This window comes from Gossypium hirsutum, chromosome A04 (assembly GCF_007990345.1).
Source record: "Gossypium hirsutum isolate 1008001.06 chromosome A04, Gossypium_hirsutum_v2.1, whole genome shotgun sequence".
Classification (NCBI taxonomy): domain Eukaryota; kingdom Viridiplantae; phylum Streptophyta; class Magnoliopsida; order Malvales; family Malvaceae; genus Gossypium; species Gossypium hirsutum.
The window spans coordinates 65,333,396-65,402,025 of record NC_053427.1 but is presented as its reverse complement, the minus strand read 5'-3'; the positions used below and the strand labels follow the sequence as shown (position 1 = coordinate 65,402,025).

Genomic DNA, 68,630 nt, shown 5'->3' with positions numbered 1-68,630 from the left:
ACTTGTGATGTATGAAATGTGGTGAAAATGATTTGTGATATGTATGTTAAAATGAGGTTAATACAAAGAAAGTGTGAAAGAGTGAATTAGCAATAAAACTATTTTGGACAGTAGCAGTGATGTAATTTTGAAAAATCACCAAAAATAGTAGAAATTGAATCAGAGACTTAATGAGATATCAAATTAAAGCTTAATGAGTCTATTTTCAGATAAAAGAAACATAACAGGAAAATATGTTCTATATTTTGAGATATTTATGTTTTTGTGAGACTGGTTCAGAATGATTACGTGATCCCCTGTTCTAACTTTGGAAAATCAAAACAATTTGGATAAAAATAATTAGAGGATTAAACTTATATTTTAAAATCCCTAATGAGTCTATTTTCAAGATAAATCAACAAGAACATTATCCGAGTTCTGTACTGTGAGATAATTAATTTTTAGTGAAGAGAGATCAGAACTGTCAGAAAGTGAAATAGGGGAAATTTTAATGAATAAAATGTACTAATTTGCTAAACAAAAAATTATGAAAATTTTATGGTGGAAAGATATGTGAGTCTAGTTTCAGAGGAAATTTACGAATCTTAATTTTGAGCTCTGTAGCTTGAATTATAAATAAGTAAGTGACTATGACTCATGTGGACAGTTTGATGTGAGAATTTATTAGTAAATTGTGAAATCGTACTTACAAGGATGCTATATACATTAAGGATGTGGAATGGAGAGGAGGAGGAGGAAAATAAATATATGTGGAATACATGGAAACTATGGTATATGAAATATTTATATTATGAAATAAATGATATGTGTTTATAAGAAAACAGAAAGAGAATGATATGTATCATGACATGTATATATATATGACTAGTCTCAATGTAATGCTTGTTGGGTATGGAGTTGAATTGAAATGTTTCAGGCAAACATGTTATTTTGCGCATCTGAATTGTGGTATTTTATAAAGATATGATCTAGTTTAAATATGAATGCTTGATGATTAAGCTGAAGATATTTGGTAAGATGATAATCTTGGTATAAATGTATAAGTGGTACTATAATAAACAAGGTAAAATGAGTATGAGAGGCACATGTATGATGACATACAAATGCTATATTTGTGGTTTAATTGAGAAAATTTAATCATTAAATGAATACCATGTTATATGCTTTTGATTTTGTATAAGTGTGTAAGAGATTAAGGTTGACCAAAGCTTGGAAAATAGCCTAGGTATATTCCACACAGGCAGAAACACGACCATGTGTCTCAGCCGTGTATGGAACACGAATTTGGGACACGGGCATGTGGAGCCTTAAAGCATGAAATTTTCAAGATTTTCATAAGTTCTCGGTTTAGTCCCGAACCCTTTCTAAAGTATGTTTTGGGGTTCGTAGACTCAAGTAAGGGACTATGTGTAAGTGAATGAACGTTTTGAAATATGAATGAAATTTTATGGCCCGTATTTTAGTTTAATGTTTGAATGTTTGTCCAGTAACGCCTCGTACCTTATCCCGGCCTCGGGTACGGGTAAGGGGTGTTACACAGAGAGTTACACGGGGTAAGACATGGCTTGAGGCACGGGCGTGTCCTAGGCTAACATGGGCGTATCCCTTAGACCACACGGGCATGTGAGCCCTGTAACTTGGAAAATTTTTGAAATGTCACGAAAATTTCTTAGAGTATCCGATTAAGTCCCAACTCGATTCTAATGCTCGTTTTGGGCCTTGAAGGTCCAATTAAGGGACGTTTTGAATGATCTTGATTAATGAATAGTAATTTACAGAAATTATTTGAAAAATGTTCTGAATGTTTCGGTAATACTCTAAAACCATGTTCTGACGACAGATATGTTCTGACGACAGATATGTTCTAACGATAGATATGGGTTAGGGGTGTTACAAATTTGATCTGCCATAATTTAGTGTAGCATATTAAACTAGCTTTCGCATTTGAGGAGATTGACTAAGAACATTTTTGTTATGTTTTAGTCAAGTTTTCATAATTTCATTTACATTAGACAAAAAAGTGTAATTTGAGTCTTTTATTGACCTTAGGGGTCGAATGAGGCCTAAAGGTGAGCTAATATACTTTGTGAATGTGCAGGAGACTGTTAGAAGGTGTGCTAACTTGATACTGGTCGCTGTGTTGCAACACGGAGAGTTTGATGTCACAACATAGGGAGCAGAAAAGAAGAATTCCAAGAATGCCTTCGGTGTCATAACATAGTCTGAGGATGTCGCGTAACATCCTTAAAGATACCCTAAATATGAGCATACTACCTTCGGTGTCGTGACACAGGCACTAGGGTGTCACGACATCGTTCCTGTACGGGAAACTGTAACACCCTTAACCCGTATCCATCGTTGGAATAAGGTTGCGGAGTATTACCAGAGTTTACATTTCAGAACTATCAAAAATTTTAAAACATTTAATTCATATCATCAATCATAGCAAAACCAATCAATAGCATACATATTGTCCCTTATACGAGCCCTCGAGGCCCTAAAAATACATTAGAAACAAATCGGGACTAAATCAAAAACATATAGAAATTTCAGGGAAAAGATGAAAATTTACCAACTGCAGTTGTCACACAGCTAAGAGACACACTCGTGTCTTAGGCCGTGCAGGCATTCGAAATAGGAACACACAGCCGTGTCCCAGCCCATGTCCGTTCCTATGTAACTCACTGACTTGGGTCACACGGCTAAACCACACGCCCGTGTGTCAGGCAGTGTACCCTTCGAAATAACCTCACACACCCGTGAAAAACTTGACTTGCAACCCTTTGAAAACTACAGGGGACACACGGCGGTGCTACCTGGCCGTGTATCACACACAGCTGAGACACACGCTCATGTCTCTGTCCTTGTAGACGAAAATAGGCTATTTTACAAGCCATTTTTCTTACCCTTTTCAACATGTGTCTGTAATCCCTTTTGCACATATACATAAGCCCTCAAAAGGCACCAAAATCATGCATAATCAAGCTAAACACATATGGTATAATAATATCCAACCAATATGCTCAAAGGCGCCTCATACGAAAACATTAAAACATGTATAACCATGTACTCAATTTGGCCAAAATAATAGATTAAGTTTTAACTAAGTTTGTGTCATTACACAACATGTAAATCACTTACCAAAACATACCATTTGGTACCAACTAAACCACATAATCATTAGCATCAAATACATATATGCTTACTATGGCAAAACACCAATTCACAACAAGCTATATGTCATATCTAATATGCACATTCGACTACTTTTCTATCTAATCATTCAACCATAACAAGTCATATATCAACCATTACAAGGCTACTTGTATACACTTTATAATATATATATCATTTTACCAACACAAGACCAAAATGCAAACTAACCAAATGGTGATTTCCACAACCAAAACACACAGGCTAACATTAGCCAAAATACCTATACATGTCATTATAACCTTAACCAAGATATCAAAATCTACCGATATAATCGTCGGATAATGTGATAAATCTCCAACGAGCTTTCAACCCGATCGAGCTTATAATAGCCTGTAATTAAAGAAAAATAACTACATAAGCAATGAATGCTTAGTAAGCTCGTATAAACTCTAATCATATCTATCCATTTCATATATGAAATTTATATATATCAAGAATAATCATATACCGATACCACACGATTCATGAAACCAAATTCAACAACTCACAAATTGAATAATTCCACAACATCACTTATACCGTCATCCCTCACAAAGTAGGATTTAATAAAAACTTTAAATCTCTTTCAATTTTCTTTCTTTCGTTTGGATGTCATTACTTTCCATTACATTTACTTTATTTAGCTTAAATAATATCATCAATTTAACTCATCATTCTCTTTTCCATCACTCATTTCATACACATAATACACAAGACACAAGCATATCATCCACCATAGCCACAAGCTAGTGCATTTAAACATAGCTCTTTTAGAACTAATCACATGGTAAACCATTTCATAAGAATTTTCATAATTTAAACCTTACCACTTTTTCATGAGTACAAGCATATTTTCATTTGAGCACTTACCATTTCAATACGACTTATAAGTAAACATAATACCATTCAACCGATAGCTTGGTACTTGCCTAAGCATCAAACAGCAACACACGTTAGCATACTTGAACATATTTCATATAAATTCAACATTGATAACCTTATTTTCTCAACATGTGACACTTGAGTTCGTTACTCGTCTCAACTTACATAATTACCATCTATCAACATATTAAGGATATTCATTTATATATACATGTCATGATACATATCATTATCTTATAGTTTCATAATATACATATATCATCCATTTCAATATATCATGTACCATCATTTCCATATATTTCATGTATATACCTGTATTAGTTCGTATCGAATTCATATCGTCTCGTAACAGCACATTTCTAAAAGTACATTTCCCGTTGAACCACTTAGAATAATATTGGTTATGCGGGGGTCTTGCACACTATGTGCCAACACATGGTCGAAACCATCTCTATCTCATATCTCGAGCTCTCACTAGGTCTGCTCACACAAGCTGATGATCAAGACGTAACTACACAGTGCTACTCACACAAGCTAATAAGTAACCGCAACACATGCTTGAAAACTCAGCCACCGGTAGAACGTACGAGACCAGCACCCAAAACATGGTAACCCCTAATGACATGTCATTTGTATCCTAAATATTCCTAAGGTTCAAACGGGACTCGATAGTCGTCGCGCGTCGTTGAATTTCCCTTATTTCATTATAAGCCAAATTGTATAGTAACATATATATATCAATTCATTTTCAATAAACTTTCACATAATAACATTCAATTTAATCAATAATATACATAGTATAGTTCATACGAACTTACCTGGCTAAATTGAAGAAATACTAAAGTTTAGGGGCATTGTTGTAATTTTCTATTTTCCTCGATTTTCTACTCGATCTTGATCGAAATTAATAATTCGATCCAATATATTAATTTAGAAAATAAAATAATTCATTTCATACAATTCGGTCATTTTTTACATTTTTACAAAATTACCCTTAAAGTTTTACTTTTATTCAATTTAGTCCATAAGCCCGAAACATGCAAATTAACCATTTTTAACCAGAATTGAGCTTAGTTGAGTGTTCATGGTATCAAAAATAGCCCATTTATGCAACAATTTCACATTAAATCCTTGTACTTTCATTAATTTAACAAATTAGTTCTTAATCAAAAAATTCATCAAAATCACTTAACAAAATATAAACAAACAAATTCATCATCTAACATAAAAAATCATAAGATTTATCAATAGCAACATTCAAAATCTTTAACAGTTTCAAAATCGAAGGTATGAGCTAGCTGGACCTAGTTGCAATGATCTCAAAAACATAAAAATTACAAGAAATTGATAGCTTAGAACATGGTTGAACCAAGCTTTATTTTTCTCCAAGTAAATTCGGCTGGTGTTTTGGAGAAGATGAACAAAACAAAAAATTTGTTTTGTTTTATTAATATATCATTTAATTACCTAATTTACTTTATTAACCTTTATAATATTTAAAAATTACAACATTACCAAACCACTATCATCCATTAACACATTAATGGTCTAATTACTATACAGAGACCTCCACTTTAAAGTTCTATAGCTATTTAATATCTTTAGCTTATAGAACACAACTTTTGCACTTTATGCGATTTAGTCTTTTTTGCTTAATTAATTATCGAAACGATAAAATTTTCCAAAAAAAATTTAATATCACCTTAATTACACTCCGTAAATATTTATAAAAATAGTTATAGCCCGATTTATAAAAAATGAGGTCCCAATACCCCAATTTCTAAAACTACTTAACCTTAGGGTCATACCACTTGAACTTAATAAATCACTTATAAAACAAAAATCGCAATATCAAAAATATTTTTAAAATCACAATTAACTTGTAAATATTAAATATAATATTTATAAACTTACTTGTTAGATTTGATGGCCCCGAAACCACTGTTTTTGACACCATTGAAAAGCGAGCTGTTACAGAAACACTTATGAACCAAAGGCGTTTTAGCCCACACAATCAAAAGTTAAATACGAATAGCATCAACTGACCTAGGGTTGAGGGGAACGGCAACCCTAACTCTATAAATAGGCTCTTAAACACTTCTTAAAGGATATTTTTTTATATTATTAGTTTCCTTTGTAGAATTTAGTTTTTAGTTTAGTTTTCTCTCTTTCTTTGGTTTTTAGAATTTATTTTCAATTTTTCTTTGTTTTCAAGAGATCTGATTTGGGGTATCATTAAACTTTGTGGATTCGCAATCAATTTTTAATACAATTAGGCACTTTCGTAAACTATATACTGGCAATTTATGTAGCATGTTTGCTCTTTATAATGATCTTATATTATTTATGGAAGCCATGAGGAACTAATCCCTCTATAAGGGATTAACAAGTGGAGGTATGATCTATTAACTATTTTGTAAGGTTACTAAATGGATCAGCTGTTTGGGAAAGGAAGAACGCAAAAAAAAAACCTATTCCTGACAACCCCGAGAAGTTATTAAAGGTGGGAATTAACCCAAAATTGGTATGGCCCATCCATAAATACCTTCACCCCAAACCAGCCTAGACTATAAGGTTGAAAGATAAGTAGTCCTAAGTAGTCCTTACTGACTCATTCTATTAGTAGAAGATCAGAAGATCCTAACAACTAGTTGATTAATGAGAAACCGAATGAGACAGTTAATAGGGATCACCGAAATGAGCTAATCACCCATAATCAAGATTTGCTTTACTCTACTCTTTAGTCTCTTGAATTTTATCTTTTATTATAAAATCCTTTATTTATGTTTATTCGTAATATAGTTTATTTAAAGTACTAATTAGATCTATTGGCATTTAGGTTAGAATTAATTTAGTACTAGCCTCCCTCAGGTACAATCCTCAGAATACTTACGAAATATTTTGTTGTAAACAAACTATATTACAACTTGACCCGTATACTTGCGGACACCGCCTCAAATTCAATATATTTTGTAGCAGTATTCACACTCTGGATGTTAGTACGTCCGAAGGTGGTCACATTTTGATAATAGACTTTATGATTTTACATATCATTTTTTATTCCATAATCAATTTCTTAATGTTTTATGTTATACTTAATGTTTGGATTATAGAAATACAAGATATGCTTAGTGTGTGTTTTGTGTTCCGTGCGCAATTTAGGTACATTACAGTTTGTTGTCGACTCAAAATCCAGGAACGATCTCGATCTCAATCGTGTTGATGCTTCTATTTTGTTATGGCATGTACCTAGGAGGTCTTTAGGTTAATAGTTTCTTTGGTAATGTGATGACATATTGAATACTATGTGTATAAGTGTATATATTCATATGGTTGGCGTTTAACCTATGTCTTGGTATGTTTAGTTAAGCTTGATGATTTACATGTGTTTAGCTTTATATTTTGGTGACTTAGGTAGATAGGTCATTAGCTCAATATGGAAATTTCGTATGAATAAGTGGTTGAATTGTTTGTTGCCTTATATTAATTTGTTTGAATTATAAATTGAGGTACCGTAGAAGGCTATTGGTTGGGCATTTAGGTTGAGTGTTTCTAGCATGTTTTGGGCTCGATTTAGTATGTTTTAAGTAGGTTTAATTGCTGGTTAATGTGTTGCTTGTTACCCAAGTAAGTTTGTTCTGGAAATCTTGCATTTGAAGGTTCAATTAGGGGCACACGACTTGAGACACGAGCTCTCACACAGCCGTGTGTCTTATTGATTTTAAGTGTATGTTTTTCCACACGGTCGTGTAACCCTACTTCGAACATACACACGGTCTGCGACATGGCCATGTGACATTAATTTGAATACTCACACAAGTGGACATATGGGCTGGAAGACGACTGTGTGACCCATATTTCAATTTGTACATGGTTTGGTCACATAACCATGTTTCTGAGCCACAAGGTTTGGGCTCTGTCACACGGCCATGTGATTTCTGTTTCAAAATTTTCTCAACTTTTTGTTTTAAATTCAAATTGATCCCGGTTCAGTTTCGAATTGTTTTTAAGTTTCTGCATAGTCAACATTTACAGGAAATTGATTAAATAATGTGATTAGTTAATAATTATTTGTGATTTTGGATTATATATTGTTTTTAATTGTATGGTATTAGTTCGTAGCACTCTATTGCTTAGGTCCGGTGACCGAACTACAAGAAGGGTGTTACACATTTGCACTAAAAAAGACACTCGACTTCTCAAAATTGATAAGTTGACCCGAGCAAACATAATGCTTGTAATACCCCCTACTCGTATTCACTGCCGGAATAGGGTACGAGGTATTACCGGAGTTTACGAATTTATTTTTTTTATTTTTTATTTTTTATTTTTTATTTTTTATTAGGAAAACTTAATATAATCCCTTTACAGATATCTAACCTTCCCTGCAATATTATATCGAGACCAATCCAAATCAACCAATCCAATTCAACATATTTTCAAGATAAATTCATGCATATTTATAAAATAACGTCATCACATACCCAAAACCAGGTTTATTAACCATACCAATGGCTAACTCTACATTCATTTCACAGAATCATTTACTTTATTAGCTTAAACATGCCATTGATTTCCAAAATAAAGTTTCATTATATACCGAAGTCCTGAGGTTGATAGTGTGATGTGTCTCCGACCAAATCCGACCTCCGAGCTCTTAACACTACAAAACAGGGAAAAAGGAAACGGGGTAAGTACTTTGTGCTTAGTAAGCTCATGTAACAAGAATTATACTTACCTAATATTTTCAATACAATACAATAAACATTCCTATATCCATTCAATGCATTATTACCCTAATATGCACAAACTCAACATTCAAGTTGTACAATAATTTCCATGTACCAATAATATATACTATGATTGATGAGCTCATCAATACCATGATTTCCATTTCCTTGTTATTTTTCCATATTTATCCCGTTGAATTTCTTGGAATTTTCGATTGATTTTCAGAGATACACTTTTAGTGTACATTTCCAGGTCCGTCAATTCATATTCATGTGCGCACATATCCATTTCAGAGAGTACACTCCCGCGAACCTCAACCTTGCAGCGGGATTACCAGTCCAGGCTAAATCCCCTGCAATATAAACTCATAGAGTATTGTCGGGATTACCAGTCCAGGCTAAATCCCCTACAACGACAATTACTCTAATGAGCTTGGATCTGAATTACCAGTCCAGGCTAAATTCAGACCCTAATTCGGATTACCCGTCCGGGCTAAATCCATTATTCTTCGGGAGGGCTATATTAAGATAGGATCACCCGTCCAGGCTAAATCCTTTTTACCGTCAATTCCTTTTCAGAGATCCATCAAATTTTCCTTTCATTCAACCGGGATTTCTTCCCATTTTATCAAATATATCAATGTTTCATAAATTTTCATACAATGAACATTCAAATCATATTCACATAAATAACATACAATCTCAAGCATTTAAGAATATAATTCGAGTTACATGAACTTACCTTGATACTTGTTTGTAAACAAAAAAAATCTACTAATCCCAAACTTTTTCCTTTCCTCGATCTAGCTTCGTATTTGAATCTTCTGGATCTAAATAAATAAAATTAATTATCAATTTAATACATTTCATGTTCATATGCAACATTCTCTATAATTCAACTATTATTTATAGTTCATTCAAAGCTATCTACTTGAGTAATAGTCACTACATTATTTTTATATTGAGATACAGAACTCCAAATTAGGATATGATAATTTTCCCTGAAACTAGACTCACATATATTCTTACCATAAAATTTTCAGAATTTTTGGTTTATCCAATCAGTACAGTTTATTCTTTAAAGTCACCCCTGTTCTGCTGTCGACAATTCTGACCCTTCTTCACTAAAAATTAATTATCTCTTCATACAGAATTCAAATGATGTTCTCGTTTGTTTCTATTAAAAATAGACTCATTAAGGATTCTAGACATATAAATTTAAGCCCCTAATTGTTTTTCTTCAATTTTTTTATGATTTTTCAAAGTCAGAACAGGGGAATCCGAATTCATTCTGACCTTGTCCGACAAAATTCATTATATCTCAAAATTTACAAATCCATTGCTTACACTATTTCTTCTATGAGAAACTAGACTCAATAAGATTTAATTCCATATTTTTTTCATCTTCTAATTCGATTTCTAAAATTTATGGTGATTTTTCAAAATTAGCCTACTGCTGCAGTCCAAACTGTTTTTGTGCAAGCTGTTTATTACCATTTTTCCCCTAAGCTTTTAATAAATGATACTTTCCTCCCTACTCAATTAGCCTCTCAATTGAACTGATTTTTCTCAATTAATATTTTATTCTATCACCTTAAACTAGTTTACAACCTTTAAGAATCAGAATTTCAGCAATAGACTTTAATTCCAAGCATGTTCAAAATTAGGTCCTAAAAATCAATTTCTATTGAAATTACCTAATAAATCATCTCATAAACAAATTAAAGCTTTAATTTCATTCTATTTCATCATAAACTTACAGCACTCAACCATGGTGACTTTCAATTTCATCCATGAAATCAAAAACTAATGAATTTAATAGTAGGACCTAGTTGTAAAAGTCTTAGAAACACAAAAGTTACAAGAAAAAGGCAAGGATTAACTCACTTGGTGCAAAAATTATGAAATACCAGCTTAGAGAACCCTCCTATGGCATTTTTAGCTGCTGGAATTGAAGAGAAATGAAGAAAAATCTAGATATTTCCTATTTAGTCCTAGCTTTATTTAGTCAATTTTGTAATATTCCAATTTTACCCTTAATTTATCAATTTTTCTGCTGATTTCATACCCTTGCCGTCCAGCCCAAATAAATTTTGGGTCTAATTGCCTTTTAAATCCTTTCTCATTAGACTCTTAAGCTATTTAATCATTCTAGCAACTTTTACACCTATTACAATTTAGTCCTTTTCATTTAATTGACTACCCAAACATTAAAATTTCCTAACGAAATTTTAATACCACACTAATAACATTTCATAAATATTTATAAAATTATTTTCGACTCGATTTTACAAGATAGAGGTCCCGATATCTTTTTTTTACCCAATTTCTTCAATAATTTCTTTTTCTAACTAACCACTAAATCGGTAAAATTTTTCTATCAATATTTTCATACAATTTTCCTATCATATCAATTTTCATGCAAAAATATTGAAATAAATTTCTCTTTAAATCGGATTTGTGGTTACGAAACCACTGTTCCGATAACTTTGAATTTAGGCCATTACAATGCTACAATACTTGCATGAGATTGGAAGCCTCCATAACCATAGCTTCCCTAAAGATAAGGCTGTCGTCAGCAAATAAAAGGTGAGTAATCCGTGGAGCACCCCTCGTAACCCTTGCATCTAATATCTTGCCACTGAGGGTTGGCAAGTGTAACAGTGTAGAAAGCCCTTCCCCACAGATAAGAAAAAAGTAGGGACTCAAGGAATCCCTTTGTCGAAGCCCATAAGTCGGCAAAAACTTCTCACTAACCACCCCATTTACCACCACCGAATAACTAACCAAGGTAAAAATACTTATGACACACTTGAACCATGCATAGGGGTGAGCAAAATCCGATTCAATTAAAAAAACTCGACAAAAAATTCAAATTTTGAATTAAATAGTTCGAGTTATTTGAGTTAATCAAGTTATTCGGATCAACTTAAATAAAAAATTAAATTTTTCGGTTTAACTCGAATATAAATTACACAATTCGAGTTATCCAAAAATCCAAATAAGAAAAGACAAAACTAAGTCATTTTGATAAATGTTTACTTTTTTAAGTTAAAAGTCAAAACTATTAAGTTAGAAGGCAAAAACTACGTCGTTTTGATAAATGTTTACCCATTAAGTTAAAAGGTAAAACCATTATATTGTTTATGTAGTTAAATAATCTTGTACTTCATCTACTAGTTAAATAATCAGTCCACGTAAATGCAACATTGAGTATAAATAATAGGATTCATTAATTCGACTAGACTTGACTCAAAATTTTTTTACTCAATTCAATTCGATTCAAAAAAAAAATTCAAATTGAGTTGTGTTGCTAAAATAGGATTCGTCAACTCAACTAACTCGAAATTTTTTGACTCAATTCGACTCAACTTAATCGAATACTCACCCCTACCTATGCTATAGAAAAACCCATTTTCAATAACATTACCTCGATAAACTGCCACTCAACACAGTCAAGTTCGAGTGCAAACGACCCTTGTCGACCAAACCTCCTGTTCTTCAAGGTATGCAATATTTCAGAAGCAGCTACAATATTATATGAGATAAGGCATCCCGATACAAAGGCACTCTAAGCTTCATCAATACAAAAGTGGACCACCTCCTAAAACCTGTTAACTACACTTTCAAGGCAACTTTATAGATAGCATTACAAAAACTAATTGGTCTAAAATGGGACATGTTTCAGTGACTTTTAACCTTAGGTATCAAGACGATGTGAGTATGATTAGCAATAGTCAAAAGAATGTTACCTTGCAAAAGACCAATACAAAAGCGCGACACGTGAGAAGAGTTACCTTTAGATGTGAAAATAAGTAAGTTGGAGGAAGACCATCATTCGTTTAAGGCTACAATCAAACAGTGTTGAGAACCAATTAGCTCAACTTCTCTATGCAACACCCCCCATGCCCGAATCGGTCATCGGGTTAAGGTATCGAGATGTCACATTCATTGACGAAGCAACTACAAAAATTTTAGATTGATTTATCATATTATTTTATTATAGAAGACCACTTTACTCATTTTAGTAATAATTGCATTTATGACAAAACTATTTTTGAGTTAATGGAGTTCATTAAAACATAATATTCAATCAAAGATAACAAAGTTTATAAAATTAACACAATTATTAAAGTTTTACAAATAAGTCTATTGGAGGACTTGCACTTTCTAAAGTAGTTTACCCACTTTATGTATATTTCATATTTATTTCTAAGTTGTGTCAATTAATTTAATTCTTCTTAAACTTTTAGTCAAGATTTCAAAATTAGATCAATTAACAATTATTCACTTATTATTTTATCAATTCGTTTAAACATTCTCACATGTATTAATCATTCCATCACTTATAACCATTTTGTAACATTTCAAATTCATCTACTTTTTTTTCCTCCTCTCCGTTCCATATCCTTTATGTATATATATCTTTAGCTTTTAGTATAACATGCTTATATGTAACATTAACTATAATTCTACCATTTACTTACGTGTTCATATCAAAACTGTCCGCTTGTGTCACTAAATTATTTATATCTTGAGCTATAGAATTCGAAATTAGGATCTGCTCATTGTATTTGAAATTAGACTCAATGAACTTTTTACCATAAAAATTTTGAAATTTCTACATAAGCCAATTAATACAATTTATTTTTCAAAGTTTCCTATATTCTGTTGCTTAACAGCTTCGACCCTTTTTTACTAAAAATTAATTATCTTTTAGTTCAGGATTTGTATCATGTCATTGTTTGTTTCACTTGAAAATAGACTCATTAGCTTTTTTAAATATAAATTTCATCTCCTAAATATTTTGTACAATTTTTGATGATTTTCCAAAGTCAGAACAGGGGAACCCAAATCCATTCTAACATTGTCCTACAAAAACTAATATATCTCAAAATCTAAAATTCAGTTGCTTACACCGTTTCTTCCATACAAAACTAGGCTCAACAAGATGTAATTTAATATTTAATTCAACCTTTAAATAAATTTTTCAGTGAAATTTCAAAGTTAAGCTACTACTACTGTCCTAACTGTTTTATTGAAAATATTTTCTTTCCAAGGTTTTTTGTACTATCATTCATTCAATCATACATATTCACCATACTTTTGATTACTATTCAATCTAATCACTTATGCTAATATGTAGATTACACATATATTTCTTAATCTTAGTACTTTTCATAATAAAAATCACATTCTCTCCTACTGATCAATTTAGTGTTTTAAGTCTCTATACTTTATCAAATACTTTTTATTTCTAGTATTTAGATTAAAATGCATGTTTCATATATCTCATTCACACCATATTTAACTCAATCTGTTGAAATACAAGTAGGGTTAGTATGAAACTTACCTCTTTTGTCAAGAATTCTTCCTTTCTTCTTCATCTCGATTCCATTCTCATCTTTGTCACCTTCCTTCCCTTTTCTTCCCATTTAATTCACTTTCATCTACTATTTTATTGCTTCTAAATTGATGAAAATATTCTTTAGAATCTCTACTTTATCTTTTCTTTATGTCTAAGGAAATTTTCAAGAATTTTGGATGAAAAAGTGGGTTTTCATGAAAAATGACCAAATTGCAAGAAAAATAAAACTTTCTCTTTTCTAGCTCTCTCTCACATTGGAGCACGAAAGGATGATAATTTCTGTTCATCTTTCCTCCTTTTTTTATACTAACATTTTCATAATAAAATATTAATAAAAATCTAATTAAAATAATAATATTATAATATTTATCTAATTATTTAATTTAAAATGTCATTAAAATATCTCTCATGTTATCATTACACTCTATAATTCTCTCATACTAATTGACCATTTTGTCATTAAAAATTTCATCCTTAAATCATCACTTAATTTAGTAAAATTGTAATTTAATCCCTCATAATTATCCATTTATTTAATTTAGTCCGTATTCATCCATTTTCTTTATTTTCTAGACTCTTCCATCCTTAAGATATTTTCACTTTTGGTCTAAATTTTCCATATTTATACTTTAACCCTAGACATTTTAAATATTTACACTTGGACCACAAAACTTTTTATATCTTTACAATTTAGTCCCTAACTCAAATTAATATTTGACAGCATACTTCTTATTTCATTTCTCTCTAACATCTCTTATCCTTTACTTTCTTTATATCTTATTTTGTTAAGAATCTATCTCATATTATTTTCTATCAAGGGGGTTTTGAAGATGTTACACTCCAACCCATAGTTGATATCCCTAGTAATACCAAAACAATTCGAAATGAGAGGGTAAAGAGCATGCTAAGGAAATTCAACTTAGGCCGGATAAGGTGGTAGAGAATTCATTGCCACAGAAGAAGTCTAGTACTTGATATAATTGATTAGTGTATTTGGGAGATGATTGGAGATCATGGGAAAGAGTTGGGTGTCGATGACTGAGTAGGCTTTAGAAAGTCCTTTAAAAGTGCCAAATGAGGATGTAGAGAGTCCATTAGAAGAATCTAAACCTACCGATGTTTAGAAATGCCCATTGACATAGAACCTTCTCAGGGAAGGATCTTACAAAGGTGGACTGTAGTGGTGCATACATTGTTAAGCAAGCAGCAAAGAGTGTGGTCGCCTCACGGCTTGCTCGCCACTGTATTATTCAAGTGCCCTATGCAATCGGTGTGCCTGAATCAAGTACCCTATGCAATCGGTGTGCCTGAACCATTGTCGGTATCCATAGACACATACAAGACAGTCAAGATCCTAGACAAGTACATATTGCAATTAAGGAGAACTTTAACTTCAGGCCAAGGATGATCTCTATAAATCTTGATTTGAAGAGAGGAGGCAAGTTTAGGTACCAAAAGACTGCTGCTTAGGGTCATTTTGGACGTGATGACCCAGATTTAAACTTGGTTTGCTTACAGTAAAATTTCAGCAAATGGTTACTATTGTAGCCATGATTCTGGTATAAAGCAGAAGAACAAAGAAACATGGGATTTTTTTTAATCTTGGCTACTATTCTATTCAAATTTGAGCTATAAAAAAGTTTTGTGCAATGACAGCCATCCATAAAGGATATAATTTAACAAGTGTGAATAGCCTGAAAGACAGAAGATTGGCATAAATTGATTAGATACATGAAAGCATCCCAAGCTAACATAAACATAAATGGGGTTGTTCAGGAATGTAACCACAAGCGATCATGAAGCCGCTCTTCCCCAGCACCGAACATCTCGTCCACTCTTTCACCATCTCGATAAAAATGAAACGTAGGAGTGTAACGAATATGCTGCGTTGTTTCAGGACATTCATCAATATCAGCATACACGAATGATAAGTTTGGGAACTGGTTGCTCAACTTGCAAAATGCAGGAAGAATCTGGCTACAAACACCGCACCTGAAAACAACGAACCAAATTAGAACATTTAACACAACCCATAAGTAATCAGCAAAGTTAATTGAGTTAAAACATCCAAAACCAATAAATAATATCCTTCATTTTTCTCAATTTGAAACTACCCATTTCCAGATTTTGCATCCACCGTTCTGCTGTGTCATAGAAACATTTCATAAAATAGCTTGTCTGCGTAATTACAAGGGAACCCGTACATTCAAATCGACTTACCATGAGGCTCCGTAATTGATAACCGTCTGCAAATACATAAAAAAAGAGAGTAATAAAGTGCATATCAAGTTAAAGAAAGTTTCAATTAGGTGAAAATTTACGAAGCCCATTAAGATATAGAAAGGTAGAAGGAAAGGGTGTATACAGGAGTTTTAGAGGTTTTGACACGAAGAAGAATGTGCTTAAGGTTTTCATCGCTGGAAGCACTCTTCAAATTGCCATGCTTATTGGGTGGCAGATCCAAGCCTGTGCCTTCCAACCCTTTCTTCTTGCTGCTATCTCCAGAGTCCTCCATTGTTTGACTCAGATATTGTCAGTTTATCCTATAAACCTTTAGCGAGATTGGTCTTTTCTTCTATCCTTACTCTTTGTCATTTATATGTTTTTTTTCTTTTTCCTTTTTTTTTGTATTTCTTTGAAATTAATAAATAATACTATTAATTAGAATAAAATAATTAATAAATAAGAAAGTACAAATTTTCTGGGCAAATTACCAATAAAAGCCCTTTTTTTTAAAATTTACCGAAATGGGCCAAGTCAGAAATTATTTACCGGAATGGGCCAGTTTTTACAAAAGGCGTCTACGTCAGCGCGTTGTCAGGGGAAAAAGCAGGAAAACACTTCCTCAAGAAAGCGCTTTGCCTACGTGGACAGAAAACGCTTCCTTGAGGGCGCACTTTCTGTCCACGTAGGCAAAGTAGTCTGCAATTAGGGTTAGGGTTTTGGGAATTTTGAATTTTTAAATTTTAGGGTTTTAAGGAAAAAATTAAATAAATTAGGGTTTAGTGTTTGTTAATTAAATTAATTATAATTTTAAAAAATTAGATTATGGTTTAGTGTTTATGGTTTTTAAGGAAAAAATCAAATAAATTAGGGTTTAGGGTTACTTGAGTAAATTAATTATAAATTTAGAAAAAATTATATTAGGATTTTAGATTTTAGGGTTTTAGGGTATTTAAGAAAAAAATCAAATAAATTAGGGTCTAAGGTTTAAGGTAACTTAATTAAATTATTTGTTAATTTAAAAAAGCTTCTACGTGGATGCTCTTTTGCTACAGTAGTCTCTGAAAAAATAAATTTGAGAAGACGTGTCTGCGCAAATAGTGTCAAAAACGCTTCAAGCAGGATGCATTGTCAGCAAAAGTACTAAAAGAAGCTCCCACGTAGACGTTCTTTTGCTACAGTAGTATCTGAAAAAATAATTTTAAGAAAACGTGTCTGTGCAAATAGTATAAAAAACGCTTCAAGCAGGATGCATTGTCAGCAAAAGTATTGAAAGAAGCTTCCACGTAGACGCTCTTTTGCTACAGTAGTCTCTGAAAAAATAATTTTGAGAAGACATGTTTGCGCAAATAGTGGTAAAAACGCTTCAAGCAGGATGCATTTTCAGCAAAATTACTGGAAGAAGCTCCCACGTGGATGCTCTTTTGCTACAGTGGTCTCTGAAAAAATAATTTTGAGAAGACGTGTCTGCATAAATAGTGTCAAAAACGCTTCAAACAAGATGCATTTTCAGTAAAAGTACTGAAAGAAGCTCCCACGTGGACGCTTTTTTGCTACAGTGGTTTCTGAAATAACTTGGGCTATAAATGAGCCAAATTTTGTTCTCAGGTTGCATAACTTACAGCAAAAAAAAAATAGAGAGGCTAAGAAGGATAAAAATTAAAGATGAGTGAACGCATTAGTGTTGTTATTTACTATGATGGTGAGGTTCGTCACACCGAGAATGGTGTTGTTTTTTTTCGGAGAATACAATAAGATTGGTTTTTAACCAAAACATAGATTTGACAGAACTTCGTAAAAGGATTAGGCGTAAAATATTCGGAACGACGCCAATGAAAGTGTTGTCTATTAGGTATCGATTTTGTGCTTCTATTGATTCAGTAACATATGACTCGTTCGACATCAAAGTTGCTCGTAGCTTGGAGGCAATGGTGCAGACTCATCTTGCTAGTGGAGCACTATATATTGAGTTATATGTACAATTTGTATCACCAAATGATACATTTGCGGCTGCTGTTCGAAAGGAATACACGACCCCTGCCTGACACTCCGTTAGTGGGTTACATAACACAGAACCACCAATTTTTTATAGCAGTATGGAATACACAACCCCTGCACGACACTCTGTTAGTGGATGAGACATGTACCTAGGTGGGTCGATGTTTGATGCTGGAAATACGTACTGGGGAACGACATCAACTTATAGTGCTTGGCAATATATATCTAATTGGGGACGTTATGAAACACCCAGAAGAAGGGATGATGTACTCCCCATGACGTCCACCGGTGAGGGGACCTCATACTTCGCAGATGATGGTGGGTTAGATAATGAGTCCGATGGGGATCCACCTCGAAAGCCTGGCCGCTATGGTACAGAAGTTAGATTATTTTTTGAACCGGAGCCTATTACAACTGAACCTGAAGATGTTGAAGGGGGTTCAGATGAAGAAGAAGATCCACGATTCAGGGTATACTCGCCTCCAGCCCACATGCATAATGTTGATCTATCTGCAGATGATGCATTGGAGTTTCCAGATCTACCACACAGAACGTGTAATCATACAAGTTCGTTATTGGATTCGAGTGAATTTGAAGTTGGTAAGGAGTTTTCCAATAATGATAGTTTTCTTGGTGCATTGAAACAACATAGCATCAATAACGGTGTTAACTATCACGTGGTTAAATCTAAATCCGATAATTTTGAGGCGAAGTGTGCAGTGCAAGACGGAAGTTGTTCATGGAAAATCTACGCCTCGTTGAGGAAAAGGACAGGGTTGTGAGAGATAAAAAAGTATAAAGGTCCACATACATGTGCTGCAAGTACAGTATTTAAGGTTTTTGAATAATACTGTTATTATGTAATGTTACATTATTTAACGTACTTCATTGACAAGTATTTCACAAGATCATCCCAAGATGGATTCAGCTATGTTAGCTAGCTTAATACTACCCACGGTGAAAGCAGATCCTAGGACTTCAGTGCCAGTCTTAATTGCCAATATTCGTAACCAAATGGGGTACACGCCCTCTTACCGCAAGGCTTGGATAGCTAAGTAGAAGGCTTTGGAGAAGATGCATAGTGGGTGGGATGCTTCATATAATGAAATATGGCAGTGGTGTCAAGTGCTAGAGAGATACGTCCCAGGTTGCATAACAGACCTTCAAACAAAACCTGCATACTACAACGACCGATTGCTTCGTGGATGCCAAGTATTTAAGCGTCTCTTCTAAAGCTTTAAGCAATGCCAATGCGCATTGTAAGCCATTGGTACAAATTGACGGTATCTTTATGTACGGTAGATATACCCATCGGCTATTGCTAGCAGTCGCACAAGATGGTAGTGGAAGAATCCTTCCAATTGCGTTTGTAATAACATCGGGGGAGTCAGCTAATGACTGGGATTTCATTCTTTCTAGGTTAAGGATGCATGTTTGCCCCCAACCTGATATATGCGTTTTATCGGATCGAGGCACCGGGATATTAGCTGCAATTGAGCGACAGGGAAGCCTATGGCATCGCACACACCATTGGTATTGCCTAAGGCACATGGCTTCCAACTACTACAGGCAATATCCATCTAAAGGTGAACGACGGCAAGTAGCCAACATGGGTATTTAACTTTATCTCTATTAATATAATTTCGTTTGGAATATTGAATTTATTTTAAATAGAAAAGTGGTATGTAATTTTCGCTATCAACTTATATTGGCAGGGTATGAGATAAGTAAGGACCGTTTTCATGAGATGTTGGCAGTTTTCCATTCAGTTAACGAAGAAGGCCATGACTACTTATGTAATATACCTTTCGAACAGTGGACACAAGCATACGATGGCGGCTTACGATATGGTCACGTGACCTCAAACCTGGCCGAATGTATAAATTTTGTTCTAAAAGGAACATGTCATTTACCGATAACATCAGTTGTGCGAGAGACATATTTTCGTTTAGCGGCACTATTTCCAAAACGAGCAGCGAGTTATGCAGGCCAAATGCAGGGAGGCCATGTATGGTGCGCAAAGGTATTACAAGAAATTAACAAGGCGAAGGCACGGGCAAACACTATGCACACAGTGTGTCACGATCGAGACAACTTATGGTTTCGTGTGACAGAGTTTGACAAACAGCACCAAGGTATTATTGGCGGGTAATATCGTGTACACTTAAGAAATAGGACTTGCGATTGTGGGAGGTTTGACGCACTTCGTTATCCATGCGCTCATGTAATTGCAGCTTGTCAAAATCTTCGTCTGGATCCCATGAGCTATGTCGACGACGTGTACAAATTGGAATACATGTACAACGTGTGGAGACACATATTCCCACCGGTCCCAGATGAGCGTAAGTGGCCCTCTATATCGCATTGCTCCGTTTAAGCTGTTACCGGATAAAGAGTTGCGGCGTAAACCAAAGGGTCAACCTTGCTCGACTAGAATACGCAATAATATGGATATCCGAGAAACAACCAATCAACTGAAGTTATGTGGATGGTGTAGGAACCCAGGCCATACAAGTAGATTATGTCCAAATCGCAATAGTTGATAGTTGTTGTAATTGTCAATATGTTGTATTATTTATAGTTTATTACATGAAATAATATAAAAATATTCAAAATATTGCTTTATTTAAAATAATTTTCATTTTATTAAAAATATAAAAGTAAATTATAATTACTTTATTTAAAACAACCTTTTATATTATCACATGAAATAATATAAAAATATTCAAAATGTTGCCTTATTTAAAATAATTTCCATTTTATTAAAAATATAAAAGTAAATTACAATTACTTTATTTAAAACAACATTTTATCTAATTACATGAAATAATATAAAAATATTCAAAATGTTGCCTTATTTAAAATAATTTTCATTTTATTAAAAATATAAAAGTAAATTACAATTACTTTATTTAAAACAATCTTTTATCTAATTACATGAAATAATATAAAAATATTCAAAATGTTGCCTTATTTAAAATAATTTCCATTTTATTAAAAATATAAAAGTAAATTATAATTACTTTATTTAAAACAACCTTTTATCTAATTACATGAAATAATATAAAAATATTCAAAATGTTGCCTTATTTAAAATAATTTCCATTTTATTAAAAATATAAAAGTAAATTACAATTACATTATTTAAAACAACCTTTTATCTAATTACATGAAATAATATAAAATATTCAAAATGTTTGTACAAATATATTAAAATAAAAATCAATGTCCGTGCCGGTCTGATTCAGTGCCACATGAAGGTCGTCGACGGTTACGCATTGGATTCCTCCTTTGTCCAGCTTCTAGCGGGGGTTGTGCTTGCTCTGGCGAGGATTCTGGTTGTGGGTGTTGGGAGGATGACCCGTCTTGATAGAATAGTGACTGTGGAGGTGTTTGCATCATTAATGGCGGAGGTGTTTGAAACCCATAAGGTGATGAGGATTGGTAAAAAGAAGAGCTCCCTGACGGCCTCTCCTGCAATCCCTCGTGCGACGGCTGCCTATAGATCAGCGGTCCACTTGGAGTAATCGAAAATGGAGATGAACCGGGCCATACATTCCAACCTGCCATAGGACTAGAAAAAGGAAACATATAAGGGCTAGGATACATAAAAGGGCTAGGATACGTACCTGGCATCATCTGAAGAGGTTGTGCTGTGGGTGTCGACGGTTGAACTGTTGGGCCTGGTGACTATATAGGTCTTGTTGCTGGGCCGGGTGATTGTGTGGGCACTGTTGATGGGCCTGCGTCGTCGTCCCTTCTTCTAGGATTTAAAGGGCCACGTCGTTCCCTTTGGACACGCAATTGTCGCTGCCTCTCCTCTTCTGACAGTAAATATGGCTTGCCATGGATCCTAAACCATGGCATGTATTCCGGCACGCACGCCAACTCTGGAACGATGATCGGTTCCCGAGTAGGTATATAATCCTATCGATCTTCCCACATTTGGATATAGTGTGACCAGAATCTCGGCCAATCCGTATGCAATTGCTGTAAGTTGATTTTGTGATGATCATCCAACACCTCAGGTGCCATAGGAATCGGTTGTCGGAATCCAAATTGTCGTAATACTCTGTCTGATTGGTGCATCTCCACAATAGAAAAGTTGACCAATAGGACCTTCACGTGCCAAGCGTTCGGATTTTGCAAGTATTCATCCGGAATTACTGTCCGAATTGCCAGATCCTCGTATGGTGGTGTCCATTGAAACTATATAAAAATGATGAAAATATTAGTTAAATAAAAAATACTAAATACTAAATACTAAATACGAATCCACTATTTTATTATGTATGTATATATATATTTTTAATACTTACTTGTGCTTCCGACCGTTGCTCTAATAGAAGCCGTATATCTTCAAGACAGGTAGGTAATCGAGCATAACTTGCCGAATGGTTCCACCTAATTAAATAAATTTTTAGCATACGATTTTATTTTAAATCTACGTAATAATTGTAAAATCTAATATAAAATTTACCTCGTTATGAGTGGGAATGTATATGGGTGGTCCACTCGAGGACGTAAAAATGGAAAGCGAAACCGTGCCCATGATTGCAGTAGTGATAGGCAACCTCCGATTTTCGCTTTATTCGGTCGCGTAGCCCCGCACATCTCCCGGTACAGTGTTGCCAACACGACAGAACCCAACTAAATTCACCAGTTGCTCTAAAATCAACGAGTTTCAGCAGCCATCTCAGATGTACAAGGTTTCGTGACAAGTCCGGCATCAGATAACCTCTAATTATCTGAAGTTCTAGTTCGGTAGAATCATCATCCGGCTCCGGAAATGTGTCTCGTAACCAGCCCATCTCGATCCGACCTCCGTTAATATTATCCGGAATAGCACCCAAAAGCTCGTAGCATACCACTCCCCAATCAGCAGAATGAACGGACCTAGTGACTGCGTCCCCGTCCACCGGCAATCCTAATTGCAAATGCACGTCTTCCAAAGTGATAGTGCACTCTCCACATAGAAGATGAAATGTGTGCGTCTCGGGTCTCCACCTTTCTATCAACGCATTAATAAGTTTCAGGTCCAACTTGCACCCCAGGCCTATCATCGCCACGTGCCAAAAACCCGCTTCCCGTAGGTAATCCTCTATCAACGGTGATGGAGGACCAGTCATGTTAAGGATATAGCATTGCAATATCCGATCTACTGACTTTTATAAGAAATAATAAAATAAAAATTATTTAAATTTGCATAAATGACAAAAATATTAAATAATATTTAAATATTAAATTTAACACTTACCATTTGCATTTGTTCGACGGATATGTGTTTATCATCGAAGTGAATTTAGTCTCCGGCCATTGCTAACACGATCAAATTTTTTTTATTTTAAAAAATAAATTTAGAAAAAATAAAATTAGAGTTTTTTTGAAAAAATTAGCGAGAGTTTTGAGAGAAATTTAAGAGAAATTTGAGAGATTTGAGAGAAATTTGAGAGAATATTGAAAGATTGAAGATTGAAAGGATTTAAGTGTGAAAAAAATGAAAGGGGTGGGGGGTTTTATAGTTTTTTTTTTGGACCGTTGGGGGGTTACCAACGGTCAAAAAAGTAGCCGTTGCTACTGTTCAAACACGGGGAAAACGCTTCCTCAAGGAAGCGCTTTGCCTACGTGGACAGAAAGCGCGCCCTCAAGGAAGCGTTTTCTGTCCACGTAGGCAAAGCGCTTCCTTGAGGAAGCGTTTTCCTGCTTTTTCCTCTGACAACGCGCTGACGTGGACGCGTTTTGTAAAAACTGGCCCATTCCGGTAAATAATTTCTGACCTGGCCCATTTCGGTAAATTTAAAAAAAAAAGGGACTTTTATTGGTAATTTGCCCAAATTTTCTATTATTTCTTTTGAAAATAATAAATATAGTTTAAATTAGAATAAAATAATAATGCATGATCATACAAATCAAATATTCTCAACTGGTTAAATCCAAAACCATTTGTGCATTACATAAGTTAAGAATTGAAATTTTAAATAACCAACTGAAACCTGTAGAACGAAAGAATAAAAATTTTGATTTTTTAACTCTTTTTTAAAAACACAAGATTTTCATTATGTTTTTTTTTTCATTTTCACCTTTGATTTTTTTAAAATATAATTTTTCCTAATTTTAAGTTATATTTTCCATATTTTTTTAATTTCCATAATTTTTCTTATTATTTATTATATAATGTAAACATTAAAATATGTTAAACTGACTACATGTAAAATTATTAAATATTAAATTAAAAATAATATATATATTAAATTATATGAGTAAGGTTAGACAAAATTTTAAGTTATATTTCAAAATAGACTTGGGTATGCTACTATCATGCTTAAACCCAATTCAACCCATTTACACATCTATTTATTAACTTGCAATTATGTATTAAAATGTTTAATTTATCAAAAACAAAGAATCTTTCATTTTCTTAACCAAAAGACTCAACATTATTACATGTAAATGGGGACGATATATAGCAACTGCTAGTAGGCTTTGTTTGCAATCTGTCAGCTAAAGGCAATGGAGAAGTCTGGGTCGGTGCCAAAGTGGAAGGATATTTCAGGCAAACCAAGCATGTAGTGGAATACATGTGATTTAACACAGACCATGAAGGTTCGAACTTATCAAGACAATCACATCATTTAACAAGATTGTTCCCTTTGGTCCTCCTGGATATATCTGAAATACAAATATAAGTTGAACATAAATAATATTTGATTTTTTATTCTAATTTTTTTTCATTATGCTTCATAAATACTTTCAAGAAAAATGGTTGAGAATAGAGGTGTGAGATTCCTTGATCTTGGGTAATGAGAACAAGTACAAATTGTTAATAGTCCTAAACTGTCACTCTGGTTTTCACCAGTAAGTTCACTTTCATTGTGACAGCTGGTAGTATTAATGTTCATATGATCATATACCCCAATACATAATAAATCCTTATGTCATCTTCACCTTTCCTTCTCCCTTCTCAGCTATCCGAAGGCGCTAATCTACCACTTATACTCTGAAACTCGGTGTGACAGTCGCAGCAGTCAAAGAAGCTTCTCAGCTTTCGAAGCTTATCAAGCAAAAGAAAGAACAGCAGGTATTTGTCTAGTTGACTTCAGAGAATGCCCCTGCATTGAACTTCTTGCACAATGCTTCAACACCTGCCTGAACTCTAGATGGATCCTGTAAAACAAATTAGCAAAGCATTATCATGTGAAATCGAGAGCAACTTTATGGTACGAAGTTTAACAAGAAATGCTTTATATCTTCATAATATTTCTCCTGTACCTTGCCCTCAAAGCTAATTACGAGAGGTCCTTGTCTAGATCTGCGGAAACAGCCTTAACAACGCACAAAGAGAGCAATATTCAGCAAAAGATGGAAGTAAATATCATATTTTCGGAAAGAACCTTAATGATTTTGACATCCCTTACCAATGTAAAGGTCTGGAAATTCAAGACAAAGTTTGGATAGGGGTTGAGCAGTTTCTACCTGCATTTCCAAACATAATGATGTTAAAAGCAAAAGAATATTGAAAACAAACCATTTTAAATCAACTCCGAAAGGAAAGCACACTATAACCTAGAAAGCAGATTATTATTGACAACAGCAAGAGATTGTAATATGTACATCTGTTAGATTTGTCGTCAAGCGCTTCGAGGAGTATGATTCGATTGTCACTAAGAAGCCATCAGATCCAGTCAATTCGATCAGACAATCCCACTGCTTTTCCAGCTCGGAAGCATTTGTTGCAGAAAGTACAATTACATTACAGCATTTGATCTGGTACAAGAGGATCATTAGATAATTACTGATTCAAGTTCCTTTCCGTGGTAAGGTTTTATAGTAAACACCCACCAGAGGCACCGGCAGCTTTTCGTGATGCAATAGTTCAGTGATGCCTTCGGGTAACTGAGCCATCTGGAGAAGAAAACCTGATGATGAGATCACATACAAAAAAGGAAAAAACTACCGGAATCCAAATGAAGAAATATATGTGCTAAGTAACGACTAGCGGCAGTGTTAGGCTGAATTTTGGTAAAACCTGCTTTTCTTCTCACATTGTTGTTTCCTTATATGAATGCACTAGCTTTAAAAAAGAATGGGATGTCATGGGTGTATAAGTTTCCATCTAAACAGCATCAACTCTCCCTGGTTTACCAAAAACTATTCTCCCAACCGCAAAATAAAACTTGGATGGCAACAGCGGGATATTGAGATGTCATCTCTAGATATAATGCAAGTGCAATGAAATCCAGCAATATTTAGGGTATAAATCAACCTTCAAAGTACTTTACCTCATTTCGATCACCAGTGCAGTGGTCACCAATAAGATGCCTTAGAAATTCCTCAAACTCTTCATCAGGAGCCTATAAAACAGGGTGACTTAACCAAATTTATACGACATTTCTCACAATTAAACCATAAGGTCAGTTGTCAAAAAAAAAAAAAAAGAGGCAGATTTAAGACAAAAGTCAAATAAAACCAGGTACCAGGCGAACCCCAAAAGCCTTTGCCACACCAGCTGAAGTAACATCAGAATGCAAAGGGCCCACTCCTCCATACAAAAATACCTACAATGATATTAAAAATCAACATTCCTTATCTGCCTGATGCCATCACCACAAATAAGCACTAAATAGCTTTTCAAACAAATGTCAAAAGTTTACCAAGTCACTGACAGATTTACATCGATCAACCTCTTCAGCCACAGAATCTATCTGGTTAAAGAAAAGTCAAAAAGAAAGATGGAATTGTAAGGTACACTCGGGAAATTGAGATTGTATGGTTTTCCAAAAAGCTCAACATAAGTTTCCTTGTACAGGAATAGCTTATCATCAGACGCCAATGCAGATTATAAATTCAGAAGCCTAGCCTATATGTGCTATTTCATTGACTAAGCAAAACCATGCAAACTCATTTAATCAAGGTGAAAATTAGAGATAGAAAACTCACATCATTCCTAACAACAGTAGTTCGTGATGTCATCCAACCTATAGAATGGAGCTTTTTGCACAATGAAGGTCCCAACTGATCCTCAACAGTGCCAAACCTGAGCTATGTAACAGATAAAAGAAGTACCATAGGATTTCATCAATAACAGTACACAGAGAAGAAAAAGAAAAAGGTTGAGAAAGTGGAAATAAGGGAGAGTTTCTATCTACAATGTGTAGTCACTAACACTGAATCAACCCCCCCCCCCGAACCCACAACCACCCCCTAAAATAAAAGGGTACGAAGGACTTACAGAATCTCATCCCCACACCAATTATTGAGGCAGTAAACATCCTGTTTTTGTGTGAATTCACACTGTCTAGGCCATTGTTGACAGCAGGAGAACGAGTGCCATCTAGAGGAGAATTCTTTTTAACTCTCCCAGCCCTTTCTAGTCTTCCATCAGGAAGCAAATATGCAGGTTTAAATTTCTCTTTGCTGGAGGTGCTGCTGATGGAAAGCAATGCATTTGGCACTGTATCATAAATGCTTCCAATTGAAGTGTAACTGTGCAAATATAGATGACAATCAAATAGAGAATGGTTTGATAGTGTTAAAAAAAGAGCAATAGAGCTTATATTTCATGCAAGGTAGAGGAATCATTACCCTTGGTCATAAAGACTGCAGTATTGGACCTTGCAGGTTAAGAGGAAAGCCCACACATCTCTGACAAAAGCCACACACAACTCAAATTAATCCCATAACAAATGTATGCAAAATGCAATAACATCACTCACCCACCAAAACAGAATAAGAGCAATATAGTCTAAGCAACATTGCTCCATTTTTTCCACCCTTTTAGGTCTCATGAGATTTTGTATGTTGCAAAGAACTTTTCATTTATCAGAAACGAGGAGAATTTATTGACAGACCTGTATGACCAGTCCAAGATAGGATTTACTCTCATGAAAGGCGGCCATCCTGGTGAGCTAGGGGAGAACTGCTCTTGGCCTACCTGCAAGATTTTTTAAGCCTTCTTTTAACATAAAGAATTAAATAACAGGATTTTACAAGATGAAGCGATATATATAAATATATATATATATAGCTCAGATGTAATTGTATGATTGGAAATTACCGCAGTAGGATCACCAATTCGGACACCAAGAAATATCGCTCTGATTGGTTTAGACTTTAGCAAAGCCTCTAAACCGGACTTGAAATCCGTGCGGATAATATCCATTTGCAAGCCATAACTGGTCATAGAAGAAATAGAAAAACACCCAGCAATGCATCAGAACCTGTCAAATATACTGAAGTATAGAATGATAAAAAAAAAAATTCTTACGTCTTGGATGTATCATAGGTAAATGTATTTATCTCGGGGAACACAGAAGTGCTCTCAAAATATATTGTTCGAATTGGAAAATCTATCTGAACCCCATTAGAACAACTTTGTTCCACTCTATGCAAAAAATAGCCAGCCCTAAGAAGGTGCAGCAAAACCTATAACATCAAAGGATGATATCGGTATCAACACAAAAATAGAAGGATTGCTTTAAATATATATATATATGTAAGCTACACTTACAGTAGAATCCTTTCCTCCATTGAAGCTGAAAGCAACCTCTTCAATACTGCAGAAGTAAAAACTTTTAAAACTTGCAAGCATAAGCAAATTTGTCTTTTTTAGCAAAAAAAGAAGAGAAAAAATGAAATAACGTTACAGTGCAGGTCCATAAAGAATATAAGAAACTACTTTCTACTACAGGCTACAAAATGGCTCCAACCTATAATATACTTCTTTTAATATGAATGATAAAAGTGAATGCCTAGAAAAATTATTACCAATGAACTACGTACTTATTTGTAAGATTGTATCAACTGTTCCAACTTTACAAAAATGCTTCAGGAAAATGTTTAGAACAGGAAAAAGATTTATGCTAATCTAATCCTTGTAACAGAGGTGCCCAGAAACTCCACATAAGTAAGCCAGTTATACCAGTTCTACCAAGTCCACTCTATCACCTTCACTTTTTTCGGCTTACATGTATACGTACAAACACACATAAAAAAGAGGAATCTAGAAAGCAACATCCTCTCCAGTCAACACGTGAATGCTCAAAATGGAAGTTAAAAAGCAAACCTTATTTGTATCTCATTTGCATTCTCATAACACTAATACTTTCAAGCACAACAAGGACAGCAAAGAAAGAAAAAAGACAAGTAAGTAAAATGCATTAGGAAGCAAAATGCCAACCATCATTAATTCAGATCCGATCGAAACAAACCAGAATAATTTCAAAAGCATCTATATGAATCTTACGAGTGTCGTTTATGCAAATGTTATCAAATTAAAAATAAAACGCGTACTCCTCCGCTATACTGCCTCAGCAACGATTCACAATTAAAACATGTCCTGATATGAAGCTAAAAATGAATAAATCTCCGAGTTTAACATCAAAAGCATTCCTAATTACAAACAAGACAGATATATTGGACTGAAAAGTCAACCCATGAAGCTATTGAAACATCCAAAAGGAGACAACTTCTACTGGCACAGGACAAAATCATACATTGATGATAATATCAATCATTTGCTTGCTAGAAAAATGTAGGAGACCATAATACATAAAAATACTATCAAAGACCAGAGAAATAAAAAGGGCACCTCCCAATTCTTGGCTCAGTTTAAACATGGTCAACAAGTATTTTCCTCAAAAGGAAAAATCAAGATTAAACAATTTACTGTCCTCATTTCCTCAATTTCTGTAGACAACCAAACGGAGGAATCAATCATATTCTTTTTGTTAAAACAATCAGAACCCAGTTGACAGAAAATTCGATTAATTACAAAGCTAGAAACTTCACAAAGAATCAAGAAAACCCAGAAAGAAAAAGGAAACGAACTCACGAGTAAAGAGCAAGTGCTCTTTTAATAACATAGATGGCGTTGTTGTACTTGGTCTTAAGCCTCTTATCATCACTTTCTCTGATTGCTTTATCGATCTCCATATCCACACTGCCACATCAAAAATGAAACTTTTATATGCAAATGGGGTTTATAAAAACTTAAACAGAAACGCCCAGAATTAAACCAGAAAGAAAATAAAAAAAGTTCAAACATTGGATCATTGGCAAATTAAGCAGAAAGGGTATCCATTGCCCTTTTTTTTTTTGTAAGAATCGACGAAAAATTGAAATTTCACCTTTTAAAGGAAAGGACTTTCTTTGGACTTCCAAGCTAAAGAAAGCTCTAAAGCAGATGCAGAATCCTCCTTTCCTCTTCCTTTTTGCCTCCTTATTTAATTGGGGGGGCGGTTTGGTAGAATAAAGAACAAAAACAAATTTGAAGAGATATTCTAATTTTTGTTGAAGGAGCGAAAGGATGGGATCTTTTCTAGACACCACAAGTTGTTTATCTAAGAGGGTTTTCTAGTTATCATGCTTTTGTTTGCATTGACATTTTGTTAGAAATTACCCCCCAAAAAAATAATAAACAGCAGAAACAAAAGCGGATCAAAATAAATAAAACATTTTTTAAACTAAAAAAATTGAACTTTGAAATTGAATTAGGAGATTTTGGGTTTTGGCATGGAATATTTTGCAAGAATTAAGGTTTGATGCTTAAAAAGGATGCCCCTAAATTTAGTGGAAGTATGATGGTGACAGCAAAAATTATCATTCATTAATAATATTGGAAACTGATAATCTCCCAAATACGTTTCTAATCAACTTATTTACAATATTCATTAAAATTAGCATTGCTTTTAAAAAAAATTAATTGTAATTTCTTTTTTCCAAATTGAGCACAATTTATCCCAAAATTATATATTTTTTAACACCTAATTCTCTTATTTACTATATTTTGAAATAATTTTTTAATATTAAAAAATACAGAATTCTGTTTTTTATAAAATTCTGTGAAAAATGAAGAAAATACAACCGATATAGAGCCAAAAGAGTTGTTTTCTTCCCCTAATTTGTTTCTTGTGTTCTCCAAAATTCAAACACTTAATCCAGGTTTCTAAAAGCTATGTTTCTTGGCCAAAGGGCACCATATGGAGAAAGTTCAAGGAAAATGGAGGCTGGGAATATTCAGGGTTCAACCTTTAAAATTTGGCATTGGCTTTACCTTCAAGCTTTCTAAATTCAACCCTACTTTCCTTTTGTTTCCATGATAATTTTATGGAAACTTCCCAACATAATCTTACAAATATCAATTACAAGATAGAAATGGATTTATTTCTAAGATTAGATTATGATCAATATTACTCGAATTCAAAATTGAGTTTGAGTGATGTATGTATGTTTAATATGGATATGTTAAAGGAAGAGTTCTTAATGTTAACTAGTTTGGCCTGTTGTGAATTGGATTTAGCTTAGGGGAAATAAAAAGGTGAATGATTCCATAAATTTGTGCTTTGAACATGTCATTGTTCATGCATTTTAAATGGATTTGCTTAAAAACATGAAAACGTGCTGCCTCATGGCAACAGTTTTCTTAGATTACTAGGACCAAGTACAATGTATTTTTTTTATTAAGGACAGCTCTTCCAACAAAATTGTCAAACATACATGTGCAAACAATCCGAGAAAATTTTATTAGTTTTCTTAGAATAAAATGCTGACTCATGGCAACAGTTTTCCCTTCATTCTCTAGAACTACAGTTTGGAAGATCTTAATTCCTCAGTACAATGAGCAACCATGTTGCATATGAGGCTAGAACGAGGCAGCAAATGAAACCTGAAAATGGCAGTCCAATCTCATCAAAAAGATTAGTTGGAAAGACACGGTTCAGTTCTTGAATCGAAACTGCTGAATCACTCTCGAACAAGGTATGTTGAATAAGTTTCAATGGTAGCTGCAAGATGCATAGTTTGACGGATAGCCATCGCAGTCTAATATCTCAATCCTCGGATCAAGGCTTGCTGTGTCAAACTACCATTTCCATCTTGAAAGCAAAGCAGACGGAGCTGTATAATGATTCAGCCGTCACATAACAAGTGGAATATGCCACCTCAAACAATCAGATTACCTCATGTGAGAGACACCATCAGCTTCTGCAGTTCTGCGGCCTATGGTTAACACTTCCATTCATACAGTTATCGATAATAGATAGGTCACCAAAAGTCCTTACAAGAGCAACATCCATTCTTAAAATGGTGGAACCTGCTGGCATCCCTAACTATGATTTCTCGACAGTAAATTTTAGATAGAAGCTTAAAGGCTGAGTGACAATCTCCGCAAACACGAAGGTTCTTCATTATTCTTATGGTTTCTCCAGTACTGGAGTTGACTAGCCCAAATGCCAATGCCAATTTCTCACTGTGATATGAGACAACAGTTTCCTTCTCTTCTTCATCAATATCAAACACTACTTGTGCGGTATTCGGAACATACCCGGCAGATTTAAGCTGCATTGCCATATCGTGGAGCATGGATTCAATCCTTTTGTCTTGCAAGTGAGACTTGTCACTAGCCAAAAACCAATGAATTGTCCCCTGAAACTCAGTATAGCTCCACCCAGGTGGCTTCTGGATGCCCTTATCTTCCATCAACTTCCGAACTCTCACAGCTTGTTCCCATTTGTTCGTATTGGCAAGCATGTTGGACAACAAAACGTAATGAGCTCCATGATCAGGCTCCAGTTCGATAAGTTTTTGGGCAGCAACTTCACCAATCTTAACATTTCCATGGAGTTTACAAGCACCCAATAAAGCTCTCCATATTACTGAATTGGCCTCAAATGGCATACTTCGAATTAAATCATAAGCTTCATCCAAGCAACCATCTCTGCCAAGGAGGTCAACCATGCAACCATAATGTTCCTTATGTGGTCTAATACCATACACATCCAACATTGATCTAAATAATTCTTTGCCCTCTTCAATTAGCCCACTGTGGCTGCAAGCGGATAAAACTGCCACAAAGCTAACACTATCTGGTCCCAGCCCTACTGATTCCATTTCCCTAAAAACAGCTAAAGCAGACTTACCAAGACCATGCTGAGCCAGACCAGAGATCATGGAATTGAAAAGTGAAACGGTCCTTAAACCCTTCGGGATCCTGTGAAACATATGTAGAGAAGAATCTATCTTTCCACCTTTTGAATACATATCGATTAATGCAGTCGAAAGGATAATATTTTGGCTGCATAACTCACCCCCTATGTACCTACCATGAAGCCTCTCACCTAAACTAAGAGCTCCGAGTCCGGCACAGGCTGAAAGAACAGCAGCCATAGTACATTCATCTGGTCTTATTCCCAAATATTCCATCTGTGCAAAAAGTTCCAATGCTTCACTGTATTGTCCTGACTGAGAATAACCACTAATCATAGCCGTCCAACAAATCAAATCCCGTCGGTCCATCTGATCAAACATCCTTCTAGCAGCTGCAGTTTCTCCACGTCGAGCATATCCCGATATCATGGAACTCCAAGCTGCAGTGCTTTTATTACTTGCCATTGAGCTAAACACCCTGTCAGCCAAATCCATCAACCCAGACTTTGCATACATATCAAGAATAGCAGCCTTAAGCAATCCGTTAGAGTCAACACAAGAGGGGTTCCTGTAAACAAAACCATGAATCTGTTTCCCAATCCTAGAATCATCCAATGATGAAAATGCAGACAACAAAGCAACAAAAGTGAACTCATCTGGCACAATGCCAGACTCTTGCATTTTTCTAAACAGACGCAGAGCAGGCCCTGGTCGGCCCACTAAACCATACCCATTTATCATGGTATTATAAGAAACAAGGTCTCTAACAAGACTTCCTTCAAATACAATCCGGGCATCATTTAAATGTTTGAAAACCGAATAGAAATGCATCAAAGCATTCCCAACATAAAGATCCAAGTCAAACCCAAATTTTATGATATGACTGTGAACTTGAATTCCTGGTTTAAGGGTAGATAGTCTTGCACAGGAATTGAGTAAGAATGGGAAAGTGAAGTTGTTCGGAGATTGGTTTACTTGGTGGAGCATGGATGAGTAGAAGACAAGTGCTTTTTCAGGGAATTTACTATGGGAAAAACCCCTTATCATGGTGTTGTATATGAATTGATTTGGTTGTTCAATTTGGCAGAAGATAATCTGAGAGTAGTTAAGGCCCTCTTCGGAACCCAGAAAGGCAAAGAAAGAGATGAGTCTGCTAATGGGGAAGACATGGTGTTGGAAGCCATTGAGGATTATTTGAGCATGGACTTGAAATGCTTGTTTGATGGTTTTACAAGATTCTAACAAAGGCAATAGTGGTGAGATTTCAAAAGGTAGCATTTTCAAGGGTAGCTGAGAAGAAAGAACACCCACCGAGCTCTGCCTATGTTAGAGGATACAGAGAGAATATGAACATTGAAGAATCAACAAAAGGCATATCATATCATATCTTTCTCCTCTGCTGTTACCGGGCAATTACTCCCTGACTGACTTAACAGCTCTTTGTCATTTCCCTTGCAGCACGAAATACAGTACTTTGAATCAAAATTCAAAATTGTTATGACAAGCAACAAGTCTAAAGATCATCCATCAAAATTGGAACTTTCTTCTTCTTTTTTCCGTATGGTTATGATCCATGTACCATGTACCATAAAGCTGGTGTGTAGGCAAGAGCCCCGCAGCCTCGGTCCCCGGAGGATTAGGTTATAATCCCTACAGGTTTTTAAATAGTTTATCAGGTGATTTCTGTAGGAAGTGGGCACTCCAATTGTTCATGGACAATGAATTCGAAAGGCCTGTCCATTCACCTTGTTTAGCTTGCTGTTGTGCTTTTGAAGCCTTTTAACTGCCTATAGCGAAAACAAAAATAAATTCTTTTACCCCATTACTCTTTTTTGAAAAAAAAAAAACTACTCCAATACCTCTCAATTTTGATATTAAAAAATTAGTCATTTTAAAAAATTGAAATAATTCAATTTAGAAAGTGGGCGACTAAGAATAATTAATCACAATATTAATTTTTTTCATTAATTTTATATAGGTATAATAATAAATTTAGCTCTCATTATTTACACATTCTATCAATTTGGTCATGATTTAACAAATTTAGCCCACAATATTCTTATAAATGTGTAAATATTGAGGTTAAATTTTTAGATTTTTTTTAGAACCAAGACGAAATTAACAAAATATGTCAATATTAATAGCTAAATTTGTTATTATATCAATTAAAATTATGCACAATTGACGAAAGACGTTAATGTCGTGATTAATTATCCTTAATTGCTCACTTTTAAAATTCATAAGAATTAAATTGCCCTAGTATTTTTAAATTGAACTAAATTACTCAATTTTGAAATTGAGAAAGACTAGAGAGGTCTTTTTATCTTTTTTATTATTTTTCAAAAAAAAATTCTTTTTCATTATGAATTCGGTACTCACACAATGTCTAATTTTTCTTGCATTTTAATTTTTTACGAAATTCATTCCTAAAATATTTTGAAAATGCATAAAATATATTACGTCTAGAGGTGTGCATGAGTCGGGCTACCTAGCCCAGCCTAAAAGTTCGTCCGAAAAATTAGAGGGTTCGGGTAAAAATATAGGCCCAAAATATAGGTTTAGAAAAAAAAAAGGCCCGTTTAGAAAATCGGCCAGGCCCCGGGTAAAACTTTTTTGGCCTGGCTCGAATTATATACTAAATATATGTATTTTTTATTTTTAATTTTAATATAACCACTTTTTATTATATTTTCAATTTGTGTATTGTTTTAATAATTATTTTTATGTTTTTAAATGTATTTGATTTATTATATTTTAAATTTTTTTATTTAATAAAATAAATTAAAAAAACTAATATGGGCTGGGCCGGGCTAGACTCATGCTTAACAATTTATTTCGGGTCGGGTCTGGACAAATTTTTAAGCCCATATTTCGGGTCGGACTGGGCCCAAGCCTAGAAAATGGGCCTAAAATTTTGTCAGGGCCCAACCCGGCCCTGCCTGACCCATGTACACATCTAATTACATTAAAACTCAACACTTATGAATATTAAGATTGACTTGAATTAAAGTGATTTTTAAATCTAGAATTTCATTCCAATCGGTGTCTAAATTGAAAAAGAAAGAGGGAAAGGTAAATAATGCGAGAGAAAGAGGATTCCTTTCTTTTGTTTGAATAAGTAATTTTTATAAAGAGAGAGAAGAAAAAGGAGTTGAGACTCTTGCTTTCCTTAATTTTATTTTTTTAGAGGGGAAAAATGGGAGAAAAGAAAATATAAATAACTTTATAATATTTAAAATATATATTTTTTTTACTTTTAGTATTTTACAATTAATTCTCTATTTTTTAAATTTATTTTTTTCCAAAAAAAATTATTAACTCTTTAACGCTTTAAGTTGTTAAATATTTAAATTTTAAAGTTAAAAAAATTATCAATTTTTTTTACCGTGTAACAATCTTATTTTTATTTTCTATTTTTTAAATTAATAGGATTATTTAATTTTAAATTGGTTTGATATATTTTTTGAATTATTAGATCTCAATGTTTTAAATTATATTTTTAGATTATTATCTCTTTATTTTTTTAAAATTTTTAACAACCTTATTTTGTTTTTATTTTGTTAGATTACTAGGAGTCCTTAATTTGTAATTTGGTTAAGATGATTTTTTTTTTATAATTTGATCAATTAAACTTGTTTTATACAAAAATATTGCGATATATTATTGGTCAACACTTTAATTATAAAATTAATGCCCCTCGCTTTTTTATTTTTAATTTTCATTATTATCAAATTTTAGTATTATTTTTTATATTGTAATTTTAATGCCTTTCACCCGACTTGATTGTCGGATCCGAACTTCAAGATGTCATATTCATTGTCGGAATAACTATAGTTAATTTTGGGAAACCCAACAAATTTTTGGCTATTAGAGAGAGCAAAGACTTCCATGCACTTGCAATAGTTTGTTGAATAGTAGAGTTAAGATCCAAGGACGAGTTTAAAATTTTTGCAAAGTCACAAATGTCGAAGGAAATAAATGAATAGAAGATTCAATGGGACATTCGTAGAACAATTTTGAGTTCATGTTTACCTTGATCTAGAGGTGTGTATGGGCCGGGCAGGGTTCGAGCTGGGCCCTGACAAAATTTTAGGCCTATTGTCTAGGCGTGGGCCTAGCCTGGCCCGAAATATAGGCCTAAGAATTTGTCCAAACCCGGCTAGAAATAAAATTGTTAAGCCCTAGCCAAACCCAGCTCGACCCATATTAATTTTTTTAGTTTATTTTATTAAATAAAAAAATTTAAAATATAATAAATCAAATACATTTAAAAACATAAATATTAAAACAAGAAACAAATAAAAAGTGAGACTAAAACAATTATTAAAACAATACACAAATTGAAAATATAATAAAAAGTGGTTATATTAAAATTGAAAATAAAACTTAAATATGATTAAAAATAAATATATATATATATTGTTAGAATCCCTAAGATTAAGGACAGAATACTTGCCTTAGTCCTAAGAATTACCTTGTATAATAGGATCTAATATTAATCTCTAATTCTTAGGAAATTATTGATTTCTAGGGATTGATTCCTTATTTGTACTTAGTTTTACCTATAAAAATCTGTAACCTAATTAAAATTAAAAAATAATCTTCTCTCTAAAGTTTGTTCATGGTATCGGAGCCATCGGAATTTTTTTGATTCCGACTTCTCTAATCTCTCATTCCAAACGTCCCCTCTCTTCAATCTTTCTCGTCTCTTGTTTTATTCATTCCCATGAGTGACACTATCAAAACTACATCTGAGATTGAAACCTCACAAATGATTCCAAACACCAATTAAGGAACTCCTCAAAGGGACCTTAATTTCTCTCTTATAATCACTAACCATCGGCTAGATGAGAAAAATTTCCTACAGTGGTCCCAATCGGTCATTATGGTGATCCGTGGTCGTGGAAAACTAGGGTATATTAATGGAGACTTCCCACGACCAGCCACAACAAACCCAACTTATGGCACCTGGGAACTCAACAACCCGATTGTAATGGCTTGGTTAATCAATTTAATGGAAGGCCATATTAGTTGCACCTACCTCTTCTTCAAAACTACAAAAGATATGTGGGATGCAATCAAATAAAATTACTCGGATCTTGGAAATGCCTCCCAAGTATTTGAGATCAAATTGAAATTGAAGGATATTTGACAAGGGACACTTGAAGTAACTCAGTATTACAATAACCTGAAAATTTTGTGGCAGGAACTGGACATGTACTATGAGGCAGACTGGGGAGAAGGTAAGGAACACACTAAGTTTATGGCTCACCTCAAAAATGAATGTCTCTATGAGTTTCTGACAGGATTGAACCGAGAACTTGATAAGGTCTGTGGTCAAATTATGGGCGGAACCTTTCTACCAACCATTGGTGAAGTATTTGCAGAAGTTAGAAGAGAAGAAAAGCGTCAACTTGTCATGTTGGGGGATTTAAAAGAATCTAAAACTATGACAACTACTGGTCACCGTCCCACTAAAAACTCAGCCTTTATCTCCAAAGGCCCACAACTACAAAAGCCACGTGATGAGAATGATTCAGGCTCAACCAGGCCATGGTGCAGCCACTGTAACTGTATAGGACATACAAAGGAAAAATGCTTCAAACTACATGGCTATCTGGTAAAAAATCAGAAGGATAATAAGGCTACACTAGTATCCTCTAACACATTCACTGCTGCAGATAAAACTCTTGATGTTCGTCTAACCAAAAATCAAATTGAGGCTCTCCATAAGATACTAGGCACTACCACTGCTCAAGGATCCCTAGCCACTCAAGGTACTGCCCTCAACAGTACTTTTGAACCTAACAATCAATCTTCTTGGATACTCGATTCGGGTGCCTCCGATCATATGATAGGTAACTCTACCTTGTTTCAAACCTATACACCTTGTCATAATCAATCCCGAATCCATATTGCTGATGGCTCTTACTCACCTGTGGCTGGTGTTGGAAAAATACAATTAACAAAAAAAAAATTCTCTTGATGAAGTGTTATATGTTCCAAACCTATCTTGTAATTTACTTTCAATCAGTAAACTAACTAAGGATGAAAGTATCATTGCTGAATTTTCTACAATTGGTTATGTGGTACAGGAACAGAAATCGGGGAAGACGATTGGCACTGCTATAGTTGATGAAGGTCTCTATATTTGGAATAAAGACAGTGGAAAAGAAGGGTTAGCTCTATCTATCTCCAAGGAAGATACAATTATGTTATGGCACCGTAGACTAGGACATCCGAACTTCTTGTACTTGAAGAAACACCTTCTACTATTATTTAGAAATAAAAATGTTGATTCTTTGAAATGTGAAATCTACTAATTATCCAAACACACCCCTATACCATACCCATTGAAACCCTATAACCAGTCCCAACCATTCTCTTTAATTCATAGTAACTTATGGGGAGCCAGCCGAGTGAAAAATATTACAAGGGCTAGGTGGTTCATAACTTTCATTGATGACCACACTAGGATTTATTGGGTTTACCTTCTTAAAGAAAAATCAGAAACACCTAAAGTTTTCTAAAACTTTCATTCAATGATTCGAACCCAGTTTAACTCTACCATACATACTCTCCGTACTGACAATGGGAGAGAATATTTTAATTCTGTTCTGAGTCATTATCTTGCTGAACAAGGCATCATACACCAAAGTTCTTGTCCTGACACCCCTCAACAAAATAGGATTTTCGAGAGAAAAAATCGTCATCTCCTTGCTGTGGCTCGTGCACTAATGTTCACCATGGGGGTCCCAAAATACCGGTGGAGAGAAGCTGTCCTAACAGCCTACTATCTTATAAACCGTCTACCATCAAAGGTTCTAAATTTCCAAACACCTATAAATATCTTTCAAAAGGTTTTTCCCTTATTTTGAGTTCCCAATCTTTCACCCAAAATCTTTGGTTGCAAAGCTTTTGTCCATAATCACCAAACAAATCAATCCAAACTTGATCCTCGAGCCTTTACTTGTGCTTTCATTGGCTATTCTCCAACACAAAAAGGCTATAAGTGTTATTCATCTACATTTCATCGATTGTTTATCTCTCTGGGATGTCACTTTTTTTTTATAATGAACCATACTTTACAGCAGCTCATCTTTAGGTGGAGACTCTCAATGAAGATGATACTCTTAACACCCTCCTCATTATACCTCCTGATCCTACCACCATTACCAAGCCTATAAATCAGGGTGTTATTGTAGTTCCAGATTTAGACAGTAGTTTCCCTGTGTAGCAAGAAATAAAAATAGGGTAGCCATCTGATCCCAAGAGGTAGTAATAACAGGCTCCAGAACTATGAGTTTATTCTCAATGACAGCGTCCTCTTGAAGCTGAGACAGCAATGCCAAGTTCATCCTCAACTAAGGACTGTTCCGAAATAGAAGTCTCACCTCTATCGCCATCCATCTACCTTCCAATTACTGTTCGAATGGCACAGGAAGCTACACTCAACACCGTATTTCCCGATTTGTGTCCTATGGAAACTTATCCACCAAAAAAATATAGAAGAGGCTCTTGAATCTACTGAGTGGAGGAAAGCTATGATGGAAGAAATGAGGGCTTTCAAGGCAAATGAAACTTGAGAAGTCTCGGATCTACCTAGTGGGAAGAAGACTGTAGGATGCAAATGGATCTTCACCACAAAGTTTAAACCTGATGGCAGTATTGATTGACACAAAGCTCGACTTGTTGCTAAGGGTTTCACCCAAACCTATGGCCTAGACTACGACGAGACGTTCGTATCGGTTACAAAACTAAACACCATTCGAGTTCTTCTATCCCTAGCTGTTAACATGGACTGGTCTTTGACTCAATTGGATGTAAAAAATGCATTCCTTAATGAAGAGCTAAATGAGGAAGTGTACATAGATTTCCCACCCGGGTTTGAAGAAAGCAAGGGCCAAGTATGCAAATTAAAAAAATCCTTATATAGGCTGAAACAGTCTCCAAGGGCATGGTTCAGCCGATTGGCCAAGGCTATGATCAGTAGGAGCTACACCCAAGGGCAGGCAAATCATACCATGTTTTACAAGCATTCGAAAGGTGAGAAATGCTGCATCCTTATTGTTTATTTGAATGATATAATATTAACTGGGGATAATTCAAGCGAAATTAAAAGTCTAAAAGATTTTTTTAGTACTGAATTCGAACTTAAGGACTCAGGGAACCTTAAGTACTTCCTTGGAATTGAAGTAGTGAGGTCTAAAACAGGGATTTCCATCTCTCAAAGAAAGTATATCCTTGATCTATTATCTGAGGTTGGGATGTTGGGGTCTAAACCAGCCGAAACTCCCATGGAATTCAATCTTAAATTGGGAACTAACAAAGATGGAAAAGAAGTTGACAAGGGGAGATATTAACGACTAGTAGGAAAACTCATCTACCTATCTCACACCTGTCCAGACATAGCCTTTGGTGTGAGTGTTATCAGCTAATATATACATGCTCCAAGCGAGAAGCACTTGGAAGCTACTTACAGAATTTTAAGATATCTAAAAGGGACCCTTGGTAAAGGCCTACACTTCAAGAAAACTGCCAGCCGAAGTGTGGAAATTTACACTGATGCAGACTGGGCAGGGTCTGTCAATGACAGACGTTCTACAAGTGGTTATTGTAGCTATGTGTAGGACAATCTTGTGACATGGAAAAGTAAAAGCAGCCTGTTGTAGGACGCAGTAGCGCAGATCCCATGGCATATGCGAAGGAATTTGGATACAACAACTAATGGGAGAACTAAAAGTGCTCTACACTAGACTCCGTTTTTAGGGTTAATCGAAACAATAGTTTCGAGGCCACCAAATTCGACGATTAGGTTTGTAAATATTATATTTAATATTTATGAGTTAATTGTGAGTTTAAAAAAGGTTTTTGATATTGTGATTTTTGTTTTATAAGCGATTTATTAAGTTTAAGTGGTATGACCCTAAGGTCAAGTGGGTTTAGAAAATGAGGTATCGAGACCTCGTTTCTATAAACCGAGTCGTAAATATTTTTATAAATATTTACAGAGTGGCAATAAGATGGTATTAAAGTTTCGTTGAAAAATTTTATGTTTTGATAGTTAATTAAGCAAAAAGGACTAAATCGCGCATAGCGTAAAAGTTGTGTTCTATAAGTTAAAGATATTAAATGGCTATGGAATTAAATATTGGGAGTCCTTAAGTGGTAATTATTTCATAATTGTTGATAGTGGAATTCCACGGCTTGGTATAATGGAAATTATTAATGTATATTAAGGTTAAATATGGTATTTGGTAATTATAATAAAATAAAATAAAACAAAAGCCAAATTACATGCTATCATCTTCATCAATAGCCGAATGTGAGAAAGAAAATAATGTTCTCAAAGCTTTGAAGGTTCGGCCATGGTTGTTCATGCATGTAAGTTCATTTCGTCTCAGTTTTTAATAATTTTTACGTTTTTGATATCGCTGCTTTGTGTTCTAGCTAGCCCGTACCTCCGATTTCAAAATTGTTAAACTATTTGGATGATTCCATTTTTGAATATTTGAGTATCTTGATGTTTAATGATAGAAAATACATCTTTGATGGTAGATTATTGAGTTTTGTTAAGTGAATTTTAGCAAAAATGTCAATTTTGGACTACATTGTGAAATATAATAAATTGTATGGTAAAAGTTTGAATAAATAAAAAACATGGGCTGATATGAGCGTGTACGAAATTTGGATAGCTTGGGCTATGATGAAATTGACTAAATTTGCATTTTACGAGCTTAGGGATTAATTTGTAAAGAGGTCAAAAGTGTAGGGGTTAAAATAGTAATTTTACCAAAATATGAAATTGAGTTAAAATGAATAGAATATGAATTGAAATAGCTGAATTTGATTGATTAGATCAAGTTAAGCCTCTACGAGTCTATCCATTTCAACGTTTTGACGATCGAGGTAAGTTCATATGTATTAAGCATTGTTAAATTTATGCTTTTAATGCTTGATATTGTATAAATTGTCTATACGTGATTATGGTTGTGATTAACGACTTATCGGCTAAAATGGCACTTACTGTGCGGTTCAAAATAGCTTCGGCTAAAAGTGGCATTTGGTGTGCAATTTGAGATAGCTTTGGCTATATATATATAAATGGCAATTAGTGTGCACAGTATCAATGATGACACTTAGTGTACAAAACATCCAGAATAGCACTTAGCGTGTGAGGTATCAAGTATAGTACATAGTGTGCGAGACATCGAAGATGCAACGGCATTATGTATATGTATGAAATGGTAAGAATCGGTACAGGTATGTACAGAAACTCAACTTAATATGAAATCCATGAATGGTAAGTCTATGAGCATTGTGAAATGATGTTGTGTTAGTTTGGTGAATAATGATATATGTTTATAAATGTATGGATTTCTAATTGAAAGAAAGGAAGGTGGTTGAAATTTAGTTATTATCATTTTCTTACTAAAACAGTTTTGGATAGCAGCAGCAGTCCGACTTTGAAAATACAACAAAAATAGTAGAAAGTGAATTAGAGATTGAATAAACTATGGAATGGAAGCTTATTGAGTCTAGGTTATTATAAAAGAAATTGTGTAAGCAAAAGAATTTCATATTATTGAGTCTAGGTTATTATAAAAGAAATTGTGTAAGCAAAAGAATTTCATATTATGAGATATTTGAAGTTGTGTGAGACAGAGTCAGAACGATTTCGAAATCCCTTGCTCTAATTTGAGAAAATCATTAAAAATTGTAAAAAAATAGTTATGGGTTATAATTTATATTCCTATAATTACTAAAGAGTCTATTTTCAATAAAAATAGACGGGAACATTATCCGAGTCCCGTACTTTGAGATAATTAATTTTTAGCAATGAAAGGTTGAAGCTGTTGGGCAGCAAAACTGGGGTGATTTTAGAGAATAAATTGTATTTATTGGATAAACCAAAAATTCTAAAAATATTATGGTAAGAATATATGTGAGTCTAGTTTCAAGGAAAATTAGTGGAACTTTATTTGGAGTTTCGTAGCTCTAGATATAAATAAATTAGTGACTGTGACTCGAGAAAACAACTTGACCTGAACATAAGTAAAAATGCAAATATGGTTGTATTACCTTGAGAAGCAAGTTAATAAATTGCTTATTATTTTCATATGAACTTACTAAGCTTTATAGCTTACTCCCCTTCCTTTTCATCTCTTATAGGTTTATTTAGTTAGCTCGGGTTGGAGATCGCCGGAGATTCAATCATACTATCAAGTTACCATTTTGGGTATAAGTATTCAAATACTTAGGTCTATGGTATGTATAGGAGCTTTATCTTTTGCATTTATGTCATTACTAATGTGGCCAAATGTGTTGGCCTGTAATGTTTATAGCTCAATTTGTGTATAGACATGAATGGTGGCTTATGTTGATTATATGATTATGCATGTACCTATGTCATGGAGATGAGGCTTGTGATTGTGTGTATCTAATGAGTTATATTGTTGGTGGTGAATGCTTGATGGTTTAATTGAGTTGAGATGATGTGTTGATAACTAAGGCTTAAATGTATGATATAGGAGTAATCTTATAAACTTTGATGCATGAGAATTAGTAAATTTGAGCTTGACTAAGCATGATGTTTTAAGTATGTAAAATATGATATGAGGTTACCATGATCTTGTATTGTTTGTGGATGATTGAATGTTCAAATGTACCATGTTAATGGTCAATAAAAGTAAGCATGTGAGTTTGTTATTGAGGATGGCAATTAGCTTGGAAAATAGCCTAAAAATTGTCCACACGGGCCTTGTGTCCCCTGCATCACGTACTTTAGTTTCGAATTGGCCACACTGGCTGTGACACAGCCATGTGTCTCAGCTGTGTGAGGGACACGGCCTAGAGGCACTATCGTGTGCCCTTATTTTTGTGATGACGTCATAAACAGATAGTTACATGGGTTGAGGACACAGGCGTGTCCCGAGCCACACGGGCGTGTGACCCTGTCTCATGATGAAATTTTCTAAGTTTTCCAAAAGTTTCCAAAGTTCTCGATTTAGTCCCGAACCACCCCCGATGTATGTTTTGGGTCTGGTAGGCCCGTATAAGGGATGTTATGCAGGTGTATGAAAAGTTTTAATTTGGATGAAATCTTATGGCCTGGTTTTGTATGAATGTTTTGATGTAAGTCTGGTAATACCTTGAACCTTATTCCGATGTTGGATACGGGTAAGAGGTGTTACACCTATAAAGATGTATTGTGACAACCAAGCAACTGTCAGCATAGCTCATAACCCGATTCACCACGATCGAATTGTAGAGATAGATCACCATTTCGTCAAGGAAAAAATTGACTCAGGGGAAGTGTGCATCACCTACCTACGTACCAGGTAACAAGTTGCAGACATGCTATCTAAAAGCTTGAACAGGAACATGTCTAAGGAACTCATTAGCAAGCTGGGTTTGATAAATATCTACACTCCAACTTGAGGGGGGTGTTAGAATCCCTAAGATTAAGGACAGAATACTTGCCTTAATCTTAGGAATTACCTTGTATAGTAGGATCTAATATTAATCTCTAATTCTTAGGAAATTACTGATTTCTAGGGATTGATTCCTTATCTGTACTTAATTCTACCTATAAATATCTGTAACCTAATTAAAATAAAAAATAATCTTCTTTCTAAAGTTTGTTCACATATATTTAGTATATAATTTGGGCCGGGCCGAGCCGAGCCCAAGCTAAAAAAGTTTTACCCAAGGCCTGGCCTATTTTTTAAACGGGCCTCGTTGTTTTTCCCGAACCCATATTTCGGGCCTATATTTTTACTCGAACCCTCAGTGTGAGGAAAATGAAAACAAGGAAGAAATTGTTATGAAACTTATAAATCATTCCAAAGTGTCACAATACTATTGCAATCCTTAATCTTAAAGCCATGTGATCCAATTTCCTTTTAAATAAAATAAAAGATTGTTTGCAAGTTAAGTTAAATAAAATTTTGTATTTACGTTTTGAAGGTTCTTTATTTTCAAGTTTTGGGGTTTAATTTTTATCTCTATCTTTTCTACTCTTCGTTCTTTTGTCATCATAATAAAATTATTTTTACTCGTGATTTTTTTTATCCTCTTTTCTTTCACTATTTTTTATTTATTCGTTGCTTAATTGGGTCTATCACAAGACCTAAAAGATATGTACTAATGAATCTGAAGCCATTGAACATAAAGGGTAGATATCCCAAATGTTAAGTCCATGTGAGTGAAGGAAGGAAAAGAGCGATGAAGTTATTTTGGGGAGAAATTCATCCCCAAAGGAGGCCCAGATTATACAGTAGTCACAAACAAAGCTTAATTAATTTTGTTTTATGTTGGGCCATGATCTGGCAGCTAATTTAGCCTGTGAATTTTAGGCTCCGTTTGTTTGCCAGTTAAATGCTTTCTGGAAAATGATTTACTTTTATGGAAATGATTTACTTTTCTGGTGTTTGGATGAATCTGTGTAAAATATTTTCTGTTGTTTGGCAGATTACCTGAAAATATTTTCTACAAAAGCTACTTTTACATATATTAAAAAATTTATATTTTAAATTATTTTTACTTATATTACAATAATTTATTTATAAATAAATAAATCAAATTAAAAATATAATAATACTCAATTATTAAGCTAAAATATTAACTTTCATAAATTGAAAACAACCAAAGCAATAAAATCGAGCTAATATGTCAATTATACAATAGTAATGATCAGTAGTATGTGTTAATTCATATATTTTCACATCGAGCTAATAAGTCAATTATACAAATACAATGATCAACAGTATAGATTAATCCTTGTATGTCTTTTATTGAGTGGAAATATCATAGGCCTTTATCAACCCATCTAGCATTTGCACAAGCAAAAAGAACCCAACAATAACAAAGTGCCTATAGCAATATCAACCAACACCAAAATATCCAATATTCAATATCAAACTAACAAAACAGTAGCTATACCAGCACAAACTCTGTACTAATACCAACCAAATCAAATATCTAATATCAAACTAACAAAATACCAAAGCTCTTCGCTTGCTTCTAATTTGCAACTGATTCTTGTGTGCTTACAGGATCTCCACCAGTTTGGCGTTTCCTATTTGGTGATTTCAACTTCACTGAAGAGCTTGCAGTTGATGTCTGACCTGACTGTGTTGTATTTGATCTTAATCCAGACTGAAAATTATAAAATTATAGCGAGGTAAGTAATTATAAATTAGCAGAAATTGAAATATTGCTAAACTAAAGTGAAACTCTTTAACTTGTAAGTTTTCTTCTGTTAGAGAATGTTAAAGTGAAACTCACATATGAATAAACATCACAAACTATTATGTCTACTGGACCTAAATTTTAGCTTGAGTCATGCAATCATGTACGCAAATTCTGAAGTGCGAATTTCTTATATCCCCGGACAGCGGCCTCAAAAGTGTATAATATCTAAACTAAATTTCAATTATACTGACCTTATAGTGATGGCAGCAGTACTAGACCTGACTCCTCTTCCAAATAATACCAAGTGGCATTCTTAAGTTTTAAATTAAGCGAATGAATTCAATCAGCTAAGGTAACAACATAAAATGGCTTCTATAAATATTAGGTAATCCAAGTCAAAGCTAGTAAATACCTTGACTTATATCAACAGATGGTCTCCGTTCTTTCACCCACTGGTAGCTTTGTGGAAGCCTCCATCCTTTAGATTTCATCAAGAAAGCTACTACAATAGCTGGTGACCTTTTAGAAAGAATATAATCATCCTCACTAGCAATTTGTCCCATTTAAATAAGTGTAAACACACCTAAGCATTTTTGCCTCAATGCTAGTTGATCCCCCCTCCCCAATTAAAAGAAAAATGAGGTATTACACACATACAAAACAGGTAATCTCCTATTTGCAAAAACACACTTGGGTGTAAGGCATCTTATAGAGAAAGATTTAGGGGTGAGGTCCAACTAGGTTCTTCCACCGTAGTTTATATGCAAAATCCTATTTTCAGCATTCAAATTTGAATTTTCTTTCTTGTATAATATAAGATAAAAGAGAAAGAGGAAAACACTACTTCAACATGCTCATGTTTGTTTTAGTGTGCTACTTGGATAACAAAAGAATAGAGCAGTAAAATAAAAATCAACCTATTTTTTCCTGACATGCAGTGAACAAGGACTCGAGCCTTATTCTGCTCACATTGCTCTGCAAAAATGAACCACATGTCATAATATACCGACGAGAATGTAAAACTATGCAACACGTCAACTCGAAGTGTCTGAGCTATTGTTCCTGTATCTGCAAGCAAAACTCCCCAACTTCCATTTTTAACTAGGTTAATGAAAGGGCATCATGAGCAGGGCAAACCACACAAGATTATGAAGTTGGAAAAAGTGATTGAGATGTAAAGAAAATATTTCAACATAGTTTCAAATTTGTGAACATGCAGAGCCCCTAGGAAAATATATATTTAATTCTGCTCAAATCAACCTCTTGAAATTTGCAAAGGAAAAAATGTTTGATGTATCAAAGAGGGAATACCAAAGTCATGCACAAAAGAGGTGATACCAAAATTAACCTTTACTGCAAACTGAAACTTGACAATACAACACAAATATTCCGCACCTAAAAATTGTACTGCATCATCAAATATCTATGGAAGAAATTGGAAGAGACAAAGTAGAAAAGGAAGATAGTGTTTTGTTACCAAATATCTATGGACTCGATTGAATAAAAAAATGAACAGATAGGGAAATGGCCTACTCTCTCTCTCGATGCTTTGTTTTTGTTAATGCCATAAAAGAAGAATGCTAAATGTTGCAGCAAGCAGCTAGCGTACAGAATGAAAGATAGAATGCCACTAGATCAATGATGAAAGTAGCTATGGTTTAGTGATAGTGTCCGTGGAGAGGTGAAAGAATTGCTTTGGTTCAAGTCAGGAAAGAATCTGACTAAGAAAGAAAGGCTCTATGTTTCATAGAAATAGAGGCATACTATATAAGAGCAGAAAATCAAAGAAAAAAAACAAATCTAGGGTAATAGAAGAGCAAGCATAAACTGAATGATGCAAAACCCAGAAACAAATAGATTTTAAATAAAGCATAAAAGAAGAAGAAGAAGAAGACTCTTCAACAGACTGATACAAAATCTAAACAGATTCAATATCCAAATAGATTCTTCAACAAAAGAAAAAAAATGAAGAAGAAGATTTGAGTGAGAGAGGTCACAAATTGAATGAAATATAGAGTAAAGCATAAAAAAGTTACCTTGAGCTTTGTTTCAGGAAGGGAACTGGTCCAATTGGATAAAGAAGGAGAAGGATAGAAGGAGGAGGAAAGATGGAAAATGTCTTACAGAAATAAAATCGGTAAGACATTTTCCCCAAAATCCCTTATCATTTTCTCGTGTTTCTGAAAATGTTTTACCAATGTAAGTGATTTTCAAGCAAACAAACACTGGAAAATCAGGAAAACATTTTCCGGAAAATGTTTTCCTGGTAAACAAGCAGACCCCTAGACTTGTTTTCAGTCCCCCGATTGATTCGATCTATGGATTAGTAAATAGTAGCAGGTAACTTGTGGCATTGCATGTAGTAGTGGTGGATTTAATCAGAACTAATTGACCTGCTGGTGATAAAAGGTTAGCCTTCCAACGAATAAGTTTGCCACAAATTCTTTCCATAATAAAAGAATAATTTTCTTCTTCATTCATGTTTTTGAAGAAAAGAAAATTTGATACTAAAACTAATTACACGACAAAATTAATAAAATAAATAACTCATGGAGTTAAAAAAATAACTCTTTAACTTAAAGAAAATAAATGTAATTATTTACAAAAAAAAATTAAAATGAATGTACACAGTTGGTTTGATTTATTAATTATCTTTTTGAAACTTTTTAGTAAACAAACCTATGCATCCATTTTGAAATCTTTTTTTAGATAATTAAGTTTATTTTCTTTAAATTAAGAGTTATTTTTTTTAATTCCATGTATGATTTGTTTATTTTATTATTTTTCACATGTAATTATCTTATTGGATTACCTAAGTAATAAATTACATCTCATTAAAAATATTCTACATCTCCCTTTAATTTTTTTTAAATCGTGCTTTCATCAAATTTGTAAGAAAAAACAAATTGACAAAAGAATAAAAAAAATAAAGATTGAAGGCAAAAAAAAAAAACTGAAAAATAAAGATTGGTTTTTAATAGGTTTAATACATAACTTGGTACATGAGTTTGACCTCTTTTTTTTTTTTTTCTAATCTGGTACTTATATCATTTATTGGTCCAATTTGATGCATGTATTTAATAAAAGTTAGTTTTTCATATTTAATTCAAGTTTTAGAGTTAATTTGATAAAAAAACATAATTAGTTAATAATATTAGCAATCGATTTTCATCAAATTAACCTTAAAACTCGAATTAAAACACATTCATCGAATTGTGTTTGACAAATTAAACGCAAAATTAAACAAATTCATAATTAGTACTAAATTTATTCTATTAACAAAATCATGAAAAATTCAAACCTAATAATATTAGCAATTTGCTTTCATCAAATTAATTGTAAAACTTGAATAAAACACTAAATAAATAACACTATTACTTTTGGATACCAAAATATATAACTTTTGTAACTTTTTTAAATAATTTAATTTTATTATTTCAACTAAATCTTTAGTTAAAATTTATAAATATATAGCAAATTAACTCAAATTATATTATAAATGAGTCAACATATATTGAAACATTACGTGAAGCGGGGATCCTTGACGAGGGCAATTACTGTCTCTTAAAGGAAACTCCAAGATTTCACACCATTTAGCAATCCTACCCAAATAAAGTGCTCATTATGATCAACCTACTTTCATTCTTTACATCATATCATACTCCTCTTTCCTTTTCTTCACATGCATTCCAATGTGTCTCCTCCAAGCAATGTTTTCCTTACATTTTAACTAACCACCCCTCACATAATTTTCACAAATTTTAAAATCTTAATTTTATCAATATAAACCTTGGTGATATGGAAACGACTTTAAAGTTGCCAGAAGAAATCGAGAAATAAGGGGAACGAGTGGAAGTGAATTTCTTTCTCAGATATTCAGGCCAAATTTGAAATATGGAGTTGTGAGGGTTTCACTTAAATACAAGGGCGAAGTTAAAATTATTTTTGGAGGAATCCAATTTAAATTATAATTTTTTTAAATAAACTAAAAACGTAATTTTGTCATTTTAAATTTTACAATTTTTTAAGGATTAAATTGTAAATATATTTTAGAGAGAGTATAATAATTTAACTTAAACTTTAAATTTTAAGAGCGACGAATAATTTTTGATTTTTGAGAAGCCGCTCACGTCATCATTTAGAACTTGTTTTGTTATCTTAGACTTACATGAATTTTCAACACCAATTATTAAATTTTTATCACTTGATGTTATCAGCATCCAAATATGTATATATTCTAAGCTGCATATCTAATCAATGTTAAAGACAAGACAAAAATGTTCCACTTTTTTCTTTGATAATAAACAGCTAATAATTAACTTACTAATTTTTTTTAAAATACTAAAAAGCATTTGAATGGTGGGAATATTTAGCTTTTGATGCAAAAATAAGCTTTAATTTATAAAATAATAGCTTAACATATGTTCAATTACATTGAATTGATCGTAATATTACTCTCTTTTTATTATTATTAAATTTGTTATAAAATATATTTTTATTTGATTCAGAATCCAACCTGATCTAGAAAAAGTCACCTTATATACATTTTTAAAAACCTTCTTGAGGGGGTCAGCTCTTGAGAGACGATACATTTTATCTTCATCTTCACCAGAACATTTTCTTCCTCCCTGTTCCATCCAACCAAAAACTGTATCAACAATGATACGGTGAACGTGGACAGAGCACCTGACCTTCAGAAAATTCCAAAACCTACTCCCATTTGGTATCTAGCATCATCACTCTTCGATGCCACTAACGGCTACAAATCCAAGAAGAGCAGCAAAATCAAATAAGTTGAATGGTACAATTAGCTTTTAGTTTCACACTCTTTTGCTGTAAAACTTGTGCTTCTGCAATGGTTATGAGCAATTTGGTTTCTAACCAGAATTTTGGTCATTTTATCAGTTTAGGTATTGTTTTACTGCCTTAATTGGAGATGATTCTAATTGTTGTTTGAGCTTAATGTTCATATGCATTTCATGAGGATTGAATACTTGCATGTTTTTTTTCCTAGTTTCTCACATCTTGGTTTATTATTTTTTTTCTTAGAAGTTATCAATTTTGTATTGATACTGGGGTCTTTGGATTTAAATAATTTCATTTTGAGGTGAATAACAGTAGATTGGAGCCTTAGCTACTGTGGAATCTGATTAAATTTAATTGCATGAAGTATATATCTTGCTTTTTCTACTCCAAAGTTCAAATGTGGAGTCGATAATTGATAATTGATGTTGCTTTAATTTTTTTTCCTACTGAATTTAGTGGTTTATTGACCGCCTATAAACAAGTTATCGTTTATAGAATAAATCTAACACAAAAAAATATAAGAATTGAGAATGGATATATCCACAAGTGTACGGGTCAAACTGTAATATAGTTGTACAACAAAATACCGTAAGTATTCTGAGGATCGTACCCAATGGAGGATGGAACAAATAATGAAAATATTTTTTAAAATACTAAGGGTAAGTAGTAATAGTTAATTCCTATATTATGATGGATCATAAAGTAGATTAAGAAAATTAAAAATAAATAACTAACAAAAAGAAAAAGAAAGAAAGAAAGACAAACAAATGAACTAAATCGATAAACCAATCACGAAGATTAACTCGCTTCAGGGTTTGCAACTAACTTTGGATTGGAGTTCTAGAGTAGATTAGTCATCACTTTAGACAATTATTACCTCCTGTTAGAATTAAATGACCCGAATCCTTATTTAAACAGTGGTAAAATAAAATAAAAGTAAAATACATATAGAACTACACTTCTTTTATTTTATTTTAGAATAAGGTTTTTTAAACCTTATTAAACTCCATCTATTTTATATTGATTAGAATAACATGTTTTTGTCTTACTAAAATATAGCTTTACAAGCCTACAAATAGACATAGTCTATTCCTCTTGTAATTATTCAAATTCGACATATTGAATTTTCTTCTCATCTGCCCGTGGTTTTTTCCTGAAAGGGTTTCCACGTAAAAATCTGTGTGTTCTTTATTTTATTTTATTTTCACAAATTGCTATCAGAGCTTTCAGGCTGTTCATCTTGATCACGGTAATGGCGTCTTTGAAGTATGAAATTTCGCTGTTAGATCGCAACACTAGATTTACGTTGTGGTAGATTAAGATGCAAGCAGTTCTTGCACAGATGGATCTGGAGGATGCCCTGCTAGGGATAGATAAGATGCCTTCGACATTAACAGATGAAGAGAAGAAGCGTATGGATCAAAAGACGTTAACACAATTACATCTGTATTTCTCCAACGAAATTTTACAAGATGTGATGAAAGAAAAGACCGCCACTACATTATGGAAGAGGCTAGAACAAATATGTATGTCGAAAACTCTAACAAGCAAGCTGCATATAAAGCAGCGTCTTTATGCTCATTGTTTGGAAGAAGGTGCGTCTGTACACGAACACTTAACAGTGTTTAAAGAAATTCTCTCAAACTTGAAGGCCATGGAGATTCAGGATGATAAGAAAGATCTAGGGTTGATTCTACTTTGTTCGTTGCCCCCGTCTTATTCAACCTTTAGAGACACGATTTTATATAGACGCGAGTCTCTCATAGTTGATGAGGTTTATAATTTTTTGACCTCGTATGATAAGATGAAGCATCTTGTGGTTAAATTCGACTCTTAGGGAGAGGGTCTCATTATTCGTAGGAGACAAGATCGAAATACTGATGATGATCGTGGAAGGACACAGGAACAAAATCCTCGTAGTAAATCTAAGGGTAGATCAAAGTCGTCAAACAAAGGTAAACTTATAACTTCTACAAGAAGAAAGGACACATTAAATCTGAGTGCTATAAGCTACAGAACAATATTAAAAGGGAGGCTGCAAATCAAAAGAGAAAACAACCAAAAAATTCTGGTAAAGCTGATGTTGTAGAAGACTACAGCGATGGTGAACTTCTAGTCGCTTCAGTCAACAGTTCTAAAGTGAGAAGAGGAGTGGATACTTGATTCAGGCTACACCTTCCACATGAGTCCCAATCGGGATTGGTTTACAACTTACGAAATAGTGTCTGAAGGTGTTGTTTTGATGGGAAATAATGTTTCGTGTAAAATCGCAGGTGTTGGAACAATTAAAGTTAAGATGTTTGATGGAGTTGTTAGAACACTTAGTGACGTACGACATGTTCCAGAATTGAAAAGAAATTTAATTTTATTGAGTACTGTTGATTCAAAAGGGTATAGATACACAGCTGAAAGTGGGGTTTTAAAGATTTCCAAAGGTTCCCTTGTTGTGATGGAAGGGCTGAGAAAGACTGCCAAGTTATATGTTTTGCAGGGTTCTACTGTTACTGGTGATACAGCTGTCGCTTCCTCTTCCTTGTCAGATGATGATATTATTAAACTTTGGCATATGCACCTAGGGCATATGAGTGACAATGGCATGGCATAATTGAGCAAAAGAATACTTCTTGATGGGTAAGGAATTTTCAAATTGAATTTCTATGAGCACTGTGTTTTTGGGAAGCAAAAGAGAGTTCGATTCACGAGAGGAATATATAACACGAAGGGAACATTAGAGTATATTCATTATGATCTGTGGGGGCCATCCAGAGTGCTTTCGAGGGGTAGAGCTACTTATATGCTAACCTTTATTGATGATTTTTTCTAGAAAAGTTTGGGTGTTCTTCTTAAAGCAGAAAACTGATGTGTTTTACGCATTTAAGTCTTGAAAAATTATGATTGAAAAATAGACGGGAAAACAAATAAAATACCTTTGCGCAGACAATGACTTAGAGTTCTGTTTTGATGAGTTTAATAGATTGTGCAAGTCAGAAGAGATCGTGAAACACTTGACAGTTCTCCATACTCCACAGCAAAATGGCGTTGCAGAACGAATGAACAGAACGATCATGGAGAAAGTTCGATGTATGTTGTCAAATGCCAACTTACCAAAGTCGTTTTGGGCCGAAGCAGCCTCTACTGCATGTTTTTTGATCAACCGATCTTTATCCGTTGCCATTAAAAAAAGACTCCACAAGACGTATGGTCTGGTAATCCTGCTAATTATTCTGATTTAAAGATCTTTGGGTGTCTTGCGTATGCTCATGTTGATAATGGAAAATTGGAACCAAGATCCATTAAATATGTTTTTCTTGGTTATAAAGCTAGTGTAAAATGGTATAAGTTATGGTGTCATGAAAATAGAAAATTTATGATTAGCAGAGATGTTGTTTTTGATGAAACTGTCATCTAATTATTCTGAGACAATTAGCTGTGAAGACTCAAAAAAGTGGATGTTTGCTACGCAAGAGGAGATGGAATCACTTCACAAAAACAGAACATGGGATCTTGTGAAACTTCCTAAAGGTAAAAAGGTTGTTCGTTGTAAATGGGTATTTAAAAAGAAATAAGGGACTCCAGGAGTTGAAGAACCCAGATATAAAGCAAGGCTTGTTGTAAAGGGTTACAGTCAAATTCCAAGAGTAGACTTCACAGATGTGTTCTCCCCAATTGTGAAGCATAGTTTGATTCGAGCTTTGCTTGGAATTGTGGCCATGCATGATTTGGAGCTTGAACAGTTAGATATAAAAACTACATTTTTACATTAAGAACTTGATGAGGACATTTATATGCAACAACCAGAGGGTTTTACAATTTTAGAAAAAGAGGATTATGTTTGCTTGCTGAAAAAGTCCTTTTATGGTTTGAAACAATCACCAAGACAGTGGTACAAGAGGTTTGATTCCTTTATGACTTATAATGATTTTAAAAGAAGTAGTTTTGATAGTTGTGTATACTTTAAAAAAAACAGTGATGGTTCTTTTGTGTATCTACATCTTTATGTTGATGACATGTTGATAGTAGCAAAAGATAAATGAGAGATAAGAAAGGTCAAAGCCCAACTAAGTGAAGAATTTGAGATGAAAGATTTAGGTCCAACAAAGAAGATACTTGGTATGGAGATTCTCAGAGATAGAAAAGCAAGTAAATTGTACCTAAGTTAGAAGGGGTACATTGAGAAAGTTCTTTGCAGGTTCAATATGTAGAGTGGTAAGCTTGTTAGTACTCCTTTATCAGCCCATTTTAGACTTTCATCAGCTTTGTCTCCATAATCAAATGATGAGATTGAATACATGTCACATGTTCCATACTCTAGTGCAGTGGGATCTCTCATGTATGTTATGGTTTGTTCATGTTTAGATTTATCATATGCAGTCAGTGCAGTTAGCATATACATAGCGAATCCCGGTAAATAACACTGGAAAGTAATTTAGTAGATTTTAAGATACTGACGAGGTACTACTGGTGTTTGCTTACAGTTTGGAAGAACTAGAGATAGAGTCATTAGGTATGTTGATGCTGATTTTGCATGAGACATTGATAGAAGAAGATCTCTCATAGGCTATGTCTTTACAATTGGAGGTTGTACAATCAGTTGGAAAGCCACTTTGCAAACAACAGTCGCTTTGTCTACCACTAAAGCTGAGTACATGGCAATTACTGAGGCTTGTAAAGAAGCTATCTGGTTGAAGGGACTCTTTAGTAAACTCAATAAAGACCTTAAAATCAATGCAGTATTTTGTAACAGTCAGAGTGCAATCTTCCTTACAAAAGATCAAATGTTTCATAAGAGAACAAAACACATTGATGTTCAGTATCATTTTGTTCGTGATATTATTGCTCGTGGTGATATTGTTGTGAGCAAAATTAGTACTTATGAAAATCCTACAAATATGATGACTAGGTCACTTCCTATAACCAAGTTTGAACATTGCTTAGACTTGGTTGGTGTCCATTGTTGAAGTTAAACCCTTAAGGGGTTTTATGGAAGAGGTGGAGAACTTGTTCGTTGAGAGTTCGCGATGAAGAACTTGTTCATTGAGAATTCGTGTCAATGTAGAGATTGTTAGAATTAAATGACCCGAATCCTTATTTAAATAAAATACAGTGGTAAAATAAAATAAAAGTAAAATCCATATAAAACTACACTTCTTTTATTTTATTTTAGAATAAGGTTTTTTAAACCTTATTAAACTCCATCTATTTTATATTGATTAGAATAAGGTGTTTCAGTCTTACTAAAATATGGCTTTACAAGCCTATAAATAGACATAGTCTATTCCTCTTGTAATTATTCGAATTCGACATAGTGAATTTTCTTCTCCTTTGCCCGTGATTTTTTCCCGAAAAGGTTTCTATTTAAAAATCTGTGTGTTCTTTATTTTATTTTATTTTTCACACCTCCCAACTTTAATTAACTCAATTGATTGCTTGATACTTACTTATCATTTGGCATCACTTTCTCAACCAAGATAAATTACGAATTACGAATTGCTCAATCTGACTTCATCTTCCAATCCAGTCTACCCAATGATAACTTATTAGGGTTGTCAAGCCTAACAATTTAAGAACATGTAATTTATACTAACTAATCTATCTCGAGAAATCTCAAATCATTTATTAATCACATCCTCATCCACTAGTTAATCTCCCTTAAGGGATTTAGCTAGCCATGTTATTCATAATCTTAACTTTAATTGAATAAACCATGTAACAAACATGATCGATTTGAAAAAGAAAAGAGATTTTAATATTTATGGATTGAGTATCGAATGGGGAATGGAGTAGTAAATCTCTCGATTGGAGTAACAAAATAAAACAAGAGCAAAGAAGAATATAAACTGAATACTTTAATTAAATAAACAAGTTCTTGAATCAAAACTGATTCAAGAAGAAAAACAAGAAAGCATCTAAAAGTCAAAAAGAAAATAATCTAAAACTAATTCCAACCTATGAGGGTCTTGATTTAATATTCCTAAGAAATTGATTTAGTTGATACAGTTTCAGCTAAACATTTAGTCCAATGATAAGCTCACATATACCTGTTTAGCAGGTTTTAGACCTTTTTAACATATATGAGTGATCTGATTTTATGAGTATGTGAAGGAAAAATGTTTGGATTATGTGTATTTCTGTTATATAAATTTAATAAGTGATGTATGATGATATTTTCAAAAGAATTTGAAGTTTTATATGTTTTTATTATTTGATAGAACTGTTGAAAGATGATTTGAGATCAACAGAAGCAACTAGTGTCTTATTATATTGTACTTTTACATTGGAGAAGTTCTATTTGAAAATTCAATTCAATCGTATGTTTACTTATAGCACTATTTTTTATTGGTAAAAAATGGATGAAAAGGTTGTTGCTTGCAGAATAGGTAAGTATTGTTCACCTATTCACTTCATTTTTGTGAAGCTTAGGCTCCCTTCAAGTTGTTTGTTGGTTCAACTATCATGTTGTTCATTGGTTTTGTTTTTGCAAAGCTCCAGCTTTATAGCTTCTATAGTTTTATTTTGTAGATCCATCATATTGGTTTCTTTTAACTCTACAGTATTTGTAAATACATTCTACAAATCTTGCAATATAGCCTCTATGGTTATGCTCTATAGATTTAAGCTTCAACTTTCTTCTTGTTGTTTTTGAATGCAATTACCATGATTTAATTTAAATTGGTTAATTTTTGTGGAGCTTTGACTTCCTTCATATAGGGTAACATGGTTGGAGCTTTGGCTTTTTTTACGTTAGTTTTATTTATATGAAATTCAATTTCCTTTATGTTGTTTGGGTATAACTCCATGTGTTATGTTTTTTAGTGCACATACGATCACGACTATTTTTGGCTTTCTTATAGTCTACTGATTTACGATCATGACATTTTACTTATGAGATTTTATAGATCTTACGGTCTGTTGATTTACAATCACGACCCTTTACTTACGTGATTTTATAAATCTCGCGGTCTGTTGATTTATGGTCACAACCATTGGCTTTCTTACGATTACGACATTTTACTTACAGGATTTTACGAATCTCGCGATCTGCTAATTTACGATCACGACTTTTTACTTATGGGATTTTACAAATCTTGTGGTCCATTAATTTACGATCACGACCTTTTACATACGGGATTTTACAAATCTCGCGGTCCGCTGATTTATGATCACTACTACTTTCTGCTTTCTTATGGTCCAGTGGTTTACGATTACGACTACCTTCGACTTTCTTATAGTCTGCTGATTTATGACCACGACCACTTTTAACTTTTTTATAGTCCACTAATTTACAATCACGACCACCTTCGACTTTCTTATAACCCGTTAATTTACGATCACGGCTATCTTCGACTTTTTTATGGTCTATTGATTTATGATCATGACCTTCTATTTTCTTACAATATGCTGATTTACGATCACGACCTTTTACATACAAGACTTTACGAATCTCGTGGTCCACTGATTTACAATCACGACTACTTTCAACTTTCTTATGGTCTACTGATTGACGATCACAACCTTTTACTTACGGGATTTTATGGATCTCACAGTCCATTGATTTATGATCACGACATTTTACTTACAGGATTTTACGAATCTCGTAGTCTGCTGATTTATGGTCACAATCATTGGCTTTCTTACGATCTATTGATTTACGATTATGACCTTTTACTTACGGGATTTTACGAATCTTGTAGTCCGCTAATTTACGATCATGTCCTTTTACTTATGGGATTTTATAAATCTCGTGGTCTATTGATTTACGATAACGACCTTTTACAGACGGGATTTTATAAATCTCGCGGTCTACTGATTTACGATCACGACTACTTTTAACTTTTTTATGGTCCACTAGTTTACGATCATGATCACCTTCTTCTTTCTTATAATTTGCTGATTTACAACTACGGCCACCTTTGACTTTCATAGAGTCTGTTGATTTACGATCATGACCACCTTCGGCTTTCTTATGGTTTGTTAATTTACGATCACGACCACCTTCGGCTTTTTTATGGTCTGCTGATTTACGATTACGACCTTCGACTTTCTTATGGTCTGCTAATTTACAATCATGACCTTTTACATATAGGATTTTACAGATCTCGCGGTCCACTAATTTACAATCAAAACTACTTTTGGCTTTCTTATAGACCGCTGATTTACGATCACGACTTTTTACTTATGGAATTTTATGAATCTCACAATTCACTGATTTATCGTTACAACCTTTGGCTTTCTTACAACTCGTTGATTCATGATCACGACATTTTACTTATGGGATTTTACAAATCTCGCGGTTTGTAACACCCCTAACCCGTATTCGTTGCTGAAATATGGTTACGAGACATTACCGGAAAATACATCACATTCTCATTCATTTATGCATTCAATATTATAAACTATTCACAAACATTAACATTATCCTTTAAAAGGTTCTACGAGAACTTAAATCATGCTTAAAATATGGTTCGGGATTAAATCGATCTCATATAAAAAATTTCGAATACTTAAAAAAATTTTCATGAAATCCCAAGTTACATGCCCATGTGAACAGGCCGTGTGCCTCACACGGCTACCAGACACGTCCATGTCACAGGCCATGTGAAAACAGGGCATACATACTGACTTGTACCACACGGCTGAAGACACGCCCGTGTGCCAGGCCGTGTGAAATCTAAGGGGGTTACTAACTTGGGTCACACGGCCGACCATCTGCCCATGTGCCAGCCCGTGTGCCACATACAGCCAGTAGACACGCCTGTATGTCTAGATCGTGTCAAAACAGTAGGGTATACTGACTTTAAATTGTAGGGTACCCTAGGGGACACACAGCTATGCAACATGACCGTGTGTCGCACACGGCTAAGACACACGCCCGTGTCTTTACCCGTGTGGACAAAAATAGGCTATTTGCAAAGCCAATTTGCCACCCTAATCACAAGCATACATATCAACCAAAATAACACTATTTCAATACATCTTTAGGCAACCAAAAGCCTACCAATTCTTGCACATATCATGACATCTATTCATAACCATTTCTACTACTCAATTCCATAACCAAACATACCATTTCATTATGCCAAAAACATCAAACATACATAACTACGAAATGCATTTATCCATCAACTTAATACCTATTTTATATTTCAACATATACCATATGGTCATCTCAAATCAAACCATAATATGCTAGTTTCCAAGCATAAGAACATCAATTACCAACTAACCAAATAAACAACCATTTGGCAATCATACTAAAACAAGCCAACACTTAGAACATTATATACATCACATAATTAACTTATCAAACACAAAACTTAAGCCAACTTAAATGGCTATGAACCAACATTTACAAGCCAAATCATATGACTAAATTCACAACTCAAAACATATCAAGATGACACTAGTCTATACATGCCATATACCATATATACAAAGCTTTCAAAAAATACCAACGAGATGATCGATAGTGCGATGACGTTTCCCGACGATCCCCGAGTCTGATCTAGCTTCGATGATCTATAAAATAAGGAAAGAACACACAAAGTAAGCTTTAAAAGCTTATTAAGCCATATAAAAATAAAGTTATTATATAAATCACCACATTTTCATCACTAGGCCAAGTACAAGTAAACATACATACACAAACCTTTCTCTTTGAATACATATTCATTCTATCATGTAACTCATCACTTACTTCAATCTTCAATACTCATATAAGCTTTGTACGTACTTGAGTCATTTAGCTCATTAACACATTCTTTCTCAATTTATCTTTGCCCGTTGAACCGTTTGGAATCGTTAAAGATACTCGAAAATCACATAAGCTCGTACAATGCTATATCCCAGATATAGTCTTACATGTTAACGCATATCGATGGCATTGTCCTAGACAGGGTCTTACACGAAATCGATTAACGATGCCAATGTCCTAGACATTATCTTACACGTAATCTCAATACAATGCCAATGTCCCAGACATGGTCTTACATGTAATCACATCTCGATAACCTAATGTCATGACATTCATATCCTATACTATTCCTAAAGTTCGTACGAGACTTTCGGGTATTGTAACTCTGTCGATTCTTGCTCGTAATTGTTTGTTCAACATTTATAACATTTCAACGATAAATATAAACATATAATTCAGTTTAAAGCATTCATTTGTATATGAACTTACCTCATAGTCGGAATAAACGGATGGGTTGACTATTCAATAACTTTCGATTTCCCCCGATCTAAGTTAATTTCTTTCGTTCTTGATCTTAATCAAGCCTAGTGTTGGCCGAACCCTAAAATGCTTCCAAACTCTCTTTTCTTTCTTTCTATTCTGTTCAAGAAGGCAAAGATGGACTAATTTGGCTTTATTTTTTTATTTAATTAACCTTTATTTACACTACCACAAAAATACCCTTAATTAAAACATTAATCAAACACATAATTCATGCCTATTTATGTCAAATTCCACTATCAATGGACTAATTACAACATAAGGACCTCACATTTAATAAGTCATAGCAATTAAGCACTTTTAACATATACAATGCAACTTTTGCATTTTACGTGATTTAGTTCTTTTTCTCAAATTGAGCTATTAAACGATAAAATTAGCTCACGAAATTTTCACACATACATATTCACATGCTGTAAACACATAAAATAATATTAAAATAATTTTACAACCTCAGATTTGTGGTTTCGAAACCACTATTTTGATTTAGCTAAAATCGGGCTGTTACACGGTTTACGGATTAACAATCACAACCTTTTGCTTTCTTACTATTCACTAATTTACGATCACGACCTTTTACTTACGAGATTTTATGAATCTCGCAGTCTGTTGATTTACGATCATGGCCTTTTACATACGAGATTTTACGAATCTTGTGGTCCGATAATTTATGATCACAATTAATTTTGGCTTTCTTATGGTCCGTCAATTTATGTTCACGACCACCTTCGACTTTTTTATGGTCTACTGATTTACGACCACAACCACATTTGACTTTCTTATGGACCACTAATTTACGATCATAACCTTTGACTTTCTTACGGTCTGTTGATTTACGATCACGACCTTTTACAAACAGGATTTTACGAATCTCGTTGCCCGTTGATTTACGATCACGACTTTTTACATATGGGATTTTACGAATCTCACAGTTCACTGATTTTTTATCATGACTACTTTTTCCTTTCTTATGGTCTGCTAGTTTACGATCATAACCTTTTACTTACGGGATTTTACGAATCTCGCGGTCCACTGATTTATAGTCATGACCTTTGAGTTTTTTACGATCATGACCTTTTACTTACAGGATTTTATGAATCTCGGGGTCTGCTGATTTACAATCATGACCTTTGGCTTTCTTACGGTCCACTAATTTAGATCACGATCTTTTACTTATGGGATTTTACGAATCTCGCAGTCCGTTAAATTATGATCACAACCTTTTACTTACGAGATTTTATGAATCTCGCGGTCCGCTAATTTATGATCATGACCTTTTATTTATTGATTTTACGAATCTCGTGCCCGCTGATTTATGATTATGACCTTTTACTTACAGGATTTTACAAATCTCGCAGTTTTCCGATTTACGATCACGACCTTTGGCTTTCTTACGGTCCGTTGATTTACAATTACGACCTTTTACTTACGGGATTTTACGAATCTTGCGGTCTGTTGATTTACGATCACGACCTTTGGCTTTCTTATGATCCGTTGATTTACAATCACGACCTTTTACTTACGGGATTTTATAAATCTCGCGGGTCACTGATTTACGATCATGACATTTGGCTTTATTATGGTTCGCTGATTTACAATCACGACCTTTGGCTTTCTCATGGTCCGCTAATTTACGATCGCAACCTTTTACTCACAAGGAATACAGTTCATAGTTTTCTACAATACAGTTTGCGACATTTTTAAAAATACAGTTTGAAGTATTCTGTAATACGGTTCCTTTCCTTAAAATCGTTTCTCCAATGATCTTTTAACTTATGTACCGCATTGTTAGACTCAATAAATTTTCGATTTAAAACTTACAGAGTAAGCCCCTAATTATACGTTGCAAGCGTGTAAGTTTGTCTCAGAAGAGTCACTTTATAGCTTTTCTTCGACAAGATGGGAAACAAATTATTATAAAATATATCTTAACCCGATCCAAAATCTGATACATTTCTAAAGACCATCTTAAGGAGGGTCAGCTCTTGAGAGACGATACATTTTATCTTCCTCTTCACCAGAACATCTTCTTCCTCTTTACTTCACCCAGCTAAAAATTGCATAAACAAAATTCTATTGATTATATAACAGTCTTGAAACCTTTTGGTACATGTATACATGTACTTACATAAATGTAATTTAAGCCCAATGATTTTTAGATTCAGCCCTTAATCCTTACCTAACATGTGCCACTATGACACTACCTAATTTGCATTATTCATCATCAACCATCCTTTTTCAACTTGTTATATATTATCCTTAAAAAACCAATATAGGTATGGTAGAAGTAATTACTGTAAGTGAAGTGATGAATTTCTCGGCATGGAATTATATATTAAAACTAAATTTTAATTTGTATAATTTTATATATGAAAATTTGATTTGATTTATTTTCACAAATTATTAATAATATTATCAAATTAGCATCGCTTTATGTTGATATATTATATGCATAAATTATTATATTAACTCAATATGAAAATAAATGCATGTAATCATTTCTCTAAATAAGTACATTTAAATTAAAATCAAAATTTCATATACACATATGAATATAATTGCACCAAAATCAAAGTTCATATATATCAAATTACATATTTGATTAAAATTTACATATAAATTTAATATTTATCCATTATAATTATCCCATTTTTTTTCCTTTACGAAATTAAAATTGCTTATGAGTAATGGCTATGATTGTGGATCAAATTTCCATATTTGTAAATTTGATCTTCATGGTTGGATTACATTTTTCTTAATTGCATCAAACATTTCTAAATTTTTAGTATTGTACTTAAATTTTAAAATATTGTAATTATATCTTAAAATTATTGATGTTATATTAATAAGGTCTTTTTATTATTAAAATAATTAAATTTAACTATTAAATAAGACGTAAGATCTTATGTAATATAATCTAAAATGAAAACTTTTTAAGTACAAATAAAATGTTGTCTCAATGCTTTTAAAGTAAAAAACTAAAACAAAAACTAATTCTTATTTCTCATAAAATTTGAATTTAATTTCTTTCGTTTTATTTATAAATTTAGTGACTTTTTAAATCAAATTTAATGGAGTTAAATTGTGGGATTTTTTTTTTATAAAAAATATCTCTCGATACATAAAAGGAATAAATATTTAACTAAAATACATATATTTTTATCTTAAAATAGTAAAATATTTATATGAAGAAATAATAAAGCATCCTAGATTTGTCGGTGAAAACGGGTCCCCGTTCCCTTCAACCCATTCCATGCATTTGCCTATTACCGACACAATAGTGCCACTTCTCTTTTTTCCTTTCTTTTTCTAAATATATAATTTCTTATCAAAATTTCATTTATTTATTTGTCTATTATGCAATTGGGTTTTGGGTGAAAAAAAAATGAATGGTAAAGAGGTTATAATTTTGGTATTAATTAGTTGTAAAGTTCAAAAATGATACCATTATCTAACATAAAAACACTGTAGGAGAATAAGAAAACAGCGTCATTATCAAACACTTTAAATGATGGATTACTGGGTTTTTCATCTGCACTTGAAAATGACAAAGGATGGCCATTTATTTTGTTGTATTGCAACAAATTAGGGGCAATGTGTATTTTGCTGGAATTTGTATGAATAAACCAAGGCAGAAATAATAGTATCTACCATCAAGTTAAGTCCCCACACAGTATGGCTAATGACCCACACCATTTATGAAGTTTCAGTTACTCAAATACCATCATTACTAACAATTTTTTTATTCATTTTTTACTCTTAAAAATTGATCTTGTATGTTAGCATGAGATATACATAATATATTTAATTATTCTGTCCGTCATATTTTTAATAATAAAAATTAATAAATTTTTAATAAAAAACTAATTTACTATTTAATATAATAAACCGAGACTAATTTATTATTTTTAAAGTAAAGAGAATAAAATATAATTTATCACTTAATATACAAAACCATAATATTTTTACCCCTTTCATGAGCTTCCTCGTTAGCTCTTTTCTTTCCAATTGAGGACCCACTAATTGTCCTTTAAAATATATATAAATACACTGCCATACTCTTCATCCATCCATGTACACAATGTCCCATCGCTTTCTCCCTCACACACAAAGCCACAAGTGACAATCCCCCAGCATTTATAGAGTCCCAAAATCATTCTAATTTAGCCCATCGAGTTTCTCATCCTCATTTCTGCTTTCTCTTCAATCTTGATGGCTCTCTTTCTCTCACTTCTTCTCATTCTTTTGTTTCCTTCAGCCAATGCGGACTGGCCACCTTCTCCTGGTTACTGGCCAAGCTATAAATTTAGGCCTATGAGCTTTCACAAAGGCTTTAAAAATCTCTGGGGTCCTTCCCATCAAAGTGTTAACCACAATGCATTAACCATCTGGCTTGACAAAACTTCAGGTGCCTTATATTTAATCAAACCCCTCCCCCTTAATCTCATCCTGCAATCAATTTTAGCTTCTTCTTTTTTAACTTGTTTACTTGCTTGGTTGTTGATTAATGGACAGGAAGTGGATTCAAATCAGTTCGTCCATTTCGATCCGGTTACTTCAGTGCCTCGATTAAGGTCCAACCTGGTTACACTGCGGGCGTTATAACAGCATTCTATGTGAGAATCGTAATCTTTCTTAATGCAACATTTGTAGTTCAATAATCATAATAATAATAAATGATTATTGATATGATTATAACAATGCAGCTATCAAACAATGAAGCTCATCCAGGGTTCCATGATGAAGTGGACATAGAGTTCCTGGGAACAACATTTGGGAAGCCTTATACTTTACAAACCAATGTTTATGTAAGAGGGAGTGGGGATGGGAAAATCATTGGAAGGGAAATGAAGTTTCATCTTTGGTTTGATCCAACACAAGACTTTCATCACTATGCCATTCTTTGGACTCCTAAGGAGATCATGTAAGTGTATCCCATTCCTTGCATCTTGCTTATGGCCATTAATTAATTGTTTGTTAAAATAAAGGATGATTGCATTTGGAACCCATATTATAGTGTCTAATAGGTTAGGAGAACTATAATAAATACAATAATAATCATCATGGGAATTGATGAGGTGTTGGAGAGGATGTAGGCCTCTTGTCCCTATTGGCTCTAAAGTCTTAAAGTATTGTTGCCTTTTTCAGTTTAATAATTTAGATTTTGGATAGTTAACATTTTAGTGATTTTGCTTTCTCAAAATCATCATGCTATAAAGTATGTATATTATATTAATCATAAACATTAATAATTGGTAAAGTGCTTTTCACTGCGGAAATATCAATGCAACAAAACTAGATCACATGCATGACATATATTTCTTATGCTGAAAAAATTTATCTGATGTAATGTTCAGACAAGGATTAGATATGAATATATATTCAATACATTTGAAGGATTATATCTGAATATGAGTCAAATATAGATACTTTTAAAAAAATATTACTACTTTTATTCATTTGCAATAAAGTATACATTCATATGTTTTGCCTTTTTGTCAAAAATGCATGAATTTGCTACATTGGTTGATTTATATTAGATTCCTAGTGGATGATGTGCCTATAAGGAGGTATCCAAGGAAGAGTGCTGCAACATTTCCTCTAAGGCCAATGTGGGTGTATGGTTCAATATGGGATGCTTCATCATGGGCAACTGAAGATGGAAAGTACAAAGCTGATTACAAATACCAACCATTTGTAGCAAAGTACACCAATTTCAAAGCAAGTGGTTGCTCTGCCTATGCTCCAGCTTGGTGCCACCCGGTCTCTGCCTCTCCTTTCCGGTCGGGCGGGTTAACAAGGCAACAACGCAGAGCAATGAGATGGGTTCAAAGATACCACATGGTTTATAACTACTGCAGGGACCCCAAGAGGAACCATGCCTTAACCCCGGAGTGTCGGAGCTAGTTAAATTTAAGAAGATGAGCTTACTAAAAAATTTCCACTTTCTTTTTGTGAAAAGAATTCCACTATTTGTTTGAGATGGATCCCACTTGGCAACACTCGCATTTTTCTTCTTTATTATAAAAAAAATGTGATTGAATTTCAGTGTCTGAAAATGAGTGAAAGCCACTTGTAT

The 68,630-nt window shown here is 33.7% G+C and overlaps 4 protein-coding genes across 4 annotated transcripts; 1 reads left to right on the top strand and 3 right to left on the bottom strand.

Moving 5' to 3' along the window:
• Positions 1 to 15,865: 15,865 nt before the first annotated feature.
• Positions 15,866 to 16,794, bottom strand: LOC107931213 (thioredoxin-like 3-3). The gene is made up of 3 exons (XM_016863029.2): positions 16,541 to 16,794; positions 16,396 to 16,421; positions 15,866 to 16,167 (listed from the first exon to the last, which is right to left on the bottom strand). The coding sequence occupies exons 1-3, from the start codon at positions 16,688 to 16,690 to the stop codon at positions 15,948 to 15,950; spliced, it is 396 nt and encodes a 131-aa protein (XP_016718518.1). The 5' UTR covers positions 16,691 to 16,794; the 3' UTR covers positions 15,866 to 15,947.
• An 8,365-nt stretch (positions 16,795 to 25,159) lies between these two features.
• Positions 25,160 to 30,914, bottom strand: LOC107931242 (FAD synthase). Its single transcript, XM_016863074.2, is given in 18 exon segments — positions 25,160 to 25,560; positions 25,666 to 25,718; positions 25,812 to 25,869; positions 26,008 to 26,160; positions 26,236 to 26,298; positions 26,676 to 26,747; positions 26,871 to 26,951; positions 27,048 to 27,098; positions 27,334 to 27,430; positions 27,626 to 27,644; positions 27,647 to 27,879; positions 27,979 to 28,038; positions 28,245 to 28,327; positions 28,451 to 28,568; positions 28,661 to 28,818; positions 28,904 to 28,949; positions 30,227 to 30,334; positions 30,522 to 30,914. Coding segments are annotated over 17 exon segments (1,524 nt in total). The 5' UTR covers positions 30,328 to 30,334; positions 30,522 to 30,914; the 3' UTR covers positions 25,160 to 25,482.
• A 979-nt stretch (positions 30,915 to 31,893) lies between these two features.
• LOC107931215 (pentatricopeptide repeat-containing protein At2g29760, chloroplastic) lies at positions 31,894 to 35,088 on the bottom strand. Its single transcript, XM_016863030.2, has one exon. It carries the CDS (start codon positions 34,594 to 34,596, stop codon positions 32,437 to 32,439), a length of 2,160 nt encoding a protein of 719 aa, XP_016718519.1. The 5' UTR covers positions 34,597 to 35,088; the 3' UTR covers positions 31,894 to 32,436.
• Positions 35,089 to 66,639: 31,551 nt separating this feature from the next.
• On the top strand, positions 66,640 to 68,599 carry LOC107931218 (probable xyloglucan endotransglucosylase/hydrolase protein 32). Its single transcript, XM_016863033.2, has 4 exons — positions 66,640 to 66,959; positions 67,067 to 67,167; positions 67,258 to 67,475; positions 68,092 to 68,599. Exons 1-4 carry the CDS (start codon positions 66,764 to 66,766, stop codon positions 68,456 to 68,458), a joined length of 882 nt encoding a protein of 293 aa, XP_016718522.1. The 5' UTR covers positions 66,640 to 66,763; the 3' UTR covers positions 68,459 to 68,599.
• The last annotated feature ends 31 nt before the right edge of the window (positions 68,600 to 68,630 follow it).

Bases quoted from the DNA above. Each gene is read 5' to 3' on its own strand.
- LOC107931213 (XM_016863029.2), bottom strand. From the start codon at position 16,690: ATGGAGGACTCTGGAGATAGCAGCAAGAAGAAAGGGTTGGAAGGCACA. The intron at 16,422-16,540 runs GTATACACCCTT...ATGTATTTGCAG, and splicing joins TCAAAACCTCTAAAACTCCT to ACGGTTATCAATTACGGAGC. The intron at 16,168-16,395 runs GTAAGTCGATTT...CGTTGTTTTCAG, and splicing joins ATCAATTACGGAGCCTCATG to GTGCGGTGTTTGTAGCCAGA.
- LOC107931215 (XM_016863030.2), bottom strand. From the start codon at position 34,596: ATGCTACCTTTTGAAATCTCACCACTATTGCCTTTGTTAGAATCTTGT.
- LOC107931218 (XM_016863033.2), top strand. From the start codon at position 66,764: ATGGCTCTCTTTCTCTCACTTCTTCTCATTCTTTTGTTTCCTTCAGCC. The intron at 66,960-67,066 runs GTGCCTTATATT...ATTAATGGACAG, and splicing joins CTGGCTTGACAAAACTTCAG to GAAGTGGATTCAAATCAGTT. The intron at 67,168-67,257 runs GTGAGAATCGTA...ATAACAATGCAG, and splicing joins GCGTTATAACAGCATTCTAT to CTATCAAACAATGAAGCTCA.